The following is a 72,089-nucleotide window of genomic DNA, read 5'->3' as shown; positions in this document are numbered from 1 at the left end:
GTGTGTGTGTGTGTGTGTGTGTGTGTGTGTGTGTGTGTGTGTGTGTGTGTGTGTGTGTGTGTGTGTGTGTGTGTGTGTGTGTGTGTGTGTGTGTGTGGGGTTGATCTTTGCAAATGCTGTCCTTTTGCAGACGGTCATAAACTCAGACTAAACAGGAAAACCACAAAGTTATAGACAGTTAATCCCCTACTTAGGCACACTTATACACACACACACACACACACACACACCCACACACACACACACACACACACACACACACACACACACACACACACACACACACACACACTCAATGAAATCATCATGTCTGCTGAAGGTGATCCCTTTGCTCCAGACTGGAGGGGGGGTCCGCTAAATGTTCTCCCAGGAGGCAAACTGGGTTTTCTCTGCACTTATATTAGTTTTTCAGACCACAATGTGGGGTAACATGCAACATACTGTAAATCCATCTATAGTGAAGACATGTGGGAGGGCTTTAGAAATACAATATTGCCTTTACAGTCTCTATCTGGACATATTTCCCTATCAAACCCTTTACTGGACAATTCTCTGTATGCCAAGTCTCACAAAAAACTCCAGGATAAGGACAATTATAAGTATCATTTGAAACAATTTCTCCTTAGAACAAAAGCAGACTTCTTACTTTTAGAAATCAACATCAATTGTCAGCTGGTGTTGGCAGATTTTATAGATGCTCGCTAATTAACTCTAAATGTGTGGGTTGGTTAGACATTTGGCTGACATTTCCAGCTTATTCCTTTAAAAATTAAAGCCCTAAACAATTGTAACAACAGTAATGGATAAAACACAATAGTTTAACTACAGTTATTACAAATTTAAAAAAAGATGACCTGAAACAAACCAAGAACAAGTGGTACCAAAGATAGTTTTGTGCTTTGAGGCTCGGAAAGACCGGAAAGGCACTAAATGAATAGAGTTTATTTGACATACAGTAGGTCCTCGTGTACTTTGGCATATTGAGAAAAATCTCCAAAGCTCGACTAGTTACTGCTGCTGACTAAAAGTATGTTAATGGAGGTTTTAAACTCTCAAAATCACCTCTATTACCCAGAAGCAGGAGCACTAGCATGATACTAATTTACGTTGAAATCAGAGTTCAGTGAGTTAAAGACTATACTGCATAGAAACGTAAGCTTCAATGTGAATTGTAAATAAAGTACAGGAAGACAGGGGCACAGAGAGGAATGTTTATGCGCAATAACTCCTGGATAAGTGGTTGAAGTGATTTAGCTGAGCTCAGGCCAGCCAGCAGTAAATCCATCCTGCAATGGACCTACTGCACTCTCACACACACAACACACACACACACACACACACACACACACACACACACACACACACACACACACACACACACACACACACACACACACACACACACACACACACACACACACACACACACACACACACACACATACACACATACACATACACATACACACACACACACTCTCTCACACACACACACACACACTCACAGTCCATACCTGATGAGGCAGTGATGAGGACTTTGTTAAATCATCCACAAGCACCTCAGAGACCCAGCTGTGTGTGTGGTGGTGTATGATTTAAGTAGGAACTCATCGGGGCTAGCCTTGGTTAATACTTACAGTCCAGCCAGCAGCCAAGGCCACTGCCTCCAAACATACACACCTACAAATACACACACACACACACACACACACACACACACACACACACACACACACAACACACACACACACACACACACACACACACACACACACACACACACACACACACACACACACACACACACACACACACACACACACACACACACAGTCTAGGGGATATGGGGGATATGTTGTTGTTGGTAATGAAAACATGCCAGTGAGTAGATTTACAGGAGAGAAAAACTTGACCTCTGGCCCTTAAAGAGATTTATCGTTGGTGGAGGATCTAATCCTCTCATAGCTACAATCATTACATTCTGCTCTCAAGCCTGTAACCATATCGCATAGAATCAAATCACATAGAAAAGAATAACAAACATTTATCTCCTCACACTGCTGACTGCTCTGGATTTGAGTGTAAACGCGCCCTGGAGATAGCGCGCCCTGGAGATAGAGTCAGGGTTCAGTGACTGCTCAGATTTAAGAGCATGTTCAATATGTGGCCTTCATGTTGAAGAAAAGCCAAACAATGACACAACTTGACCTCACAGAAGCTGAAGCTTTTCCATATCTGAGCACAACACCTATACAACTGTACAGAGTGGTCACAGAAGAGATTACTGCTGTGCTGGACTACAGTGGCTATTCGGTTTAATCAACATGGTTTAAAGTCACCTCACAGTTTTGGCATTGGGAAAAATGTAACTTCCAGATGGGGGAGGTAATAAAGAGTCTGTTAAAAGTTCCTAATGTCTGAATGGCCTGATGTAGTTTCTCTCCAAACCAAAGAATCATGGTCATGCTAACTGAACCTGACGAAAGAGGACAAAATGACATTGGCTCAGTTTTAATTATGTATTACGAATAGCTCACTTTATCATTTATGTATGCACACAGCTTTAAACAAAATGAGCGTGTGGATCATTGTGGAATAAAAGGAAAATCTACTTTTATTATGAGGATTAAAAATGATTAATACTGCAGGTTCTGAAACAGCTAAACAAAATGCCATGTAATAAGCAATGTTTTTCGCTTATGTATGTTGGACAATCTAAATGAACAGCTCTTTGAAAATGTTCAATATCTAAAGTCATGTCAGGCTTTTACAAGTTAAATTACATTATCGACACAAAGGCTTATTAGGGTTTGGGATGGAAGCATTTATATGTGACTGTAATCTAATAGACTATATATTTTTGCATGTACTGTCAGGATAATTAGAGTAACATTGTACATAGATTTGCTGAAGAAATCCATTAAATCTGAATTTAAGTTTGATGTTTACACACCGTACAATTATGCTTCTCACAGGAACTCCATTGCAAATTAGTTTGTAACATGTTTAAGATGTAATGCTCCAGAACAGCAACTTAAATCTTGAGTAGATATTATTTTGACTATTGAAAAAGATCAAGAATGAAGGATACATCTCCACTTTATTTATTCTGAAATGCAAGATTAACTCATTCTTATACTTTAAAGGTGGGGTAGGTAAGTTTGAGAAACCGGCTCGAGATACACTTTTTGTTATATTCCATGGAATGCTCTTAACATCCCGATAGCAATGAATATCTTAAATGCTTTGACAAAAAATCCATAAAAAATGTCATCTGTGGAAGCCGTAGTGCTGTAAAAACCACGACCTTTATATATATATATATAAAACATGATGATGTCTTGAAACTGATGTAAACGGTGTGAGAGGATACGATGGAGACAGAAGCAGAAGGAGAGTCTGACTGTGTGATGACTAGAGGCCGGGCTATGCGCGTATAGGACTGTATTTGTGCATTTTGTTCATGTGTTTATGTAGATGTAGATGTTAGTGTGCAACATTTCCCATCTTAAATGTGTTATGTCCTTGTCAGGTCAGGAAATAACATCATTCTCTAGATGCGGCTGGTGGGGTCACAAGGGATTGTGGGTAATTGGAAATCCAGATGGACGTGCATGAGCTTCCAGGAAGAAACGGTTACCAAGGAGATTGAAACTGAACACACAGGCCACAATGTTAATATAGCTCATCTCCGTCTGTGCACCTTTCTTACTCTCTTATTTTTCCAATTCACTTTGATTTTCCACATCATCCCCCGTCTCATGGTCTTCCTCCTCTGTTTTCCACCTCAGTTGACTTGTGAATGATACAGGGAGAGACAGGAAACAGTGTACTATTGGCTGAAGAGCTGAGTGGGTGTGTCCGACGGGACCAATCAACAAAGTATGTACAAAAGGTACAGCCAGTTATCATGAGTAATATCAACCGCACACGCACAGATAATAAATGTCAGTTGTCTTCTCTGGGGAATGACTTCTTCACAGGACGAGGAGAGTTACCATCACAGAGACTGATGGAGGCTCCACTGGCGGCCATTAGTCTCTCGGCTAGAGATGTAGTTGGCAGTGCTTAGATCTTAAGATCAGTTCCAACAGCTTTACAGTCTGTTGACAGCAGACTAAGCCAACAATCTGAAAGTCGACATGGATAACATCATTACAGGCCAACAAAAACACAAAACAGATGTTCAGACCTGGTTTGCTTACAGGGTTTGAACACAAGTCTACTGAAAAAAGGACTGTTTTAGAGAATTTTACATTTGTGAAATAGGGATTTAATTCACTTTTATGGGTATCATGTGTCAATGTGCTAAAAATAAATATTTCATAGGGAAGGAATGACCATGACATCAAAACATCCTATTACTGCCATGATACAGAGGGTCGTTTTAGTGTTTTATCCACTTTAGAGAGAAATTAGCCTAATAAATGCCTGATTTGTTCGGAAGTTATGTCAAAACGTTTGTCCTTTCCTCGATTGTTGGATCTCAAATAACATAATGACAGGCATCCAGGAAATTGGCAACACTAAGTAAGTAAGGGTGGTTTTTTAAAAAAGCTTTGTCTAAAAGGAGGCCCCAACAATAAAACTGAACTTTCAAACTGCAAAATTACTCTTTCTTGGATTGATTGTTAAATAGTGATGATCCTATAGGCATGGAGAAATTGAGCGCAACAAGGCCCTGACACAACAAAGAACACGTCCCGACGGACCCGATTGTTCTGTCGCCTCACGTCTCGGCCAAAAAATCGCACTGGAACACACCGCAAAGACTTCAGCCGACGGCCAAGTAGCACGTATGTACTGCGCACAGTACTCGAGTTGAGGGGGGATGAGGGGGGATGGCATCCCCCCTGAAATAAAAACGGTCAAAATCATCCCCCTTCTAAAACTGCCATTCCCCCTTTCCATCCCTTATGTCATTTTATCAATGAACGTGGCACTGGTATTACTGCTATTTCAACATTAATTTTGCGCATTTTGAGTAAAATACTGTGGGCGAGAGAGCACGCACACACGCAATGACATTTTTACCAAGTCAAGAATTACCTAGAGGGCGCCAGAGCGCCGTGATGCGCCTGTTTGATCGATGCCAGTAGCGCAGGTAACGGTCATCACAATGGCCAAGCAACCAGGAGGACAACGCGATCTGAGGGACTTCATATTTAAAAATACTAAAAATAACATTTCAGGGTTAGGGTTAAGTCAAGAGTCAGTAATCTTAGTCATTACTCATTACTTTAGTCACCAAAGGTGGAATCTATGGACATAAGCAGCAATAACAACTTAGTTTGGAGTTTAGCTACGTTTTTCTCGTGTTAGCTAGCTGGTAAGACTCAAAACTGTTGATGAAATGATACCACCAGCACCAGAAGAGCTGAAACCCCTCCTTCAAGCAGTGAACACTCTGGTCATCTCCACAGCTGAGTGTGAACATGGGTTTAGTCAGATGAACATTTTAACCACAACTAGAAGCTCCCTAGAGGTAAAAAGCATGTCAGCCTTGCTTTTCATCAAGTGTGTTGGCCCTCCACTGAACAAGTTCAGACCAGAGGTATATGTCAAGACTTGGCTTCAAAGCCATTGCTTAGCTAACAATCCGAAAGCAAGAGCCAGAAAAATTGAGACCAAAAAGCATGATTATGAAAATCTTTGGAAACTTATATGAGATGGGGGAGAGTGGAGTAGGCAGCCATTTACAACATTGGTCCTATTTTGTATTATCTGTATAATCTTTTAATATATTTTCATATTTTGTAAACAATTTCAATTTGCACTTAATGCCCTGTTAAAAAAAGTAACATTGGGAATGTTAACATAAAATATTTGTATTTGAACTGCAATAAAATGATGACGGATCAATATTTTTCAAAAACAAAAATTAATTTACATAATGATTTAATTAATTACGATACAAATTTAACCCTTTAGATACCAGTTTTGATCGTATACCAGTAACTGCTTTTTTGAAAAAATACACTATAATTCAATATTCTAAAAACTATTTTGACTTTATTATTAGTGTAATCAGTTGATCCATCTGAATAATAAATGAGGGACTGTTAACCTACAAGATTTGTACCATATACTTCCATTATAACCACATTTTTGTATCCCCTCCCCCCCTTTACATTAAAGTGAAAAAAAGATTTTGCACTAATTGTCCTCTGCATTTGACCCTACATGTTAGTGGTGCCATGGCAGCCCGGGGACCGACTCTAATTCTGAGGTGCCTTGGTCAAGAGCAATGAAAGGAGTATCTGAACATCCATAACATGCATGTTGTTTTAGGAGTATAATAATTATCTTTATGCTGGTTGATCTCCCACCCTCTGCGGGTTATCAGCACAAATTATGTCCCCATATGATAAAATCCACCATCCCCCCTGATTTTTTTTTACAACTTGAGTACTGACTGCGAATGCGTGAGTGGCAATAACTCTCCTTACCAGCAAGCGGCGGTAGTGTGTATTCTTAATTCAACAGAGGCAATCGGAAGACAGACTGCGTGATATATACAAACAACAAATAGCGTGCGTTCCATTTTCACTCTCGTCCATCACAGACTGTTTCACATAACGACTTATAATCGAAAACATGTTTAGTGCGGTACTGGAAAATGAAAAATAATAGCCGTCTGTGTGTGCCTTCTTCACTTCCGTTTCGCTTCTCATGCACTGATTCGCTAAGCTGAACAGCCAATCAGAGTGATTTATTTTACAGACAGCCTTTCGCTGAAGGTGTCGGCATAGCCGAAAAGACACGACGGTGCTGGACCATGGATGTATAATAAGAACTGGATACAGCGTGGGAGACGGGGCCTCATTCATTCCTATGAGAGTTGCTCAATGGCGCATGATGACAAAATGGCCCAACTTTTGAGAGAGCGAAACGTCACAGATTACCCGGCATGCCTGAGAAGTACCCGTATGTGCACTCATAGAGCATGCGCAACTTTAACCACGCCGCCCAAAAGGCTTGTTCACATTAAGCACGTGAATTTGCGTACACGTAACAGCACCGCGCGTTCATGACAGCATGGTACTGGATTTATATTAACGAGGCCGCAGTTAGCAGCTAGCGGCTAAATTATGTTAAATTACACATCAATCGTTATGTACTTTTATATTATGCTGACATCAGGATCTAGTGATATCCAAGCAACAGAGCTTCATTTAGCATGATACTTGTGTGGGTTGTACATGAAACCACTTGGTAATATATAAAAATGTATATGTTGAAGCCTGTTATGATCAATTGTGAGTTAAAACTTTATCTAAAAAGTAAAGCTGATGATGGATTACTGTGGTGGAGTTAAAATAACAATAGCCTATTTCTTTTTTAAATGTGATGGAGTAAAAGGATAGTAACTGTGATTATTCATGTTACGTAGCCCACAAGTAACTAAAACTATTGCAAGTGCAATAAGAAGCTACAGGAACGTTAATCTATGTCGGTAATATTAACTTTATTTAATACAACATTTACGGTACAAGATTTACATCATACAGCCCATGTAGTATCATATTTTACAAATGATGAATTACAGCAAACATGTGCAATATATCCATTATTACAGCTCCGTGGGATGGCAGTAAGGCGATATGGTCCGTTGTTATTGTAAGATAAACTCATGTAGTACTGAACACGTAACTTGAACGTGCCGGGCGGCGCGGTCCCGTGGGTTAGATGCGCGTTCATAATGCAGAGGGAAATAACTATCAGAATAACGTTATTAGCACATTGTTACAACTTGAGGAACGAATGTTTTTAATAAGGGCTATACAAACGTTCATACTGGGTAGTTAATTTAGTTTAAAAAAAATTATCCAACGAGTTACAGACCACTCTTTCCCCATGTAAGTCAATGGGAAAAAGTGTTTCCGGGCCCAGCAACCTAAAGGAAGTGTAGTACCGCCGTTTGACCAGCACGAATATTCTCATCAGACTCCGGCGCACTTCCTGGGGGCTTGTGCTGGACACACCAATCTGAGTAGGAGTAGGGCGACAGGACGGCCCGATGTGTCCGGGCCTTAAGGAACCCCGGATCCATAGAGAGGCGAAGTCCCGCCCATCTACTTCCGACCCATGGGACCTTATTTCGGAAAAATTATGTATTGAAGTCAATGGGGAGAGAAAACGTAAACCCTTGATCCCGTTTGATTTGTACCACGAATTACACATGATGTTTGTCAATCTTAAAAAATAATTTCCATGTCAAAAAGACAATGAAAAATACGCAACTAGAAAGACTACAAATCCCAGAGTCGCGGTCCCGCATGCTGGCTCTTACTGAACCGACTAACTCCCCTTGTGTGTATGTACAGCTCTCAACATGCCCAGACTTGTAGTGATTTTCACCTCTTTTAATACTTTCCGCCTCATTCTGAAAGAAAGAAGTGAAATGTGCCAACGTGACGGCCATCTTGGTGTGGTGCGAGACGGGAGATGTAGTTCATTGAGCGGTTTCACACAATAAAAGTGTTACTTCACAATTTCACGACCATTTTTTTTTTGTTTTTTACTTGCAAAATTATCTTTTAAATTGACAAACATCATATGTGTAATTCGTGGCACAATTCAAACGGGATCAAAAGATAATTTTTCTCTCTCAATTGACTTCAATACATAATTTTTCCGAAATAAGGTCCCATGGAGCTCCCCCGGAAAGGGAGAGACTTCGCCTCTCTATACAGTATGTTTAACTATATTTTAAATCCCACACTAAAACATCTTAAACATACATATAAAACAAGTGTGAAAAAGGAATACAAATCAGTATTACGAGATGGAGTTCACGTGGAGTTAAGAGGTTCTCACACATAGCATTAAATGATGGCTATGGATTTTGACAGAGATTAGCTACATGTTGCTGACTCATCGTTTCTGACCGCAGTGATGACTACAGAGCTCCTATTAGCTGCCCTCAGGCTACCGCTAACTGCTCTGGCACTAGAAATGTTCAGGTTAGATCGAGCGCAGCTGAAATGTGTGTTTGACAATATAGAATCCATTATAGGTTGTGTGAGAGCTTAATAGACAGTATGTATACAGTAAGTGTGCCCACAGTGTTTATGACAATATTCAATCTTATAATTTTAAATACATTGTATTTACAAGATGTTTTTTTTGCATTTAGCTTGTTTATAGGGGCACCAATTGAGATCCTGTTGCCTCGTTTAGTCAGTATGTTCACATGAGAGATTGTCGAGCAAGAGACATTGGAAAACAGGAAATAAACGATGTGAGAGCGATAAAGAAAAGTAGTTGCAAAGAGAGGAAGAGTGTGGATGAGTAAACACGGCACAGCATTGACTACAATGCTCTCATGTGTTTGTTCTCAGTGAAGTTCAGATGTATGATTCACCATGCTCCGTCTGCACTTGCACGTGTGTGTGTGTGTGTGTGTGTGTGTGTGTGTGTGTGTGTGTGTGTGTGTGTGTGTGTGTGTGTGTGTGTGTGGTGTGTGTGTGTGTGTGTGTGTGTGTGTGTGTGATGGAGTATATAGCATTCATTACAGTGGCGCTACAGACAAACTGCTCCCTGGATAGACATTGATTTTCACCCAATGGATCTCACTGTTAGCAAGCCTAATAGCTTGGTGGGTAATGGGTACATGTTATGAATGGGCCCCTATGGGCAGGAGAAGGGAGGAGAGGGGAGTAAAAGGAAAGGATGTAGGTAGAGGAATGAGGGAAGAAGGTCAAAAAACGGAGGAGAAGAACATGTGAATAAATGAATTGGGTAAAAAAGAGAAAGAGGAAGACATGAAAAGAGGAAAGAAGAGAACAACATATCAGAGGTAAGCAGGAGGAGAAGAGATGACATTGTGAAAGCACAAAAGGAGAGGAATTGATCTGTTTCTGAAAAGGTAAATAAAGCTGCAAGAATAAATCCATTAAAGGTGGGGTAGGTAATTTTGGAGAAACCAGCTCGAGTGCGCTAGAATTTGAAAATACACAGCCGGAAGAAATCTGCCACTTCCTCACAGAGCCCCTCCTCCAACACAACGCGCACATGACCATTAGGCGCGTTCACACCGGAGTACTTTTCCCGTTTGGTTCCGTTAGTACCTCTTATGTTGCGTTCACACCAAAAAGAGTATTTAGTGCCGGGAACTTTTACCCCCATTTTTAGTACCAAAAAAGTACCAATTTCTATTGGCTGGGCGAATTACAAACCAAGCCCCGTAAAACTCTGAAAAGTTTTGTGAAGCCGCCATTGTATTTGTGGCATTAGCATTATTAGCATTAGACTAACTTATGGCAACACAAAAAAAACATGGGAGCGGTGGAGATGAGGAGGTCTCGGCGTTTTACTCGGAAGGCTTCAGTAGAAGCTGCTGGGACTGCAGCAGCTTCTACTGAAGCCAGTCCCCAACTCCGGGGACTTCCGGCCGGGGACTTTGGGCGGCAGTATACGCCGTGAAGTTGTTTGCGGCCTGCCAGTAAACCCAAAGCAGAAAAAGATGAAGTGACGTCAGCGGCACATTTGCGTAATCTCCCCTCAGGGAACTTATTCCGGTGTGAACGCGATCTGTACTTAGTGCCCTGGGACACTAAGTACGGCAAAGTACTTGGTGTGAAAGCGGCTAATGATAGCACGAGATAAATGTGTGCACAGATGGAAGGCTGACACTAGGTAGGCCATCCAGTAGGGGTGTAACGGTATACGTACCCGTACCGAAATTATTCAGTACGGGCCCTTCGGTTCAGTACACGTGTGTACCGAAGTGTACCGAACGAATATAACGTTAAACTTAAAAAATTGAGAACGTGAACAACTTCGTAGCAGCATTCAGAGTCATTTGCTCACATTGAGTGCAACCATAGGGTTCAACGCGTCATAGAGCGAGCAAGTCATTTCATTGGACGAGAGGCATACTATGAGAGCTGGTCAGAGGGATGCGTTCAAATGTAGTCAGTAATTTGAGGAACTGTCGAAATGGCGAACGCAGATAAAGTTGAGCTCCAGCATCATTGAAGTCTCCGGTTTGGGAACGTTTTGGATTCGCAGTTACGTACAAGGATGACGGACAAAGACAGGTGGACCAAAGCTGTTTGTCGGCATTGTTCAACTAAAATTGGTTACACGGCTGGCAATACATCAAACTTGCACACTCATTTGAAAAGGCATCACCCGAACGTGAATATCACCGGTACCAAAAGAAAAAAGACTGAAGTGCAAACCCAACTCCCGCTAGCATTTAAGCCTCCACCACTCGCAGAGAGTTCAGACCGAGCCAAAGCTATTACAAACGCCAAATATCCTTATGTTGCCAGGTAGCAAAGCGCTACCTGGCTGTATCTGAGGGTGCTCTGCACAGCAGGAGACATTGTTAGTGTCAGCAGATCTGGCCTTTCGGGAAGCAATGTGGACAAGTTCATTTTTCTTAAAAAAACATGAAAATACAATGACAAGCAAGTCATAATGTCAAACTGGCTGCTTAGGTACTAGTACAGTTCAAATACAGATTATTTCAGTTCATCGAAATGCTGCACCTTAATGTTTATTTTATTATATTTTGTATTTATTTGAGTGAATACATTATCCACAGTTTAATAATAATAAAAAAATAAATAAAAATATGCTGTATTTTTTTCTGCTGTACCGAAAACGTACCGAACCGAACCGTGACCTAAAAACCGAGGTACGTACCGAACCGAAATGTTTGTGAACCGTTACACCCCTAGCATCCAGTTACTTTAACCGGGCCGGCTCAGATGATTGGTCGTGCTTTTTACAGCGCCACGGCTTCCACAGATGACATTTTTTAATGGATTTTTTGTCAAAGCACTTAAGATATTCATTGCTATCGGGATGTTAAGAGCATTCCATGGAATATAACAAAAAGTGTATCTCGAGCCGGTTTCTCAAACTTGAATCTAACCCACCTTTAATCTATGAAAGAAAAATAAGTGGGATTTATTCTGATCAAATAATTGCTTGAGTGTACTTTTAAACAAAGTGCGAAACATTTTTTTTCCATCCTTTAAAACATGACTTGCTGCTTTCTTTAGACATGAATGGCTGAATATCTTTGGTTGTTAGACTGTGGAAAAAGACATTTCATTGTTACGACCTTTTATAGACGTTTAATCAAGAAAATAATTAATTGATATTGACAATAATCCGTTACAGCCTTTAAAAGGGAAATGGAGGGAGATAAAACAGATAGACGAGATAAAAAAAATAGAGGGATGAAAAAACGGAAGGAGAGGACGTAAAAAAGTATAGTGGGAGATAACAAGAAGCAAAGAGATGAAGACAAACAGAGGAGAAGAAGGGGATAGATGAGATGTGAGTTGAAAGGGGGGGCTGCTATTTACCATTACTGCTAATAGGTTTCAAAAGGAAGCAAGTCGTTAGCTAAATGGATAGGCCCTAAATGACACATTACCATGTTAAAGGCTGATTCCGCTCATTATTGGAGCTCCATGCATCACCAGCTAGGGCTGTGAGCCGGCCACTTGTACACAGACCTGCTGCCTCAGCAAATACACACACACACACACACACACACACACACACACACACACACACACACACACACACACACACACACACACACACACACACACACACACACACACACACACACACACACACACACACACACACACACACACACACACACATACACATACACACACACACACACACACACACACACACACACACACACACCGGCAGAGAAGGACTAGGGAAAATGGCCATGAGAAAAAATGTCCTGTCCAGTGCGCTGCTCTGTACTGAATCAATATGCAAATCAGAGCAGAACCCGGAGAAACCCTGGTTTTCCCATTAGGAAACAAGTCAGTGCTCGGATAAAAAAAAAACACATGAATATTTGGAGTAGAAACATTTTTTATGGAAAGCAAATGTTATCAGGGAACTAGAGAGGAGTCCAATAGCATTATAATACAGCAAAGAGTACAAAAGGGAAGTCTGGAAGACATACTGCAATTCAGCAGCTGACTTAACAACATTGAGCTTATTTTAAAGTGTGTGTGCGCTGTGAAGAGTGATTAAAGAACCCGCTCACACCCACACTTAAGTTTATGGTGTTGGTCAAGGACCTCCACCAGTTAAATTGTGACCAAGTGTTGTAATCTTCTTTTATCACATATTCCCTGGCATTTCATTTGATAATTTTCTATATTTTCTAGAATTCATTTGGGTATAACGTTGTTTGTTCAGCTGTTGGTTATGCAAATGGTAATTTGGTGGATTCAAATCCAATCCACGATAAATCTTGACAGGTACACACAGTCAAATGTAGTCTATGCAATAAACCCATTTTAGTATAAGGAGCAGTGGGACAGTACAGCGCCGCGGGAGCAGTTTAGGAACGCTGCTTGTTTTCTTGCTCAAGGACACCTTAGGAGTTGATTAACTGGCACCTCTAAGAGACCTGTCCACATGCCACACTTGGTACCATCTGGGACTTGAACCGACGACCCCTCGGGTTCCCACACTAAATCTCTTTGGGCTGAGCTACTGCTGACCAGCCTGCCAATAACTGTATGTAGGCCATCTTGCAATAAGTTGCACTGTACAATAACCCCTCTGGCTGGAAGTCTAGTTTGCATGAGTTAATTTGAAAATCTAAATATTACAAGATGATTTCTGACCATCACCTAAAGCTGGACCGGGATATTAAACCGATTGGAAATAGCACACCCTAGATTTAAAAATACACAAATATGTCCCAAAGCGCAGCAGACTACATAACAAACTAACACGAGTCTTTGTTAACAAGCAGGCAGAGGACAAGGAACTGGTTGAGTTGCTAGAACAGAGCAGTGGGCTCCTCTAGGAATAAATGTGCTGACGGACCACCCACCTCCCACCCACTGACAGAACAAGCCTTGGGCCTGGCTGAATGCTCAGATTTGCTTTCTTCTCCAGGGGCAAAGAGGGTCAGCGCAGAACGCATACTGTTTGAGTCTCACAGATATTAAAAACCTGGATATTTGAGGTTTGATGTACAGGAATGTTAGTACTTCTTTTCCAAATATGTTGCCACTGGCTCTTCTTTTAGGATACACTCATATGTTGATATTACATGGGTCCAAACAGGGAAATACCTACAACAGGGAGTGAGGTCAGGGGTCAGATTCAGGGACAGAGTATTGTGGTGTCCAAAAACAACAATTAGTTTACTGTAAGCGGTAAAACTAAACTTCTGACACTCATTTTAAATGATAATGACTTGAGATTACATTCTTCTAAAAAAAGAATATGCTATCCATTAGACAGCTTTTTTATAATTAAATTCTAAGGCAAAAGCTTAAATCAAAATAAAATAAAACGGATTTAGCATTTTTGAATGAGAGTCTTATTGTTATACTCAGCTACTGTATGTTTACTTTAGCTCAATGCCTTGATTGAAGATTCTTCAGTGAGGTGAATGGTTTGAGATTTGAAGCTGGTCTTTTCCTTAAAGCAAGGCAACGAATGCCAAACAGTAGATTTGCCAAAAGGGGGTCCGCACAGTAAAGGAAAAACATAATCCCTCTGCTGTGATGCTGGCAGCATGACAATGACACTTTTAGCAACAAGATGAGTCATTCCTCCAAGCTTCATCAAATTGCGCTTATCTCAGTTTTGGCATTTCAGTATAAGGCCAACTATTATGATGTTATTCAAGCACAAAAAAACATGTCTTCCAACAGTCATATCTGCCAGCTTCAGTGTGCCTTAAACAGGAAAATACCCTTTGGAATAACTCACTCCTTACCAGCCTGGTCCAATATCAGACCAGTGCCCAAAATTCCCGGGTGTCACAGGTCTATTATTGCAGGGCGGCAAGAGCTCTCTGGCCTTGTCCACGCACGCACGTACGCGCACGCACGCACACACACACAGAGATACACGCACACACAAACACGCACACACAAACACATGCACCACTTTTCACATATTTCATCTTGTGTCAGATGAGAACATTTGCTCTGCATTAGGCTCTCTGTGGGTTTGCCTTGGACCCGAATAATGGAAATACAAAAAATATAATGGAAATGTGAAATTACATACAGAATGTGTCCATTTCTCTCTCTTCACCAACACACACACAACACACACACACACACACACACACACACACACACACACACACACACACACACACACACACACACACACACACACACACACACAATATTGATTAGAAAAACACCTGGAATAATGGAAAAGCAGAAATGTATACCCAACACATACCTCGTTCTTCCTCCTTCTGTCTACTCCTGCCTGCCTGTGTTTTCACTCTTTATCTCACACACACACACACACACACACACACACACACACACACACACACACACACACACACACACACACACACACACACACACACACACACACACAATATTGATTAGAAAAACACCTGGAATAATGGAAAAGCAGAAATGTATACCCAACACATACCTCGTTCTTCCTCCTTCTGTCTACTCCTGCCTGCCTGTGTTTTCACTCTTTATCTCACACACACACACACACACACACACACACACACACACACACACACACACACACACACACACACACACACACACACACACACACACACACACACACACACACACACACACACACACACACACAGAGGTGTGTATAAATGTTAAATCTAACCAGGCCATTCTAATAGACTCTTATTCCTCTGATGCTTTATCAGTTCAATCACACAAACATTCAGCCCCAAAATAATGGCCTTTCTGTTTGCCGCCTCTTTCTCTGTGTGTGTGTGTGTGTGTGTGTGTGTGTGTGTGTGTGTGTGTGTGTGTGTGTGTGTGTGTGTGTGTGTGTGTGTGTGTGTGTGTGTGTGTGTGTGTGTGTGTGTTTCTATCTAGGAGCTGTGCTGCAAAGAGAGAGTGTGCACTGCATACAAATCTGTCAGTAAAGCCAGAAACAGCAATTGTTTGGTTAGGAGGTCCTGCATTTAAATTCATTAATTCATCCTCCTCAGTCAGTCGGCTGAAGTATCTAATGTTAAAAAAAACGTGCAAATGAGCGAAAACAAGGGACTGCCAGGTATGGAATATACACCAACACCGGTTTTAGCTGTTCAAGGGTAGTCCGCCGAATTTAGGGTGTCGATTAAGGACCATAAGCATTAGCTGCTAATCGTAAACCAAGGATAACTTAAATAAAAATTAAATAAAGTATCTCAGATAGATGGATATCGTCAGGTTGCTCATTGTTAGCGGTCTTTGAGGATGTGGCTGACATTAAATCATTGGTAAGGGAACATTACACTTGGTGATTTGAAATGAATTAAGAACTAAAGACGAGACGTTGGAGATTTCACTTTGAACGTTAAACTGTGCCTTTAAAATAATAACTTAATAAAAAACTTGAAGTTGAGTTAAAGTTACTGAAAATGGATGTAGTGCAGTCCACACACAAAACTAACTAATAGGAGGCGTGTGGCGCAGTGGATAGAACGTTGGTGTTGGGATCAGGGGGTCACAGGTTCAAACCCCCACTGCAGTCAGCATGTCGTTGTGTCCTTGAGACACTTCACCCCAAATTGCTCCCGTGGGGATTGCCCACAGTATTGAGTATGTAAGTCGCTTTGGATAAAAGCGTCTAACAAGTGACATGTAATGTAATCTGTATGCTTAAAACTTTTGTGTTAACTGTCCAATTTCTACGAACTCAAGTATATCTGGTTGACCCCTCTCTTTGTATTGCTAGCTATTCTGACTTGGACCACACACCAGACTGAGGTCATGGCAGAGGACGTGGCTCTGAAAGGTCAAAGTTCATGGATTTGTGAGGTTAGAGGTTGCTTTAATATGAAAGGTCATGACGCTGAATTATCACACACAAAAGAAGCAAAAATAAACATTCAAATCCATCTTCCAACAATGTCTTGCTTTGTTTCGCACACAAACAGAAAGTCTGAAAATCATGTTGTGCCCATATGTTGAACAAGGATGTAGCGGGCGAGCTAAATGGTCATTTCTAGCAGCCACTAAAACCAATCAATCTATACAGGACTTCAGAGAAACAGCAGCCTAACCTCAGCCCAGACTCTCTGACCACAGAGACCTACAGCATGTTGCCAACTAGAGTGTAAAAGTCTGGTTTTGAAACATGATCATACAGCATGTTGGTGGGAGACTGGGACGGTGGCTTTGCTGTTGACGTCGAGGGGGCTCTTTAAATTCATTCTATAAAAAGGTTTTATGTGTTTCATTCCTTTCAAGAAGAAGAAAACATGCCGTGTAATCGACATTGTTTTCCGTGTCCCAAAATGAAGATTAGGCTTATTAAACTAAGCTTTAAATATGCCTGGATTTTAGGAAATTGGTGAGGGAGTAAGGATTTTGTTGTTAGGCCACAACAAAGCTAAAATAATCAAGGATTGTGTACAGACAAAAAGCTAATGATATGAACATGTGTAGGCCATGTGTGTTGCATTCAATGTTCTGCAGCAAAGTCACAGTTTGCAGAATGTTGTTGTAATACTCTAAAGAATTCATCTTTAGTTTTTGGTGAGAATTACCAGGAACACTGTAGAGAAAAGGACCTTAACAGTGACAGTGCTAATCACCAGTTGTCATGACAAAATCTGCAAGACCTTACTGATTTTTTTAAACCGAGTCTAAACTCTGAATTGACTTCGATTGGGATTGTCATACCTACACCTGAACTTGTACAACTTAACATCCGTTTATTTTATCCCAGGATAATAAAGACAAATAAACAATTCTGATGCTTTCCACTGTTTAAGTTAAACGACTACCAACAAACCACAACGAAGGCTTAGAGGAAAAAAACGGCCCCGGACCAAAATCAACAAACGGAGAACTAGTTCCCAAAGTTTAACTCTGAAGAAAGCATACACAAACCAAATGCAACAAACCAAAAAAATCCAAAACAGAGCTGGGGGGCATCTGTCTTGCTTTACGGCTGTCTTTGAACTGCCTGTGTCAGACAGATTTCTCCAGTGGAAGACAGCTTGCTCTCAGTGCGCTCGCTGTGGATAAACACAGGTTTTGAACTGAAGTGATCTGAGCTGGAAAGAGAACAATAAGACCTCCAGAAACCAACGGTGAAGGAGTCGTAAGACAAACAAACTCAGGCCAGACGCTGAGCTGTGCTTCGGCCGCAGAGGTTGTCAACGTTACTCCTTCCTAGGATGAAAGATAGATAGCGGGGTGGAGGTGAAGGAGGAGGAGAAGGGGGGGGGTGTACAAAGGGGCACGGAGGAGAGCGGGAATGATAGGAAATCGAAAAACAGAGAAGCACTGACTACATTTGATAGGCAGAGATGTACAAGAAGACATACATTTTAAGCAAGTATTGTTGGATTTTTAAAGATTAAGATGCATATTAAGGTGACTGCTGGCCAAGAGAGGGAAAGAGTATAGAGGGAAGAAGAGGTGAAGGGACCAAAAGGTGGTCAAAAGTAAATTAGGAGAGAAAGGGAGGAAGAAAAGGGCAATCAGGAGGCCAAGGAATGAGAGGAGAAGAGGAAAGAAGAGCAGAGGGAAGATACAGGAAAGAAAGAAAGAAGAAGGCATGTGGGGACGACGGATTATGAGCAGCGGAGGAGGGGAAAGTGTGTGTGTGTGGGGAAAGTGTGTGTGTGTGTGTGTGTGTGTGTGTGTGTGTGTGTGTGTGTGTGTGTGTGTGTGTGTGTGTGTGTGTGTGTGTGTGTGTGTGTGTGTGTGTGTGTGTGTGTGTGTGTGTGTGTGTGTGTGTGTGTGTGTGTGTGTGTGTGAAAAGGGGGGCTCATTATTGACACCATGTGTTACCACAGGAAGCTCTTTGGGAAAATATATGCACCCAAAAGATCAGAGAGCGAGAAAGATATGAGAGGACGACATAGAGAAAAGCAAGATGAAGAAACGGAGGTTGTTCCAAAGTCTTTGCAGCTGCAGACGTGTAGGTTTGTGTGTGAGGGAGTGTGAGAGAGTGTGTGTGTGTGTGTGTGTGTGTGTAGGGGTCAGTAGCCTCTGTTTTGTCAGCTGCACATCTGTATGTCAGGCGTGCCGTGTTTTGGCCACAAGGTCACGGTGTCAAATCCCACAGCGAACACGCACTCAGATCTATCCAGACATCTATCATAGAAATGCATAAATAGTTCAAACGAACACTGTCGGTTTTATTTGATAAGATTTGAGTGCCAGGATTGTTAAAGTAAGTCTTCTTCATAAAGTCTCAATAAAACATGTGAGAGAAGTTTTCCTTGACGTTGACACGGTAAGAAAAAAGGAGATTAGAGAACGTTGAACAACTATATAGAAATGTCAATTAGTCAATAAGTCAACTGACCGAAATTAGTAATTAGCTATTGTGTTTATTGTTTTTTTGGCCTGTTTCGGTTTCTCGGGCAAGACATCACCTATTTTATCTATTTTCTTTTATTTGATGGCAAAACTAATAAATGTATTAATAATATATAAGCAGATTAATCAACAATAAAATAAATGATGTACTTGAGTCAGCCCTATTTGATTGGGAAAAGTCACATTTACATGACAAAACTGACAGACACAATCAGTTAGATATAACGTATGGTTAATATTTTTGCAGTAAATCTCTAAAAGGAGAACTTACATTTGTATTTATTTATATATTTAAGAAGGGATAATGCCCATTAACTAACATGAGCACTTGAGCCATCATGTACATGTGCCAGATTCAGCCATAGATGCAAATTGTGCAGTCCCTGGCAGGAAGATGGCTTTAAAAGAAAACATACAGCACATAAGCACAGGCAGACATTGTGCTCTTCACTATTCAAGCTAGCTACCCAGGATTAGAGTTAAACGAGAGCAATTTACCCACAATGCAGCAGCTGATCTAGAAAATCAAAAAAAGGGTCAGAGGAATGAAACCATCAGACTGCATTGCTAGTTCTTCAGAGGGAAGATTGGTTATTTTAAATTGGAATTTCTGTCTATGAAATGCCGCACTAAAAGAAGTTTAGTTTGCTATCGAGTACATAGCACATGACTTCACAAAATATTCGTTCTATTATGAAGCCTCTCAACATGCAGCCCTGACGCTGTTAACCAGATCTACTTGAATTAATTTCCATTATGTTTTCGCATGTATCGCAAACACATGGGGTTATATCGGTGCAAAATTCAAAAGGAATGTATTAGGAGAGCTGGGAGTTACTGCAACCCAAAACAAGTTTGTCATCAAATATTTTGTACATATTTTATGTTCTTTCCTACAAATCCATATCGCAGTCTTGCTTATTTTTTAGGCACAGTAAACAGTCAGGTGCAGAACCTTGTGCACGCACACTGTATAAACTCACATACACACACTGTATAAACTCACATACACACACTGTATAAACTCACATACACACACTGTATAAACTCACATGCACACACACACACTGTATAAACTCACATACACACACACACACACTGTATAAACTCACATACACACATACACACACTGTATAAACTCACATACACACACTGTATAAACTCACATACACACACTGTATAAACTCACATGCACACACACACACTGTATAAACTCACATGCACACACATGAATGTTTTTAAAGCAAGTCTAAGTGAAATGCTCTTTGAAACTATGGGTATTTGTAAATGTTGATAAGTATGTAAATGTAGCTTGTAAATATGTTGTATGATATCCTCTATTGTTTTATTTTGTTTCATGTGGAACCTAATTGCTGCAGGTCTCCCTTGAAAAAGAGATCTATGATCTCAATGGGATCAATCTGGATAAATAAAGGTTACAAACAAACAAACACACACACACTTACCAATTCATCAACTCATGCCCTGTTTCCTTCTGTGTCTAAGCCCACAGTAGAATGAAGCTGGGCAGAGCAGCTATTGTGTCCCTCGTAGAATTAACTATTGATTTTCTCCTCAGCATTATCAATGCTGTTCTGACAACAAAACAGCTAGGAAACACACACACACACACACACACACACACACAACACACACACACACACACACACACACACACACACACACACACACACACACACACACACACACCACACACACACACACACACACACACACACACACACAGAGAGACCTAGATTGTGTTCAGTGTGAGATGTGCTGTGCGGGAGGCAGCTCAGCCCCACAGGGAAAAGCACAAGTCAAATATTAAAACACTATTCTAATACGCACACACTGACAAATACACAAACAATGATGCATGTAAATAATCAAACATTCAAAACAAACTGAAACAAATGTTTCCAGTCTTATCACACGAAATTAGGATAAACACCGTCCCATGAAACATTACCCTGTGTTTACGTATCGGATGTTTATGCATTGCTTGTGCAATCAGAACGCAGCCTTTGTGAACATCCGTGGGCCTACAGTAAATTATGATCAAATTCATTTGGAAACATTGGTATAAATACCATAGATAACGGCACCATTGTCTTGTTCCAGTCACTATTTGTGTTTTTCAAAATTGAGATCATAAAACCTTTTATTTCAGCATTAAAATAACTTCTACTGTATTTGTCCCACTCTCCTTTTGTTTTGATAAAAAGACAAACAACTCACCAGCTTTTCTCTGATACACAATGCAATAAACCATGAACGTTTCAACATCATTCCTTCTTCCTTGTTTTGCCTTTGTCAACGAGCAATCTAGTAGATTTCCAATGCAAATTAAACAAACACATGTCAAATATACCATGCTTTACAAAATGAGAATCTTAGGGATTATGGATGAGATATGTGTTTACTGTAATGTTTCAAAAGGTTGTGTTATTAACTACAGGCGCAATTGTTCAAGACAACTCATGGAAGGGGCTCAAGGAAGATTACATGTTGACATAATCTGACCTGAATCACGTGGGAGACATATTTTTCACTCTCGTTAACTGTGCCCTTAGTGCCCTCTAGTTTATTTAAATCTTCCACATCTGGCTCTACTGATACTTGGTTCAATTCAGAAAGTAATATTTTGTAAGTGCATTCTTTATTTATTTTTTAAATCAGCAGGTATCACTTAGCTGCCATCAGCCTCCTGACCTACTTCTGCCGCACACTGTGACAAGTGTCAGGAGAAAAACAACTCGACAACGAAGATTTAAAATGTCAAAGTCAGAGCCTCCAAATCCCTCTCTCTTTTTTTCTCCTGCAGCTTCATGTCTTTTTTTACTGACAGGAAGGATACAGCACCGTTCCAACTTAGCACCTGGCTAATTTTAGCTCCTAGAGGATTCCTCTTAAGTACACCGACTCTGTCACACACACACACACACACACACACACACACACACACACACACACACACACACACACACACACACACACACACACACACACACACACACACACACACACACACACACACACACACACACACACACACACACACACACACACACACACACACACACACACACACACACACACACACACACACACACACACACACACACACACACACACACACACACCTGTTGGGGTTCATGTGATCTGTGCTGCCTTGAAGCCGAAGACAACTTCACAAACAAGGAATGACAGGAAGCTACAAACATATACAAACACGCGCATCAGAGTGATGAGAGTAATCTATTTCACATCTGCCAAATTAAGAAAAGAGAAAGCAGACAGAGTGCAACACACCAAGCAGCACGAAATTAAAGAACGCAGACGGAATTTCATTTATGATGGGATGCCTGCCTGATGAATGATGCGAATAATGAACGATGAGCTTTCAATGTGAACTTTTATCAATAATTTAAAGGCGTGTCACAGCAAAAACAAAAAAAGCTACTTCCCTATGTTACCTGTTCTTCTCATAACCACACACTTCCACGTTTAATAGATTATGGACATCAACCTCCTCCACACAAAGTGCAGCCAACAGGCAGAGCACATTGATTTGGTAACAGGTTTGTCTTCCCACATTAACCCGTCTGGAGCAATTTGGAGTTCATTACACTCAAGGACTTGTTGACCGACACTGGGAAGACACAGCTTCTACACTGGGTTACAGTAGTCAATTCTAACATGATCGTAATGTGTTCAATTTGATGTAAAAATGTAGTTGTTGGAAAGAAGCTTTGATGATGCAGTTGTTTGAAGGAAATATTTTCCCCTGTTTAACGTCCTAACAGAAAAACATTAAGCTGAACTATATCCGTTTCATTTAGTTTTTTACCCTGATGTTGAATTTGGAATAAAGAATCTGATAAGTGTGAGTGAAAAATAAGTGTATAATGTTTCAACCCCAACAATAACTCAAATATAGTCTATCCAAAATCTGCATTCATCTGCTTGTTTAACATGTCTGTTGCCATATCAACTCTTAAAAAAGTAAATTACAGTCTTCTGGATCTTCCGTTCTTTTCTTCCTTGACACCTTTCCTTTCCTCATTCACTCCCTTTCCTCTTATTTTCCAGGAAACATTGACAATATTCACTGAATTTGAGTCCTAGGCTGAGAAGTCTGAGCGCCTCTGGTGTATTCTATCAAATCCATTCAGCTAAGCTCGGCTGCTTTCACATTAACATTGCAGACTGAGATCAACATATTTTGAAAACATTATGACCTTGGGATTAATTCACCTCATACAAATGTTGATTTCTCTGATGGGCAGAAAAATCCACTTTGGATTCACGACACATTCACTTAAACCTCTGGTGACTCCACATTCAGCCTGGCTTGGTAATTTAATCCATTACCTTAACTTAAAACACATCTGCTCTGAGGAGACATTTTATTTACAAATGAACTATATTTTATATTTTCAGCATAGCACTCTTGATTATGCTAAAGTCCTTTAAGCATCAACAGGGAAATCAATCCATTTGCTTTCTGAAGATGCAGAATGAGCTTTCTGTAGGACAGCAGTTAAGTCACTAGGAATTAAAAAACAAATGTTGATTTCTCAGTTGGTTTTCAATCCTTTTCTGGATTCATTACACTGGTGTCTCTTGTGAGCGTAACCTCATATCCATCCATGCAAAACAATGATAACTTTCACATGAATACACACAAGACTCACACAAGTCAAGTTTTCTCCGAACTTTAGACATTGTCCCTGGTGACAGGCACACATTCATGACAATTTACTATATTTGATTAATATTGTCGTTTGGCTTTACTCTAGAGTTCCATGCATCATTCTGACTTTTATTTCATATAAAATCAGAGCTCAAAACTTGCTAAATAATTAATATTGTCCAATATATATTGCATTTACTTTACATCTGCTGATTTATCTGGTCTATTCTGGTTTTATGATCAGTGGAATTGAATATTCAACTTCACATGTATTGACTTATACTGTTGTCATCCAATATGAAAACCTAGTGTATAGGCTGCGACTAATTGTTATCTAAGAATAAAGGCTATCAATCAGTACGCAAAAAGTTAGACCCATAGATGACATCTTTACATTACTCGTTTTCTCTAACAGTCCAACATGGAAATTAACAGAAAACAGAAAAAAGCATCACATTTGGAGGCTTTAAGCCCCTTACGTTTGGTCTTTTCCGTCTCACATGACTTACAGCCACTAACAAGGTGATTTCCCATTGACTTTGAGAGAAGGATACCTGAAGAGTTAAACTGCTAACTCATACCACTCAATTATCAAAATTCACAGCAATTTATTCCCCGTTGTCAACAAAGCAATATCAACTAGCGGTTCAGTATAAAACCAGTCAAGCCACCAATACGCAATAAAGTTGCCTATGGGTCTACAGCAGGGGTGTCAAACTCAAGGCCCGGGGGCCAAATCCGGCCTGTGACTTCATTTTCTGTGGCCCCACAAAAGCTTGCAAAGAATATGATATGTTTATTATACGGTTACATGATGATTTACAGAAGCACGTTGCCCATGAACTACATGTCCCACAATGCATCTCAAATTAGACTTTTTTCTCAGAATTTGACTTTTTTTTAAATGTCACTTCTTTTTTTAATGTAATTTCTTTTTTTTTTCTTTTGACTTTTTTTCCAGAATTTGGCTTTTCTTTTAAAATCATTGTGTGACATTCTCACTGAAGAGACTTGCAGGTATTTGCCCCAGACTTCTGCTTTCAGATGTAGTTAATTCTGATAATAATCCAATGCAGAAGCAATAATGTAATATGATACATTATTTATTTTACATATATATTTATATGGTCTTAAAGTTACAACCAGCCCTTTGAGTGCAGCCATAATGCTGATGTGGCCCGCGATTAAATTGAGTTTGACACCCCTGGTCTACAGCGATGAGCAATTTTCCACCCAACTTTTCTTGCAATGTTGCCCAAAAAAAGGGTATTTTCATCATCAACAAATGTGTCTCGATCCCTCTCCTCAAAACCAGCATTAAAATAATTTTTATACTGAGGGATCTGTTTCAAAAGATTTAATTTCCATATAGCTTTTGTGTATACTTCCAATCCTTTACTCAATATTGCTGCTTCAACCTCCTCCTCTCTCGCTCATGCCCCCTGAACCGTTATTCTACCTGTTTCACCAATCCTTATCATTGATGTCTCCTTCAATACCTTATAACTCTTGAGCGCACCCTCCTTCCTCTCCATTTCCTCCCTCCTCCTCTTCCTCCTCCTCCTCCTCCTCCTCTTTCTGATTATCTCCCAGTGTCTCTCTGAGCTCCGTCGCTGATAGAGAGCATGCCTGGCTGACACGCCTGGTAATGAGGCTCCTAATGCAGATGGCCTCTCCCGCCCTCTTCTACTCACTTTCTCTCTTATACACACACACACTCACACACACACACACACACACACACACACACACACACACACACACACACAACACACACACACACACACACACACACACACACACACACACACACACACACACACACACACACACACACACACACACACACACACACACACACCGTACGCACAACACACACATCATGATGGCAGCCCCCCTCCCCTCTGCAGGTGGTCCAAAGCACTCTTGCGTAAAACAGTAGCTGGAGATGTTTTGAAGAGGATAAATAGAAAAAAGCATGACAAGCACTACATTTGTCTGATTATTCAAGCTACAAACACACACATGTCACCACACCCTACACACACTCAAACAGCTTCATCTTCATGTTTGTTCTATTGTTCAAGAAGAAAATGGCCAATCCTTAGTAAATTGTGTAAAAGGGGTAATTTGACTAATAATAAGAATCAGTATTTTGCATGAATATCTTATTGTATGCCTTGTTATATTGTTTTTGACCCAGCTGTCAATCCCCTTCTCCTCTAAGGGCATTGTTGTTAACTTTTTGTTGTTGAATGTCACGGCCCTAACGCACAAGAACATAATTAACCTTCACAACTTCACAACTACAGTAAATACAAAAGCAGCAGCTCTTTTCAAGTGCATTTCGCATCTCTTGATCTTTAAAGGGTTGATTCACTTAAATGACAAAAACAAAGAAGATCGTATTTCTCTTAGCAGTGGTGTATCCTGGCATGCAGACGGATGTGGTTATCTTTGTCTGGGTTTTGAGAGATTTATCTGAGATCAAAGCAGTATGTGTATGGATTTTGTTAGTGGTACTTAAGGCATTGAACATAATATCTCATACAGCCGATTCAACATTATGTGTCTTTTAGAACAGCAACCGTGTTTCATGATGTTCAGAGTTTGTTTTAGATAATAACACCATTTTTTTTTAAAAAGGAACATTTCTTTGGTAGAAAACAGTATGACACATCTGTTGAAGATGAGGTCTGAGGATTATTCAGAGAAACACAGCTTCTGAAAATAGATGCTGCTGTTAAGGTTTTAAATAATGTACAAAAACGACTTTACTTCACCTTTGTTGTTTGGTTGTGGTGGCAAAAAACTCAGAGACTGATCTTATCTGCATCTCTAAATATCACAAGTAATGTATACAAATAAAAATAAAATGTTATTTCTTAATTATGGTGAACAACCTTCAGGGCATGTTGCGATTGATCATTTGTTGTTAGGAAAACACTGAGGATGACTAAAACACAGATGGAAACATTACATTCTTAACTTCAAAATGAAATACCAGTGACAAGTGAACACTGTCCAAAGTTAAAATAACCTCACTATTTGTCAAATACCTGCTTTTACAAACAGAAAAAAATTATCTGATGTTTTTTTTATAATGGCACTGAAACAAGCCTTCATCTGTAGCATACATTAATGTCACATAGCCAAACATTGTGAGTGACTTGAGTTCTTGAACTATGTGAAAAGTTGAAAACAAGACTCCCCAGGGAGCCAGATTAAATGTCATACATTGCACATCGACTAAGGATACATCCTGTTGGCCAAGCAGTTACTGCAAAAGGGCAATACAAGGGACATATTTGTGTTGTATTAGTACAGTTCAACACTAACTATAGGTCAAGGTATTTTATGTAGACATTACATTACTGTACATGTTACTTGTTAGACGCTTTTATCCAAAGCGACTTACATACTCAGTACTGTGGACAATCCCCACAGGAGCAATATGGGGTGAAGTGTCTTGCCCAGGGACACAACGACATGCTGACTGCAGAGGGGTTTGAACCTGTGCTCCCCTGATCCAAACACCAACACTCTATCCACTGTGCAACACGCCTCCTAGACCTCATTGATGAGTCTAAAATGAACAACAACTGATGATTCTTTCGCAAGGTTTCTTATCAGATCCCTCAGAAACAGACAACAAACGTTGGGGTCCTAATTTAACAAGACATTTCAAAGGGTTTTATGATCTCAGCTATGCCTTTGCTTTCCTAGATCTAATGGATGTTTCCTTTGGTCAATTATGTTGAAGTCACCCAGCTACAGTTTATAGATGTTATACTCTTCAAAAACTACAGCCTAAACACACAGTTTACTTGACTTTAGACATTGATATCACCACAGTGGCTAAGCTGATTTTTTAACCATTCAAACAGTATTCGAAAACAACCATCTTCTATCTGTCTTTTAGCGTCATATATATCATATATAGCTTCAGAGTAGTTCAGGCTCCTCAAACAATGACACAAACAATATACTGAAGACAAAATAGATCAAATCAAAACACTGCAAGAAGAAAAAGAAATGAAACAAGAGAATGTTGCAATGGACACAATGGTGTAAGTAAATGCAAAAAGAAGCAAGTTATATAACCAAACAAGTATAAATAAGGTTTGATAAAAACAGAATTTTAAATTAAATATTGTATTGTAGGGGAATACAACACAGCTGATTGGAATAATATATAACTAAATAATACGACTGTAAACAGATGTGTGCGTAAAGTGCTCTCTTAGGTTTTTGTTTTAATAGGCCAAAAACGCTTAAGTGTTTATCATGCGTTTTCCTTTTTATCTAAACAAGTAAAGAAACCCTGCTCTGATAGAAACAAAGTGTGATTAATGGCACGTGTCAGCTTGCCACAGTGATGAGAGGACGTTTAAAAGCCTTTCTCCTGGATTTATATTAGTTTATCTATCTAGGCAGAGGTGTAGCCAGCCTGGGCCTGATTAGCTTATTAAGGGAAATGAGCAGCAGCCGTGTGAGTGACAGCGGGCTGATGCATGATGGGAGTGTTGTGCTCCGGTAAATGACTCCCCTTGAGCACAATTATCGGTGTATTGATCCGTTATCTATCAGTCTCTGGAGGACTCACCTCTCTGCTGGGCATGGCACCATTGCCATAGTAACGCGGTCAGAAGCACGAGCCGGAGTCGCTTCATTTCGTCTTGTTTTAAAAAGTTTGATATTGTGCCGCGTGCGCTGTGGAATCAGCGCTGGGGTCCTCTCGCGCAGCTCCGTGTGATGGGTTTAAAGTCAGAGGGAAGTTTCAGAGAAAGTTGATCCAAAGTCTCCTCCCTTTCCTCTACTCTCTCCCCCTTTTCTCCAGGTTTAAACATGGGGTGAAGTGAATGGAAAACTAGATGGATAGAACTTTTTACAACAAACATGTATTTACATTACATTACATGTTACTTGTTAGACGCTTTTATACAAAGCGACTTACATACTTTAATACTGTGGACAATCCCCACAGGAGCGATTTGGGGTGAAGTGTCTCAGGGACACAACGACATGCTGACTGCAGTGGGGTTTGAACCTGTGCCCCCCTGATCCGAACACATTTGCAGTATTGATTATAAAAGTTACCATTGGGCATCAGAAAGGCCCATATCAAGCAATGCATCACATTGTATCAGGTGAGCTTGTGTTTTGCGTACATTATTATTGTATGTACATTATCATTAGCTTATGTCTTGCAAATGAATGTAAAATGTAAAAAAATACAAAATGTTCCTTAGAAATGTAATGGTGTAGAAGCGTGAAGTAAAATTACTAATACTAAGATAAAGTTCCGAATAGGTATTTTAGTATATATATAGCAGATTAATTAATTAACTTTTTGAAACTTTACATTCTGGGATCATTGCGAGCATATAACCCTGAAATTGGGTAATCAGATTACTTTTTGATGAGGTCCAGTGAGTTTCAAAGCAGTACTGTAATTAATACAGTGTTTCCCACAGCTACAACAATTGCTTAAGTGTGAGGCAGGCGCTGAAACACTGAACCCATTACAGGGTGTAAGGCGTATTATACATCAGTTTGCTGCAAAACTGAAGCAATTTTGGAAATAAAAGCTTCAAATGCTACAAAGAAAATGAAATGTTGCATCAGCACAGCTCTGGAAACAACAAACAAAAGAGCATAGCAGGGTGAAGAAGAGAGAAAGAACTAAGTAGAGCAGAGAAAACTTCAGAAGTGAAGAGTTGGAAAAAAGTTCTGGTCAAGTTTTGTCAAGTGAGTTACACAACTGTTCGGTGGCTCCTCCTGCTGCCCTGCTCAACTCACCACAGTCTGGGGCTAAACTCAAACTGCCAGGTATGAACAGCCATATGCACAAACAGAGACATTAAATAAGGAACAAATCAGAATATAAAATACATCTTTGTTGAAAAGGTAAGTCAGAACATGGTTTGAAGCTTCTAAACAAGTTTCTAAAGTGCCATTTGAGGTTGAGATTCACTGGAGTAAACAATGATAATGCAAAATGTGCTGATTATATAAAGTTAGATATTATCAAAACGGTATAACCTACATCTACAAGTTACATTTTTAATTAAAGCATTGTTATTTTATATCAACATGTAAAAATTATCCCGCATTTAATGAAAGTGAATGAAGTCATACCCTCAACTTTATCCCTGTGTTCAGGCCATTAAATCTGTTTACTTCTTCACTGTTGAAAACACGGCTATATTAAAATGTTACAGCTCACCAACTTGTCAATCACTTCACACACCTGTGCAAGAGTGTTTGTGCAATTGTGTGTGTGTTTTTGCAGATTATCTACAGGCAGATACAGGGGGATGTTTTTGTAGGAGTTTGTTTATGTGTCCAGTGTCAGTCAATCTTCCCCAGACCCAGAGACCTCCAGAGGCAGAGAGGCTGACTCTGCACACAGTGAGGCTGAAGATGGGCTCTCTTCGCTGGGCTCGCAGCTCTGGGCAGCCCTGGAGCTCTGCTGGGTCTCTGTGGGGCCGGGCAGTGTCGAGGCTGCACCTGGACTGGACATCAAGGTGAGTCACAATATGGGATACATTCATTTATAGATTTACTGTAGCCTACTATTTATTTTCATATTGAAATAATTACTTTTCTAAAGATAACTATGATTATTAGTAGGTTTATCATCAACAAAGTGTTGTATTCTTCATGTTAAACTTTATTGTGCATTATGTAGAGTATCTGCTAAGTTCATTGATAGTAGAAACTTTTCTGTATAAAGGTATTTATTCAATATAGGATTTTCTAGAGTCAGAGTAACAAGGTACTTTACAAGTCAATAAATAACACTTTTATTGTTCCTTTTGCATAATAGTATTGTTGTCAATATACATATTTTGTTTAGTTTGTTTAAGTTAAACTATAGTAGATTACACAAATATGAGGACATTTCTTTAAAGGTAATGAGGCTGTCCTTTCAAGAAATTCAAAGCAGACTCCATTGTATTCTTAAACTCATTATGGCATTTGGAAGGAATAATATGATAAGAACAGTTGTATTGAACCAAATACACTCAAGGTCTATTACTAATGTAACTGATGACTCAAAAAACATTAACTCAACATTTATTGAAGTGGTTTGTTTTGATTGGCAGGTTTTTTCAGGAGGACGAAGAGATGCTGATTCTGACCCACAGCGATGAGTTGAGCAGAACCTATGGTGAGGACAACAGATTGCCTTTGGAGAACATCACAAACAGAAACAACAGCTCTGAGGACACCAGGAGAAACAGCACCTTTGTGCAGGAGAGTCCAACTCTTAAAGAAAGCAGAGCCACTGTTATCTCCACCGGACCCAGAACCATCACCATAACTTCAGCCGTTTCCACTTCAGACTCCTTTTGGTTTAAAAACTCCAACATTTATGGCAAAGGGAAAAGATCCTCTGAGACCGACAACACTGAGGAGAACAAGACAGAATCCTACAGGATGTTCAGAGGGAATACGCAAAAACCAAGACTTTCTGAGCGTGGAGAGGAAGGAGAGGAGACTGTGGAGGGGACTTCTCAGTTTGGTACCAACTTGGAAGAAGAGACAGCAAAGATGAGTTTGGGTAATCCTGTTCAGAGCCCCAACCCCGGCTCCAAAGGGCTGAACACCATCACCACCTGGGAGGCTGGCTGGAACGTCACAAATGCTATACAGGTATATTAATAATAATAATTCATTAAATGTTTTATTAGAGTGCTGTTCAAGGCACTCAAAGCGCTTTACAATTACGAATTACACATATTAGACATGTTACAGTTATCACTGTGGACAATACCCAATAATATAATTATTACTATTATAATAATAGTCACATGCAGGGTCAACAATTATTTCCTCTTACTGTATAGGACGTTATAGTAGAGATTTAGTGACTTTACATTTCAATCCATAGGACCACTCGAAGTTGTTTCACATTTTACTATACTAATGCCAAATATCACATCATTTAGATTACTGTAAACCATTTCATTTCAAACTTTATTTTGAACAGATTAAAAAAAAAAAAATACCGTATTGTTAAATTACAGTATTTATCAATATTCATAATCATATTTAACAAAAAATAGTCATATTTATATATTCAACACAAATTTTCATATTAATAATAATAAATCATATGTGTCCGAAAGGGAGCAGGAGGAAGCAAATGCTTATTAATTCCCACCCTTTACTTACTGCTGATCAATGAGTATCCTTTAAAGTGCACCTATTATGCTATTTTTAGGCAATAGCATAGGTCTATGAAGTGTTTTGCTCAAAATACCAAACAGATCACCCATTATAGCCATGCCTCATATCCCCCTATTTCACTTCCTGTTTCAAAAGTGCTGATTTGGGGTATAAAGCTTTACAAAAAGGAGGGGGCTGAGCTCATGCAGGAGATGTATACCGGCAGACACTGCGGTGATGAAACGCCATATCATGGATTATCAAGGATTCTTTCTGAAACAGTATGGAGCTCAAAGGCTTTCTCTCTTGCCGGTTATACCACAAGGTGAGTTCCTTTTTACTTCCTGCTTCTTCACACACATGCTCTCCAGTACAGGTTAGCTCTGAGTGTTAGCGATGCTAATGAAAACATGCACCGACCATATTACGTCCAAAACAGTCGGGCATTGTTTCTGATAGGGCCGTGGGTGTAAAGCCAGCCTACATTTCCGATATTATGTCATATCGGACGTAAATCTGGATCAGCTCCGTTGTAGCTCCGTTTTTAGAGATTTGGGTACGGAGGAAAAGAGAGAGGGTTTTATTTGCTGACGCTGCGTGAGTTCCCCGACACACCGGGGACACATCTTTATGTATAAAAGACATCAAAAAGTGCATTTTGCATGATGGGTTCCCTTTAACCCTCCTGTTGTCTTCGTGTCAAATCTGACCGATATACTACTTTCATTAATCATAACTTTTTTGTTTTACATTCGATTGCATTAAGGCTTTATGATATCCTTCACAGTAGACATTTGAACATATAAAATTGCTGATCACCACTTTCATTGAATTTTGGATGATTTAGTCAACTTTGTAAAACCCATGGTGTTCCCGGTCAAAAATGACCGCCATAAAGGAAAGGAATTTGTAACCATCCGGATCAGATAAAACACACACACACTCTAGATGTGTGTGTCCCCCTTATGTCCAATCCCCCCATGTGAATCCCACCTGGCACACACAAACAAACACAGAACAATTTGATACATTTCCAGCTCTTATGTGCCCATCCCCCCACATGGATCAAACCTGGAACATGTTCAGTGTCTTTACTGCAGTGTTTCATGTGTACCAGTAGTCTGATACAATATGTACAGTTTGAAAGGGTGTTAAATGAAATGTGGTGATGATTAATGGTTTTTGTGTTAATGTAATAGCAGTTAAAACAGGACCGGTCAAATTTGACCGTGAACACCAAAGTAAGGGCGGGAAACGAAGACAATAGGAGAGTTAAATCATTTCTGAAAGTTATTCCTACTTACATATTTACATTTATACATACATTTACAATAATTTCTCATTTTCAATCACCTTTCTTCATTCTCATATTTTCCAAAAAAGCGTTTCTGTACATCCTTTTAAACTGAATTATATTTGTGCTTTGTTTTAAGTCCTGCTCCAAACCATTCCATAAAATCACCCCACAGATTGTTATGCACATACTTCTCAGAGTTGTTCTGACCTTGAGTTGTTTCAAATATAGATTTCCTCTCAAATTATACCCACCCTCTGAGGACTTCCGGTGAAGCACGAGGCTGATGCCAGCAAGATACTGAGCGCTGAACAAAATCCCCCCTTTTTTCATATTTATTGCAAATCATAGACAGTAATAACACACATTTGAGAAAATAAATGTCTCCAGCAAAGAAGGAAAAGACTCCGACTAAAAAAACAAGAATCTAACAAGCTAGCGATTCACCCACCGATATACACTGAACCAAAATATAAATGCAACACTTTTGTTTTTGCTCCCATTTTTCATGAGATGAACTCAAAGATCTAAAACATTTTCTATATACACAAAATAACCATTTCTCTCAAATATTGTTCACAAATCTGAAAAAAATCTGTGATAGTGAGCACTTCTCCTTTGCCGAGATAATCCATCCCACCTCACAGGTGTGGCATATCAAGATGCTGATTAGACAGCATGATTATTGCACAGGTCTGCCTTAGGCTGGCCACAATAAAAGGCCACTCTGAAACGTGCAGTTTTGCTTTATTGGGGGGGTCCGAAAACCAGTCAGTATCTGGTGTGACCACCATTTGCCTCACGCAGTGCAACACATCTCCTTCGCATAGAGTTGATCAGGTTGTTGATTGTGGCCTGTGGAATGTTGGTCCACTCCTCTTCAATGGCTGTGCCAAGTTGCTGGATATTGGCAGGAACTGGAACACGCTGTCGTATACGCCGATCCAGAGCATCCCAATCATGCAAGAACTGGGATGTTTTCAGCCTCCAGGAATTGTGTACAGATCCTTGCAACATGGGGCCGTGCATTATCATGCTGCAACATGAGGTGATGGTCGTGGATGAATGGCACAACAATGGGCCTCAGGATCTCGTCACGGTATCTCTGTGCATTCACAATGCCATCAATAAAATGCACCTGTGTTCGTCGTCCATAACATACGCCTGCCCAGTGGCGTTTCTATATGTGCAAAAGTGGTGGGGCACAAAAAACGTAGATGTCTATAAGCTTCTGCAGTGAGGTTCATGGCTGGTGAGGCACTGGTACTGACTCTTCAGGTTTACAAATATTATATTTTGACCTAAATCAAAATATAATATTATTTTCAAAAGCTTTTTTTGTCTGATGCTTCAATTAATTTTAACAGACAGTTCAACAGAAGGATACCCAAAAAATGTAATTTGATCATTTAAATCAGGGGTGGGGAACCTCCGGCCCCCGGGCCGTATACGGCCCGCGAGACCATTTGGTATGGCCCTCGAGGTAATTTATAAACACACGCAAAAAATAAAGAAATCTAGACCGCAAAATAATTAAACAAGCGAGTGCCTGTTTTTCCTGGCAACGGTCATGGTCCTTGAACACAACACGAGACTAACGTGTCATCACGTGGTATATGTCTCCTCTGACAGGGGTGCAATTCTGACGGAGAGCACTAGAACGCCGCTCCGGGGCTGCTTCTCAGGTCAATTAAATGAAATCCTTGCGTCCCTCACTTGCGTCGTTTCCCTGCGTCTTGTCCCTCCCACCAGGGAAGCATGGAGGGACGCAAGGAAACCACGAGAAGCAGGGAAATGAGTTTTAAGAGCAATGGGACGTCCTTTCCTCCGGAGCGTCACGTGAAGCGACGTCCGTTTGTGATGACGCTGCACAGCTGATCGTCTGACAGCAGCTCTGTCCCCGTTATTTCCACACACACTCCCGCCTCTGTTAGCACACATTTACTGACACAAACATTTGTATAATCTGTTGTAGACCCCAATACATGAAATAAAATAAGAACTAATTCTCAAAAAAGATAAACGCCATTCTTAAAATGTATAAACGATCAATAGTTTGATTAATATTGATTAGAGTGCACAATAGAAATAAAATAATTGAGAGAAGAAAAAGAGATATGTTATCTATCAAAACCCAGTTAGATTAACATTCATTGGATTGCACACTTTGTGTGTTTGTGTGGATATGTAGCATATTCACATTTTAATAGCACTTAATGACTGACTGAATGGAAATGACAATAAATGAAAATTTAAAACGAAAAAAGCGATCATGAAAATGTTTCCATAAAAAATGAATTAAATGATTTTTGACCACTTTGTTGTTCAGATATATCACATATTTGTAACTAAATTATACATGAATTGAAACAAAACACGGTATAAACTGAGGAGTGACTCCCGTGAGGTTCATGTATTTTCTTCACTCTGCTCTCATGTCAAGAAGCATCAGATCAGTGCATGCACTGCCTCGTCCAATCAGTGTGCGATACACAGTAAGGGGGCGGGGTGAGTATCTGAGGATTTCATCGGAGGATGGTCTGGTGCAGAGCCGTCTGGTGGTTCCTCGGTTATCGCTCCTCCATGTTCGCTCCTCGCTCCTCGATCCTCGGTCCTCCGGCAGAAATAAGAGCCATGGGACGGTACTCAAGATGGCGCAGGCAAATCAACTTCCGGTGAGACCGAGGAGCGAGGAACTGAAAATAGTCGACCTGAGAAGCAGCCCGGGACTTCAAAAAATGGTCGGTACCATAAGTCCGTACCAAGCGGCAAACTGTGGGGTAGAGCCGGGAAGCCAATACGGAAGTGCCACACACTGCAGTTCATATATTGGCCGATAGGCGATGGCTGCAGAAAGGAGCAATTTCCATAGACCCCCATGTTAAAATACCCAACTTTACAGCAGAAAAAAAACATGTTTCTACCCCTGGCTCCATACATTTTATTATCGATATAGTTAGATTCCACCTTCATGATTATGGATCTGTTAGTGAATTGTTTTCTAACGCGACCCTTTTATTTATATTAGGTCTTAAAGTTTGTGCATAAATTAGGGCGTGGTCACATTGAGTGACGGCTCTGTCAAGTGCCTGCCGCTGTTAGCTTCTTGTCTCTCTGCTAGCTGCTCCGTGAAGCTAGCTACAGGGACTCTGCCTGCTCAGCTCATCCAGGAAACACAACTTGTAGCCGGCCGTGGTTGTTTGTTCTTCATGCTTATATATCGGACTATTGTGACTCGCTCTGCGGTTAAAACAGACGCTGCATGAATGCGGTTTTGCGGTAAGTGAAATTCTAGTGCTTTATTTATGTGTTAATGATTTTAATCAGCCACGTAATGAATGGTAAGGCTTGGGTTAGCATGTAAGCTAGTGGTAGCTTCATCGGTGTTAACGATTGTAATCGTAGCCTCCAAGTTAAAATCATAGACTGTATAAAGGTTAAAACGAAATAGACAAGCGTTAAGTGGGATAATACTGTTGAACAAACGGCTTCTGTTTGAGGTTGATAAAATAAGGTTACATCCTTGTAACTTAGAGATATTTTATTATGTAGGTAGAACTGTATGCATCTAAGGTTAATTTAAATTGGCTACGCTCAAGTATGTAGACAAGCTAATGTCGAAGTAGTGTATGTGAAATCAACCTCACAATAAGATGTGTGTATATTACAATTATCAATGTCATATTTCAAGATGATTACTTAGATATTACAATATGGTTGGTTGAGCTGGAGCTCATTATCGAGCTTACACGTTAACGTCACAGTCATATGAAGAACGAACCCAAACCTTGTTGTTTTTATTAATTGCATTACCAAATGGGTATCAAATAAACAGTAAGCATTGGTAACACAACTTCCAAAGTTACAGTAAAATAAAAAGGACCCTGACTCGGACAATACACAATCCAACATGTTCAACAGAAGATAATCAGTTATATTGTTTGTACACATGGTACTTTACATATATATCTGTTTGTTTAAGGTGTCCAGGTGATGCATAGGCTACTGTACAAAGAATCAAGAAAGATATTGGTTTAAATGAATGAAGTATTGACTTGAATACACTGATATACATTCCATTAAACAATACTAAATACTAGATCACCTACACATCAGCAAAGTTGAGGGGTTTTTCCATGCAAAAAGTTACATTTAGATATTTAGCAATATGACTTTGTCAGCTTTCTAATTTAATGTATTGAAGGCAAAGATATTTAACACATAGTGAGAACTGCTACTATTTATCTCTCAATATTGTCTGTAAAAAACGTGGTAAAAGTGATTCGTTCAGTGAGACAACAGAGCAAGCTTCTACAGTTGCACTACGTTTTGATAACAGTTAAATATTATTTTGATAATAACATATATTTCAATGTTGATGAACTTCATACTGTTCATTCATAATCTGATTGTCTTTGTAGCTCACTGTTGAAATAAAATAAAAACATTACAATTACAAAATAATTATATCTACAGCCCCTAAACACACAAACACACCGCTTTCATAAATAACACACTTGTTCTGCAATAATATGTTTTATGTTTCCTGTCATTTTTGTTAGCAAAGGACATGCCTGAAAGACACGACATTTTCTCCTTCTCTGAGGGTCAAGAAGAACATCCAAGAGGAACATTAAAAGCTGATGTTATGAGATTTTAAGACCAGTACCGGACATTCACTAAGAAACTACTTTTATTGTAAAAACTATTTCCACATCTACACTCCATCCGCTGATTATTTCTATTTGCCTCACTTTATGAGCTTCACAACATGTACCTTGTTTTGCAACGTCACAAATAAATGGGGCCAATCTTCAGTCAGATGTGAATGTGTAATCTAACATTTTCAGTAAGAATAATGGACAAAAGGAGAGCAAATACAAATACAATTTATTGAAATGTGAACCAAAAGTTAATCAAATGTTTTAAATAAAAAGCACATATGGACAAAAGGTGTAAACCTATTAAATGTATAAGTAAACACATTTAGTCAAATAAAGTGACCGACTAGGCCTGTGCGGTTGGTATCAGCTTTGCCCAGCATGGGCTCCTCCATCAGCCCTGGTCCTCCTCGCAGAGGAAAGACCCTCAGTCCTCTCCAAACCAACAGACAGGACGTCCATCACACGGAGGTTTCTCCCTGAAATCTCTGCTGCTCTTTGGACACCATGCTGTCTCAATCCGTCCACACTGAATATGAGATTGTGAAAATGAAAATAATAAATGCTTTAGACAATAAGAAACATAAAGTTGACTGTTGAGTTGCTCAGTTTTTTTAGATTGTCAATACTATTACTGTATAACTAATATCTCAGGTTAAGAGGCACATTCAAATAAAGATTGGTCTTTAAATACATTTTGTCTTTTGAATTGTTTGTCTAAAGTCAAGGATCTATAACTGGTACTTAGTTTTAATGATACAGTCTGGTTATTATGCTGTTTGGAGGAGGCCTCACAGGTAAGAGCGCTAACTAGCTACCATCACATGTACCTTAGCTTGACTTAAATGTATTAAACGTAAGGTTAAGTGATATCAAAATATAAATAACTAATGTCATGCAAACATATTAATATTTGCTTGATTCCAGTGTTGAATTTAGCACAATTGCATACAAACGTTAAGGGGTTTTAAGATTCTGAAGTATTATGCTAAAAGCTCAATAACTTAGATTATTATTTATAGTTTTGCTGAATAGTTTAATGTCCGCTTACCTTAGAAACGTAAAATGCGACGGCAGCGTGCAGATGGGGAGCATGTTAGCTTAGCTTGGTAGCTTCAGCTAGCTCTGGCACTTCCAGCTCGGTGGCAGGAGGTCCCGCCTCGGCTCCGCCTCTTTTCCCTTATTTGGAGCGGGCTGGAACAGGCGGGAGTTGAACTCTGACCTCACTGTCGAGCCGTTAGTGGCCGACTCCGCCTACTAAGGTCTTCACGGCAACTCTGCAGAATCCTATGGGTGACGTCACGGACCCTACGTCCATTTATATATACAGTCTGGTCCGTACACATGCTGCAGTTTTTGCGTGGCTGTGTCTTTAGTTGAAAGCCCAGAGGTGATCTGTTCATCTGTCATACTGATCATAACGTTGTTGTTATTAGCATCTGGTTAGCTCGCTATGCTAACGAATATAAGAAGCTTTTTCTCCAACCAGTGAGGTAAAGGCACATCTTTATATGATCATTATAGTTATCAAAACATAAGAGAATATAGTAAACAGGTATAAAATACTATATGATAGTAACAAAAAGTTGTTATTAATAAACAAGAATACAGTTTGAAAGGAGAGTGATTTGTAAAATATCCATAAAGAAAAAGTAAATCTGCTTACAGTTCTGTTTCATATGGGTGTTGAGAGATGTTTCCATAGATCTCTTCATTTTGCTCTCAAAGTGCACCAGATTGATGCTTTCAACTTCAATATTTAAAAATAAATCTTCCCAGGGGAGCTTGCCCCCCTGGACCGCCCTAGAGGAGGTTAGATCCCCCCCCCCCCCACACTTAAATCATGTCCACATGGATAGGAAACTAAATACATTTGCACACATCTTGTGTCCATATCTTTCTGTTTGGTGATCATGCCACAACCGTGCACGTGCATGCATGCGCGAGTCATGGCAAGATATCTGGATTAAGAGGTTGCTTTTTATTTGCACAGCATGAAAGAAAGGCCAAATGAAATGGGCTGTGATTTTAAGCAGAGGTCAATAATTTGTGCGGCCCTCGGAGGATGTTGAAAAAATGTAAATGGCCCTTGAGAGGAAAAAGGTTCCCCACCCCTGATTTAAATATTGAATTGTTCTCTCTTAGTAAGATCCCATTTTCAATAACATTATGGTCTTACCTTGACTTGAAGATGAAGTCCATTTGCCTGTCCTTCTGGACAAAAATCTCTATTACTTTTTTGGAAAAGTCCTCCTTATGTTCTTGTAGTTTCAAAAGTCTAAATCTAATCGATAGATTTATGATTCGAAAATTATAAAAATAGGATATTATCCGGCTGAACAAAACGTGCATTTATCTAACAGGTACGTTTCCCACAGATCTTATTTGGAGCTATTTTCTAAAATCCTATGGAGAAATCTCATTGCTTTTTTGTGGAGGGAAGCCATGCGCAGCTTACTTCCTGGTTTTAGGACGCGTCTCTCTCCTCCTCTTCACACACCACATTTTTCGCGGCACGTACTTACAGCCAATCAGCTCTGAATTATGTGAGATGACACATACTAAAACAGCAATGTACAGACGAATCAGATGATTAAACATGATCTTAAAATATATTTAATATATATTTTAATTTATTTTTTGCATTTTGTTGTAATCATTATTTTTAATACTTTCTGCTGACACTATCATACTGAATAAATATTTACTGTGAATGTATTCAAAAATGTATGGCATATGGCTGTCCAACAGAAGTTAAATTCATTTCTCACTTATTCTGACAATGTACTTAACCCCAAATAAAAGAACGCAATAAAAAGAGTTGTTAAATAATAGCGAAGTCACGTTGTAATAACAATAACTCATCTCTCTCGAGTTTTCTTTTTGAGCTTTGCTAAAAGCCACTGTGTCAAGTGTCCATATTGGGTTGCCGTCCGGAGTTGTCCAATATGGCGGACCAGAGACAATCAGTGTTCAGTGTTAGACATAGCTAAGTTGTTACCAAGAAGAGGATCGAATGGGGGAGGAAAGGGGAGGGTTGTAACTCAGGGATCCACCACCAACTCACAACAGGTCCAGGGAATAAATACACATACAGATAAATGGGAACATTTGAATATTGTATCATTTAATGTAAGAGGACTTAACTCTCCGTATAAACGTTCAAAAATCTTAGATTTCTTACACAGAAAGAAGATAGATATTGCAATGTTTCAGGAGACACACCTTAAACCTAATGACACTTCAAGGGTTCAAAACAGATTCTATAAACCTATTGTGGCATCAACTGATGGCACTCGCACTAAAGGAGCTATGATACTTATGAGGCGTAACATAAATGTATCAATTGAAAGGATTGGCTCTGACAATAAAGGACGTCTAGCCTATTGCTGCACATCTATTCAAGGTAAAAAAGTGGCTTTTGTTTGCATATATGCCCCGACAGTATTTGAAGCTGATTTTTTTCCCCTCAGTCACTTCACAGTTACTGAAGTTAAATGACTACCAATTATATGTTGTGTCGGACATGAATGCTTTTGTAAACAATAACCTTGACAAATCTGCTGCAACTCTATTAAGTTCTCAAGAATCTGCTTCCAAAGCACTTAATCTCTTTATAACAGACTTTTAAACTTAATTGATGTGTGGAGGGTGCATAATCCATCTGCGAGAGACTATACATTTGTTTCCACGAGACATAAAACCTTCTCTCGAATAGACTACATTCTTGTATCTTCTGGGCTGATGCCTTCAATACAGTCAATTGAGTTCCTACCCAGACATCTCTCGGATCAAAACCCAATTTTAGCTAATTTTAACTATGGAAATATAAAAAATGGGGCTACCAGATGGAGGTTCAACACAACCCTTTTTAAAGAACAACAAATGTATATCGCAATTGAGATCAAAACTGACCGAATTTATCATTTATTTATTTATTTTTTAAATGTAACCTTTATTTAACCAGATAAAAGCATTGAGATAGAATCTCATTTGCAATGCTGACCTGGCCAAGAAGGCAGCAACGTTACACATAACACAAACATATAAAATACAGAGAACATAACTAAGAAAACAAAAGACGAAAAAGCAGTCACTATATTGTGCACATTAGGACAGTAAGAAAGGTGCACTACTTATTACTGCAAGAGCAGCTGGTGGTAAGGACTTCAGACAACTTCAACTTAAAACTATTGAGACAAGTGCCCTCAGTTTGAGGCGTGATTGAAGGTCATTCCAACACCAAGGACCATAATAAAAAATACTCTTTTTCCCAGCCTCAGTCCGCACGGCAGGAACCTGCACATATGTACAGTGGAAGCTTATCTAAAATGGCTTTATACATTAGTAAAAACCAATGCTGCATACTAAGTGAGGACCATCCAGTTAGGCTATACAGTTTGCAATGATGAGTCCTATAGGGTGCATTTGATATAACGCAGTGCAGCATGGTAGAGTGGGTCAAGTTTGGCCAAAACAGTGGGACAGGCAAATCTATAAATGGTATCACCGTAGTCCAGCTGGGACAGGAATAAGCCAGAGACCAACCTTTTACGGCAGGGGTGGGGAACCTTTTTCCTCTCAAGGGCCATTTCAATTTTTAAAATATCCTTAGAGGGCCGTACAAATTATTGACCTCTGCTTAAAAAAACTAAAATCACAGCCCATTCATTTCATTCTGTGCAAAGAAAAAAAAAAAAAGCAACCTCTTAATCCAGATATCTCACCATGACTCGCGTATGCATGCACGTGCACGGTGTGGCGTGACCACCAAAACAGAAAGATATGGACACAAGATGTGTGCAAATGTATTTAGTTTCCTAATGTAAACTTGATTTAAGTGGGGGGGACCTAACCCTCTCTAGGGGGGTCCGGGGGGCATGCTCCCCCAGGAAGATTTTTTTTTAAATGTTGAAGTTAAAAGCATCAATCTGGTGCACTTTGAGATCACAATTAGGAGATCTATGGATACATCTCTCAACACCCAGATGAAACAGAACTCTAAGCAGATTTATTTTTCTTTATGAATATTTGACGAATCACTCCCCTTTCAAACTGTATTCTTCTTTATTAAAAACAACTTTTTTTTTACTGTCATATAGTATTTTATACCTGTTTACTTTATTCTCTTATTTTTTTACAACTATAATGATCATATAAAGATGTGCCTTTACCTCACTGGTTGTAGAAAAAGCTTCTTATATGTGTTAGCATAGCTAGCTAACCAGATGCTAATAACAACAAAGTTATTGACTGTATGATCAGTATGACAGATGAGCAGATCGCCTCTGGGCTTTCAACTAAAGACACAGACACGCAGAAACTGCGGCATGTGTACGGCTCCTTATCGGTACTGCAATTTCTGAAGTGCTGGAGTGGCGTTCTGGTGCTCTCCGTCAGAACTGCACCCCTGTCAGTCGAGACATATACCACGTGATGACACGTTAGGCTAGAAATGGGGGACCCTGATGTAAACAAGACGAAAGTCTTTCTCTGGTCTGCATCCCCTTAACAATTGTATGTTTTGAGCTGTACTGTACTGTACCCAATATACAAGATGTTAATACACTTTTCAATCAATCAATCAATCAGGCTCGTGTTGTGTTCAAGGAACCTGACCTTGGCCAGGAAAAACAGGCACTCGCTTGTTTAATTTTTTTGCGGTCTAGATTTCTTACATTTATTTCTTTTTTGCGTGTGTTTATAAATTACCTCGAGGGCCGTACCAAATTATCTCGGGGGCCGTATACGGCCCAGAGGCCGGAGGTTCCCCACCCCTGTTTTACGGGATGAAGTTGAAAAACAACATTTAAGTCTGTAAAGGAAGCCAAGAGTGAATTTCAATTTCTTTGTTAGAACTTCAATATGGTGTTTAAAGTTCAGATTACTGTCCAAAAATTTGCTATAATAAGAATAGCGTCACAGATGTGACTTTTATACGAAATAATGCTATACGGTTGAGTTCCCACCTACATAAAAGCCGACTACAAAATATTTCTCACCTAGAAGAACAATGTAATATGTGTACACCCCCTCAAGGGCTTTGAGGTCGGCTGATCAGCTGCTGCTTGTAGTCCCAAAAACAAAACAAAAAGACCAGGGGAGACCGAGCGTTCTCATCGGTAGCCCCCAGGCTCTGGAACGACCTGCCCCCTCAGGTTAAATTGTCGCCCACTCTTGAAGTTTTTAAGTCCCGCCTAAAAACCCACCTCTTTTCCCTCGCTTACCAGTCAGTCTGAGCTATGTCTTACCTATTTGTATGCTTTTACTGTCTGTCCATAGCCTTTATGTGCCTTGTATTTATTCTTATGTGTGCTTTTTTATCTTTTCTTATGTGTGCTTTTTATCTATTCGTGTAATATTATATTTTATTATAATGTTATGTTCATTGTGAAGCACTTTGTTAAACCCTCTGTTTTTAAACTGTGCTATATAAATAAAGTGGATTGGATTGGATTGGATATGTTGGAAAAAGTCCTAAAAGAGAGATACACAACAACAATAGAAAGTGAGCACAAAGCAAGCAGAACTTAACGACCTATTAAGACACAGGGCAGAATATATGATCCATATAACCAAACACAAGTATTATGCAGAAGGCAGCAGACCAATCCACCTTTTGGCATTAACTTTAAAACAACAAGAGGCTAAAAGGACCATACCAGCAATCAGATGTAATAAACGCGGAACAGTATCTTCTACAGAGGAGATAAATGAAACATTTAAAAATGACTTTAAAGAACTGTATTCAAGTAGCTCAGTTCCTTCTGACGAAGACTTCGCCACATTTTTTAGTGGGTTAGGCCTCCCTACATTATCATTAGATGACACCAAAACACTGGAGTCACCTATCACGCTGGAGGAGCTATATAAAGCTACAAATAAGGGCCGTACGCCAGGTATAGATGGCATACCTGTGGAACTCTATTTGACATTTTGGGATATTATTGGACCGGTATGGTTAGAAACACTTAATTATGCTACCAATAAGGGTATGTTCCACAAAGACTTAAATACGGCTCTGATTACGGTTATACCCAAACCGGGAAAGGACCCCTTTGAATGTTCTAACTATCGCCCAATATCACTGATAAATGCTGACCTCAAAATGTTTCCCAAGGTCTTAGCTATTAGACTTGAGACGGTGGTTGGGAAATTAATAAGCCCCGATCAAACAGGCTTTATTAAAGGGCGGCTCGCATCTGATAATATCCGCAGACTCCTGCACATTCTTGGCGCAACACATACAATTCCACCTGCCTGTGGCCTTTTGTTTTTAGATGCTGAAAAGGCATTTGATCGTGTGGAATGGCCATATCTATGGAGGGTTCTGAAATAATTTTAATTTGGAGATACATTTATACAACATGAGAGGCCATGGTTCTCAGCAGGAAACCGATGGACTGTCCACTCCAGGTAGGGAATGAGTCCTTACCCCAAGTGAAGGAGTTCAAGTATCTCGGGGTCTTGTTCTCGAGTGAGGGAACAATGGAGCGTGAGATGGGCCGGAGAATCGGAGCAGCGGGAGCGGTACTGCAGTCGCTTTACCGCACCGTTGTGACAAAAAGGGAGCTGAGCCAGAAGGCAAAGCTCTCGGTCTTCCGGGCCATTTTCGTTCCTACCCTCACCTATGGTCATGAAGGATGGGTCATGACCGAAAGAACGAGATCGCGGATACAAGCGGCCGAGATGGGTTTTCTCCGCAGGGTGGCTGGTGTCTCCCTTAGGGATAAGGTGAGAAGTTCGGTCATCAGGGAGGGACTCGGAGTTGAGCCGCTCCTCCTTCGCGTCGAAAGGAGCCAGTTGAGGTGGTTCGGGCACCTAGTTAGGATGCCACCTGGGCGCCTCCCTAGGGAGGTGTTCCAGGCACGTCCAGCTGGGAAGAGACCAAGGGGTAGACCTAGGACCAGGTGGAGGGATTATATCTCTTCGCTGGCCTGGGAGCGCCTTGGGATCCCCCAGTCAGAGCTGGTTGATGTCGCCAGGGAAAAGAAAGTTTGGGGCTCTCTGCTGGAACTGCTACCCCCGCGACCCGACCACGGATAAGCGGGAGAAGATGGATTTATTAACATGATTCAAACATTGTATGCGAATCCTACAGCTTAAGTATGTGTGGGAGGAAGCTTCTCTGACTTATTTGACATAAAACGGGGTACAAGGCAAGGAGACCCTCTGTCTCCTTTAATTTTCAATTTATCCATCGAACCACTGGCACAATTCATTAGGAATTGCCCTCAGATTTCCCCCATCACAATAGGTGGAACGTCACATTCTATATCACTATATGCAGACGATACATTAGTCTGTATGGCAGATGTTCAGCGAACCCTCCCCTGTGTCTTGGAAGTAGTGGAGCAGTTTGGGCAGCTTTCAGGATACAAGATTAACCTATCAAAATCAACACTGATGCTTCTTAACATAGGCCAAAGTGAAGTGTCCCTCCCACCCCAAATCAATGTTTCAAATGAGGTCCTCTATTTAGGTATTAAGGTTAGTACTTCCTTATTATCTATAGCTAAAACAAAGAAAATAGAAGAAGATATTACAAGATGGAATCACCTTCCAGCATCAGTCCCAGCCCGTTTATCAGTTGTTAAAATGAACATATTGCCCCGCATACATTTCGTAAGCTCAATGATCCCTCTAGCACCTCCAACAGGATACTGGCAAAAACTAGATTCTGTACTACGATGCTATATCTGGAATGGTAAACGACCCAGTATAAAATGGTCAGCTCTTCAGTATAGAAAATCAGATGGGGGATTGGCATGCCCAAATGTTAAACTATATCATTGGGCATTCATATTAAGATCTCTCAGCTATTGGGTAGATGAAGATAAAATGTCATCTTGGAAGAATATGGAACAAGACTTAATAGCGCCGATAAGATTAAGGGACTTTCTCCTTTTAGGTATATCTACCAAAAAATGTGATTTACTGTACGGTCCAATTTTAACTTATATGATTAAAGTGTTCAGAGCAGCAGGGAAATTCCTAAACTTTAAGAGTGTGTGGTGTAGGTCATCTCCATTATGAAACAATCATAACCTATTGACTGGGGGCAAACCATTTAACAACAAAGCTTGGGAGGATAAAGGTATTAAAACTCTTCAGGACATTAATGGGGAAAATTGTATTCATGACTTTCAAAAACTGGTCTCTCAATATAATATTGATCAACATTCTCTCTTCTTTTACTTTAGAATAAGGTCTACCTGTAAAGCCTATGGGGTCCCCTGGGGGTCCGATTTGAAAGAACATCCTATTCTGAGTTGGGTGCAGAGTGCTCCCAAACAAATAGTTTCGTTTATCTATAATAATCTTAACTCCCAGAACTATATGCCTACATCAGGCATGAGAGCATGGGATAGGGAAATATCCGATTGGGATGCAATTTGGGCTAATGTTACGGGTGCTTCAAAAAACCCAAACCATCAGTATATACAGTGGGGCAAAAAAGTATTTAGTCAGCCACCAATTGTGCATGTTCTCCCACTTAAAAAGATGAGAGAGGCCTGTAATTTTCATCCAAGGTATACCTCAACTATGAGAGACAAAATGAGAAAAAAAAATCCAGAAAATCACTGTCTGATTTTTAAAGAATTTATTTGCAAATTATGGTGGAAAATAAGTATTTGGTCAATAACAAAAGTTAATCTCAATACTTTGTTATATACCCTTTGTTGGCAATGACAGAGGTCAAACGTTTTCTGTAAGTCTTCAGAAGGTTTTCACACACTGTTGCTGGTATTTTTGGCCCATTCCTCCATGCAGATCTCCTCTAGAGCAGTGATGTTTTGGGGCGGTTGCTAGGCAACACAGACTTTCAACTCCCTCCAAAGATTTTCTATGGGGTTGAGATCTGGAGACTGGCTAGGCCACTCCAGGACCTTGAAATGCTTCTTACGAAGCCACTCCTTCGTTGCCCGGGTAGTGTGTTTGGGATCATTGTCATGCTGAAAGACCCAGCCACGTTTCATCTTCAATGCCCTTGCTGATGGAAGGAGGTTGTCACTCAAAATCTCACGATACATGGCCCCATTCATTCTTTCCTTTACACGGATCAGTCGTCCTGGTCCCTTTGCAGAAAAACAGCCCCAAAGCATGATGTTTCCACCCCCATGTTTCACAGTAGGTGTTCTTTGGATGCAACTCAGCATTCTTTCTCCTCCAAACACGTCTAGTTGAGTTTTTACCAAAAAGTTCTATTTTGGTTTCATCTGACCATATGACATTCTCCCAATCCTCTTCTGGATCATCTAAATGCTCTCTAGCAAACTTCAGTCGGGCCTGGACATGTACTGGCTTAAGCAGGGGGACACGGCTGGCACTGCAGGATTTGAGTCCCTGGCGGCGTAGTGTGTTACTGATGGTAGCCTTTGTTACTTTGGTCCCAGTTCTCTGCAGGTCATTAACTAGGTCCCCCCGTGTGGTTCTGGGATTTTTGCTCACCGTTCTTGTGATCATTTTGACCCCACGGGGTGAGATCTTGCGTGGAGCCCCAGATCGAGGGAGATTATCAGTGGTCTTGTATGTCTTCCATTTTCTAATAATTGCTCCCACAGTTGATTTCTTCACACCAAGCTGCTTAGCCTACCTATTGCAGATTCAGTCTTCCCAGCCTGGTGCAGATCTACAATTTTGTTTCTTGTGTCCTTTGACAGCTCTTTGGTCTTGGCCATAGTGGAGTTTGTAGGTGACCAAATACTTATTTTACCAAGGAATTTACCAATTAATTCATAAAAAATCCTACAATGTCCTGGATTCTTTCCCCCCATTCCGTCTCTCATAGTTGAAGTGTACCTAGGATGAAAATTACAGGCCTCTCTCGTCTTTTTAAGTGGGAGAACTTGCACAATTGGTGGCTGACTAAATACTTTTTTGCCCCACTGTACATCTGAAATGTTGTCATAGAGCATATCTAACACCAATAATTAGACACAGAATTGGATTGGTACCTGACCCGTATTGTTCATTTTGTCACCAGGGAACCATTGGCTCTTTCTTACATGTTGTATGGGAGTGTCCAGGAGTATTACACTTTTGGGGGAAGGTTATTAGTACCCTTACAGATTTAATAGGGTTGAGATTACCAATGGAACCTGCTGTACATCTTCTAAATGATGAATCTCACCTTTCCCTTACGGGGAAAACTCACAAAATCTGGCTAACAGGCTTGACTGCAGCGATGGAGTGGGTGGGTGGGCTATGGAGTGGGTGGGTGGGATGTAGGATAGAGGGATGGGATTGAATTAATCCAAAATGTTGTGCAACCTGAATTGTCTTCTGTACTGTGTTGTAAATTGAAGATGTTGCAATAAAAAATGTATGATAAAAAAAAAAAAATTATACCCACCTATACCCATCTATGAACAATGTTTGTAATTTCCTAGGAAGTAGATTATTTCTTGCTCTGTACATCATTTGTGCAATTTTAAATGTAACCAGATCAGTAAACTTCAGTGTGTGTGACTTCAAGAATAATGAATTCGTGTGTTCAAGATATCCAACATTATTGATTATTCTTATAGCCCTTTTTTGTAATGTGCATAACAGCTGTAGGTTGGTTTTGTAAGTGTTTCCCCAAATCTCCACACACAGTAACTCAGAAATGGCAATATGAGTGTATTATACAGAGTATATAATGATTTGTAGTTCAGAATGTGTCTTGCTTTCGCCAATATTGCGATAGTCTTAGCCAGTTTTGCTTTTACATGATTGATATGAGGTTTCCAGCTAATTTTGTGGTCTAAAACCACACCAAGGAACCTATTTACATATACTCTTTCTATGTTTATGTTGTCTAGTATTAATTGCACCTGTGGATTTGTTTTATGTTTTCCAAATAGCATAGTTTTGCTAATATTTAATGATAATTTGTTTTTATCAAACCAATGTTTTTACTTTAATCATTTCTGCTGTTATTACCTCCATTAGCTGTCTCAAATTGTCACCAGAACACAAAATATTAGTATCATCTGCAAATGAAATACATTTCAATATATTTGATACTCTGCAAATATCGTTGATGTGATGAACAGCTTTGGACCCAACACAGACCCCTGAGGTACTCCACAAGTGATGTTCATGTATTCTGATGTATGTTCACCTATATTTCAACAAATTGTTGTCTGTTGCTTAAATAATCTCTCACCTCGTCTAATCCCACCCCTCTGATGCCATACCTTTCCAGTTTTGTCAGTAACATTTTGTGATCTATGGTGTCAAATGCTATTGATGAACTATTATTTTTATTTATTTTTTAAAGATTGTTTTCAGCAACCAGTGCCTTTTTATATAAGTGACAGTGTAGAATGGGGCAGATAGGGGGGCTGACAATGTTAAAAAAGATTTATCTAGAAATAAGTTGAACAAAACTCATGTCATTCCTTGTTTTTTCTACAAAGCTTTGTCTCTCTATCTCTGTAAATGCCAACCGCTCAAAAAATATATGTATTAAATATGCAGACGATCACCATTTAATCCGCTCCCCCTGAAATAACTAAACAATGCTCAGTGGTCTTGCAGGCTGTTGTCAGGCTCCCTTCAGTCTTCATAATCAAATAAAGCATGAATCAAATCGTTTTTTTTATAAACACAATATATCCTCGTGGCGGTAATGCTAATAGCTTATTATTGTGTAAATGCTGAGCCGTATTCAACCGCTGCACTCATGTTAATGTGTTCTTTCACTGAATAACTGCAGTGTAATTGAAAAGCGTTGCAGGGTCTGTAAAGAACATTATGACATCAATGTTTACGCATGCACACACAAATGAATACACATGCATGAAGACTTGTTCCTTCTGGAGTCAAGGTGAATTCATGTACATTTATTTTGCGTCAGGTTGCTCTAAATACACACATTGTAATTCACCATTAGCTCTGTTGTCAGTACATAAATAAACCATCCATCCATCTTCTCCCGCTTATCCGTGGTCGGGTCGCGGGGGTAGCAGTTCCAGCAGAGAGCCCCAAACTTTCTTTTCCCTGGCTACATCAACCAGCTCTGACTGGGGGATCCCAAGGCGCTCCCAGGCCAGCGAAGAGATATAATCCCTCCACCTGGTCCTAGGTCTACCCCTTGGTCTCTTCCCAGCTGGACGTGCCTGGAACACCTCCCTAGGGAGGCGCCCAGGTGGCATCCTAACTAGGTGCCCGAACCACCTCAACTGGCTCCTTTCGACGCGAAGGAGGAGCGGCTCAACTCCGAGTCCCTCCCTGATGACCGAACTTCTCACCTTATCCCTAAGGGATAAGCCACCCTGCGGAGAAAACCCATCTCGGCCGCTTGTATCCGCGATCTCGTTCTTTCGGTCATGACCCATCCTTCATGACCATAGGTGAGGGTAGGAACGAAAATGGCCCGGTAGACAGAGAGCTTTGCCTTCTGGCTCAGCTCCCTTTTCGTCACAACGGTGCGGTAAAGCGACTGCAGTACCGCTCCCGCTGCTCCAATTCTCCGGCCCATCTCACGCTCCATTGTTCCCTCACTCGAGAACAAGACCCCGAGATACTTGAACTCCTTCACTTGGGGTAAGGACTCATTCCCTACTTGGAGTGGACAGTCCATTGGTTTCCTGCTGAGAACCATGGCCTCAGATTTGGAGGTGCTGATCCTCATCCCAGCCGCTTCACACTCGGTTGCGAACCGATCCAGTGAGTGCTGAAGGTCGCAGACCGATGAAGCCATTAGAACCACATCATCTACAAAAAGCAGTGGTGCAATCCTTAGTCCACCGAACTGCAGACCCCCTCCCCCATGACTACGCCTCGAAATCCGATCCATGTACATTACAAACAGGATTGGTGACAAAGCGCAGCCCTGGCGGAGGCCAACCCTCACCGGAAATGGGTCCGACTTACTGCCGAGGACCCGGACACAGCTCTCGCTTTGGGAGTACAGAGATTGGATGGCCCTGAGTAGAGACCCCCTCACCCCATACTCCCGCAGCACCTCCCACAGTAACTCCCTGGGAACTCGGTCATACGCCTTCTCCAAGTCTACAAAACACATGTAGACCGGATAAGCGTACTCCCAGGCCCCCTCCAGGATCCTTGCGAAAGTAAAAAGCTGATCCGTCGTTCCATGACCAAGACGGAATCCGCATTGGTCCTCCTCAATCTGAGGTTCGACAATCGGCCTGACCCTCCTTTCGAGTACCTTAGAGTAAACTTTCCCGGGGATGAGGGGTAGTGTGATGCCTCTGTAATTGGCACACACCCTCTGTTCCCCCTTTTTAAAAAGGGGAACCACCACCTCGGTCTGCCACTCCTTCGGTACTGTTTCCGACTTCCACGCAACGTTGATGAGACGTGTCAACCATGACAGTCCCTCAACACCCAGAGCCTTCAGCATTTCCGGGCGGATCTCATCCACCCCCGGGGCTTTGCCACTGTGGAGTTGTCTGACGACCTCAGTGACCTCCCCCCGGGAGATTGGTGTTGATCCCCCGTCATACTCCAGCTCTGCCTCTAACATAGAGGGCAGAGTTGTCGGGTTCAGAAGTTCCTCAAAGTGTTCCTTCCAACGCCCTAACACTCCATCAGTTGAGGTCAACAACGTCCCATCCTTACTGTACACAGCTTGGATGGTTCCCTGCTTCCCCCTCCTGAGGTGTCGGACAGTTTTCCAGAACAACTTTGGTGCCGCCCGAAAGTCCTTCTCCATGTCTTCTCCGAACTTCTCCCACACCCGCTGCTTTGCCTCGGCCACGTATGAGGCTGCTGCCCTTCGGGACTGTCGGTACCTTGCAACTGCCTCGGGAGTCCCCCGGGATAACAAATCCCTGAAGGCCTCCTTCTTCAGTCGGACGGCTTCCCTGACCACCGGTGTCCACCAGGAGGTTCAAGGGTTACCGCCCCTTGTGGCCCCTAGGACCTTGAGACCACAGCTCCCCGCCGCGGCTTCGGCAATAGAGGCTTTGAACACCGACCACCTCCTGAACTTGGGCCTCCTCCAGACGTTCCCAGTTCACCCGAACTACACGTTTGGGCTTACCAGGTCTATCCAGAGGCTTCCCCCGCCACTCGACCCAACTCACCACCAGATGGTGATCAGTTGACAACTCCGCCCCTCTCTTTACCCGAGTGTCCAAAACATACGGCCTCAGGTCCGATGATACGATAACGAAATCGATCATGGACCTTCTGCCTAGGGTGCTCTGGTACCACGTACACTTATGAGCATCCTTATGTTCGAACATGGTGTTTGTTATGGCCAATCCATGACTAGCACAGAAGTCCAGTAACAAACCACCACTCCGGTTCAGATCAGGGGGGCCGTTCCTCCCAATCACGCCCCTCCAAGTGTCTCCATCATTGCCCACATGTGCGTTGAAGTCTCCCAGCAAGATTAAAGAGTCCCCTTCAGGAGCCCCATACAGGACTCTTTCCAGGGTCTCCAAGAAGGCCGTATACTCTGAACTGCTGTTGGGTGCATAAGCACACACAACAGTCAGAGTTTTCCCCCCCATAACCCGCAGGCGTAGGGAGGCGACCCTCTCGTCCACTGGGGTAAACTCCAACAACGAAGCACCTAACCGGGGACTTGTGAGTATCCCCACACCCGCCCGGCGCCTCACACCTTGAGCAACTCCGGAGAAGAATAGAGTCCAACCCCTATCCAGAAGTAAATTCCAGAGCCGACGCTGTGCATAGAGGTGAGCCCAACCAGATCCAACTGGTAACGCTCCACCTCCCGCACAAGCTCCGGCTCCTTCCCCCCCAGAGAGGTGACGTTCCACGTCCCCAAAGCCAGCTTCTGTCGCCCGGGTCTGGTCCGTCGAGACCCTCCGCTTTCACTGCCACCCTTCTGGCAGCGCACCCGACCCCATCGCTGTTTCCCGTAGGTGGTGGGCCCGCGGGACGGAGAAGCGGAGGTGTTGCCCACGTTGCCTTTTCGGGCTGGGCCCGGCCGGGCTCCGTGGCAAGCCCGGCCACCAGACGCTCGCCGACGAGTCCTCCTTCTGGGCCTGTCTCCAGAAGGGGACCCCGGGCTTCCTCCGGGCCGGGTATCCTCACTTCTTGTATCGTCTTTACATAAATAAACATACAAACTAATTATATTTATTAGATAAACAAGTATTTTATATGCTTGGTTTATTGATGCCAGTTTTTCTATCTCAGAGCCAGGTTTTCATTCATTAGAGACCGTGTTTCTGTGCCAGATGATCCACAGGAAGTTTGTCTTGAATGGAAAGTGAGGCCATGATATATTCCATATTACTGATTTAAATTGCCTATTCAAATGTACGATGAATTCTGTAGCCTTGATGCTTCCAACTATATTGTAATGCATGTGTCCCTAAAACCATGATTTGAATGAAATAACTGCAATTTGACTGCAGCATATTTTATTTTAAAACTAAAACACTATCTGCTTCATTCCAGGTTTGTGGGGTTGCTTAATGGTTTATAGGTTATTCATTACCAGCAGCACACTGCAATCAGGATCCTTAACCAAATGGATTGCTCAGTAATCCTTTAGTTGAGGTCACAGATAGGTTAAATTGAGGTGACTGGATGACTAATGTAGCTTAAAAGAGTCTATTTAATGAAGGTGGTGATTCACTGGATGCTCAGACGCTGATGTATGACCACAAAATGTATCTGATGTACAGTATAAACATCTGGGCCATAATTACAGATCGTTGTGAAAAAAACAACATCCGTTTTATCTCCTATCAAGGCTGAAAAGAAAATGTGTATTTTCCAGTGGTTGTTTATTCATGCCAGTCTGCCAGCTTAATAAAGTTTTTATTAGAGAGCAAATTTGCTGCCAAAAATGCAAATACCAGCTCCAGCTCTCAAAGCTCCCGACTTGGGAGTATTATGAAACTCAGTTTTATTTCCAACTTGACTGTTAATGAGGCAGCTCGTCTTTGTGTGTCTTCATCGCAGATTAGAGACGTGAAGTTTGTGTTTTTGACAATACTGTAACAACGCTCTGATATCACTTTAAACTGCCTGTGATTGTCGGCTTTTGAGCAACATTTTACCTCAAACTGGCTTGGAAATTCAACATCCAAGTTGTAAATGGGTTTTCAAATCCAAACACAGGCCGTAGGGAAATTAAGAATGTCCACATTTTGTTTTGGAAAAGATTGCTGTCAAATGTTATTTGGTTCATCTCACTGCCAAATTCATCCCTGAAGAGAAGTGAGGCATAAATAAATAAATAAATGCTGCCGGTTGCCCAAAAAACGTAAATGTGTTAAAGAGCCTGTGACACGAGTTTCCCCCATCATCCAAACCCATCAATTTGAGTAAATATTGTCCCCTTGAAAACCGTTACTGCACTGATTTTGGATATTTGTACTTTGATAACCATTAATCTGCCCTTCAATGTTGACCATTTTCTGGATCTTCTCGGGGATTCTTCAAGTCCCGCCAAATTATGTGTGACGTCATTGCGGGCACAGTGCTCCAGCTGCACCATTCAGGATCCCAGCATCTGCATGTAAAGTTAAACACACGATGGCGCACACAGCAGCAAGCTCAGACAGCGATGACAGTTTAATTTTGAACGTGTCTGAGAGCTCATATTAGGCTGAAGGATCGGTTTATGTTTTATATGTTAGAAGTTTAGGAATTAGGTGCGTCAATATGGGCGATCATACGGTCATGTAGCCAGTGGTGGAATGGGACTAAAAATCATCCCGGGACTCTCGACCGGCCCACTTCGGTACCGCTAGTAAATTGTCAACGGAGGGGAGTGGGGGATGTGCTAGTGACTTATCCGACCGGCCCACTTCGGTACCGGCCCATCGGGATTCGTCCCGATGGCCAGTCCGCCACTGCACCCAGCCCAGCCCACGTAACTGTCAACGGGGGGAGCCTCGCTGCGGGGAAACGGTGGACCTAGTGTCCCGATCGGAGTGGGAATAATAATAATAATAATAATCCGTGCATTTTATCCATTAATTTCCCCAACATTGTGGTAAAAAAAAAACACACGTTTAATCCATGTTGGTGTACTACAACTACAAAAAGCATCGGTTTGTTTTCTCATCAGGAAATGCAGACGATTTTTAAATCATCATCCTCACGATCATTTAATGTATCATATGTTCGCCGAATTGACAAGAAAGCACTAATAAATGTAGTTTCATCCACTTGAGTTTACAACTACAAAAATAATCGATTTGTTTTTATATCACATCCGACGGGAGGAAATTCAGCAGCTCTCACTACCGATTTTTAATCCTAATTTAAGGCGAGACACGGCAGGCAAAAACATCGTTTTTCAAGTACTGGTCAATTTTGAGATTTTGTGCTATTTTGATTACATAACATGTTTTCTTTCAGGCTTTTGGAAGGAAAACGTACAAAATACACATTTAAGTGTTTATTTTACTATAGTTTGTCTATTTGCGTCTGTAGATTTCTCCTAAATTCACAAAAAGTTAGCATTATAACGTAACATAAAGTACCGCGACCGCTGTGTGCACCATATCAACAGAGATATCGTTGGAAAGCTGTGTCTCTCCTGCACAATCTCATCAGATCCAAATATGGTCATTTCCTTTGTATCAGCAACCAATCGTGAAAGCACAAAGGGGTCTTAAACCAAGAAACCAAATCTCATTGGCTGGTGTCAATTTCTGACAACGTGATTCGTTCAGATGCGTCACGTGGTGTGCTAAAACAATTCCTGGTTAGCTTTCCGCTAGAAATTGAAATCTCAAAATGGCAAAAGAACGGCGAAAAAAACGTTCACAGAGAAGACTACAACAAGTCACTTGCACGAAGCAAGATTATACAAAAAACAAATGACCCCGAACATGAAATACCTTCACGGAGTGCGTCGATGCGCAAGCTATCATCCAAAGAACAGGAGGGTTTAGCTAGCGCCTCACTGCAATCTTTAAAGTTCGTTTTCTCAAAATGAGTTTTTTCTCATACTCTGAGTTCGAAATTTCAACTTCAGTAGTACGTACATACACCAAACCTTCCAGTTATATTCCTATCAATATTATGAAGGCTTTTACAGAAGGGTTTGTTCATATATCATTCATAGCCTGAATTATACAACATTGTATACCTAAAAACATGGCGAAAATGGATATTTTAGGGCTGTTGACAGTATTTTCTGATTTATGGAGTGATAAAAAGAGATATCCAATATCCCTTCTGTAAAAGCCTTAGATACTAATATGACTACAAAATGAAACAAGAATTTCGAACCTGGCTTTATCCAAAGTTCAGATTTCGATTCCTGAAATGTGTTAAAATATGTGCATATTTAATGAGATAATGGATATTTGCATATTTAAACATGCTATTTCCGAAAACTTGTAATATAAAAAACAATTTCCTTATTGTAAGTAATTAACTGGAGACATTTCTAGTTGATACCTTTAAGTTAAAATAATTATCCTATTCACCTGGGGTGTCTCGCCTTAATCATCATCTTCACCACGATCATTTATGTTTATGTTCGCCGAATTGATATGAAAGCATTGACACATATGAATATAGTGTAGTCAACTTCATTAAAACGTTATTAACGTTCCTAAACTCGGTAATTCACCATTTCTACGCAAGTACGCATGACAACACACTTTGTCCGTGTTTGGCTCTCTCGCCGCACAGTGAAGCGTTCCCGCATTGACGTCACTTCCGGCTTCCCCCAAAACTTCAAAATGAGTCGAAGGAATTTCCCCGCGATGTTCGAAATTATTGATATTTATCAAACGGTATCGCAACTTCTTTTTTAAACTGAAGCCCAATGACTAGTAGCCCAATATTTCATTCAACAGTTGTTGGGAGGCTGTCACAGGCTCTTTAAGTTATTTTTTACGTATATCACCTCTTTAAGCACAATATATATTATCATGAACACTTGGATCTTCACGAGAAATGTTACATTATTATTTTCCAGTCAATGTTTCTTGCTTAATATTTTATTGAATACCAGAGCAGTTTGCTGGTTAAAAAACTATTCTGATTGACTAACAAATCAATCGTTGTTTTCTGTGTCTGTAGCTCGTTGCGATTTCTTCCTTCATCTCAGTCTTTAGTTTTTCTTTAAATGTGGATAACCGGAGTCATAGCTCCTGCTTGAAGTCTTTGATATCGTTGCTAATGGTTGCTAATGGTTGCTAGCGCGACACTTAGCATTTCCTGCATTATCCCATAGCTCCTATAGCTTTTCCTCGTGTTCGCTAGCTTCGGAGATTTCGTCCATTTCAGGTTGTTTTTCCACTTTGTATTGCTGTTTGTTTCTTTTCCGGATTGTTTACCCCACTCATATCTAACTTTTCTTTGTTGAGTTGTTGAATTTTGTGGGTTTATTTAAAGTTTTGAGGGTTGCCAACCAGGTTGCCAACCAGGGTTGCCAACTCTCACGCATCTGGCATGTGACACACGCTTTCAGTCTCAATCTCACGCTCTCACGCTGCCCAAACTATTCTCACGCCAAAACAAGAATACCGAAGACTAGAAACGGTTTTGAAAACTTTTGTCACGTAGTGATCGTCCTCTCAATAGAACATCTTTGATAATGTCTTCTGGCCAATCAGAATCAAGATAACGGCGTGGTGTTGTTGCAGGAAGTCCCGACGGAGAATACTTTTGCGGTAGTACATCTCTATATACATTGATACAACATTACGTGTTGATAGAAATCAACACGTAATGAAATAAGACTCCACGGTTTGATGATTGATAGGTGTGTGGGCTGTCTTTCATTTTGACACACAGAACAATGGGTGCTATCCACCCTTATCCACAATGTAAAGTCATTCACAGCCTCTTCCCTCTTCTCTCTGTGAGGAGCAGCTGGTTCAGCTTTCAGAACAAAGTAACACAAAACTAAAATACCATTCATTTAAATATGTCGTGTAGTAATAGATTTATTTATTTTTCTTCTCAAGAGAGTACCAGAATGTGTATTTTATGTTAGTATTTCAAAAAATCTCCTGGGGGAGAATCCCCCCAGACCCCCCTGCAGGGGTTGGATTTTCAGCATGTCAACTCATTCACCTGTGGGGAAATTGCAGGATTGGCTCCAGGTCGCCCTTTTTATTTACGACAAGATAAATGTGCCTTTTTATTTCATACAGTTCAATTTGGATTGAGACAGGGAAATAATCTAAACCTCACGCGTGGCGTTTCACTGTCAAGGGGAGCGGGTATGTAATTACATTGCAAATACTGATTTGAGCCCCACCACTGGGGTTAGCCCTACCATAGATTACCCAACAAAAATACTCCGGAGCCGCCACTGCCGACCCGTATTGCGCATGCGCAGATCTAAGATCCAGTAGAAATGATAAAAAGTAAAAGTCTGCTGCTTATTGTTCTACTAGGCCAAAATAGAGTCAAAGAGTAGGCTATATGAGAGTGAGAGTGTGTTAATTAATATATATGTTTGGAGTAAGTCTGTAGATTTGTGTGTGTGTGTGTGTTTCATGTATAGGCCTCTCACGATAATTAATTTTGTTGGATACATTTTCCCGGAAATTATTGCGATAAACGATAATATTGTCGGCACCGTTGTATGACCATTTTAGACCACTGACATAATGATAATATATAATAATAATTCAAGTACATCCTTTCAAACTGCTAGTCACATCCTCATGTAAATGCCAATTTATCGAGTTCATTTTTATTTATCGTACGATAAGTCAATTAATTGCTTATCGCGACAGGCACACAATAAAACAGTGAAAACAAACATGTGTTTGACTTTCATTAGTGAATGAAACTTTGTGCCTTTTATAGTCTGTGTCCAATATTGTGTATTTGTATATATTGTGTATATATCCTATATATATGCTAAGGTCCCGCTGCTGACACGATAGCAGTCATTTCGTGCGCATATGTGTAATTAAACCCATGATATCAAAATCTCACTCCAGCCAGGAACCCAAAGTTGGCCACCCTGATTTAAACCCACCTGAGAGAACTCGCGCCCGCTCACTCCGCAACCCAGTCTCACGGCATTTCGTGTTCACCAACACGATTTTTAATCTATTGATTCATGTTCACCAACACGATTTAACCCTTTTTTTCGTGTTGCACAGCACGATTTTAAAAGCAATGTATTTCTACTGCCTGCAGCACGTATTTTTCTCCGGTCGGGTCGAGGAAGACCGGAAGCTGTGTGGTTCATAAAAACATGTTCTTACTCAATATCAAGCCACAGTTATTGCTTTTATTTTAAATCGTATAATTTCGGACTTTTGTTGCCGTCTGTGAGGAAAATAAATGGGGCTCAGAGCCTCAGGATACTGAAATCTGTATTTTTTAAATCTTTTTTTCCTTCTAATTTGTTATTCTTTTCAAAATAACACGCTGTTATTTACTCACCAATAACACACAATTATCGTTGCTTTTATTTATTGGTTTAATTCCATAATCTCGGGCTTTTTTGGCGTCCGTCAGGAACTGAATTTCAAAATAAAACTAACCGGAAACAGAGGTAGGCATTTCGAGCGATTACCCAAGATCCTCAGCTATGGTTTTAAGCTTGCTTATTGGATGTTTTAGCCGCAATGCATGCTGGGATTTGGTGTTTATATGATATGAAATCTGGAAAACATTTTAAAAGAATAATACTTAATTCCAAGCGCTCTTGCTTTTCTCTTTGACAGTCATCACATAACGGCATTGTAATACACGGTTCGGCTGCATTGTATATTACAGATCTGCCGTAGTTCTTTATTTATAGAGCCCTGATGAGAAGACCTTTGGAAAAACTGAGAAAATGCCGCCGAAACTGAATACTTGACGTGGATCATAAATATATTCAACAATTAAACAACATCTTCAATTTCTCTTCACACAATACGTCTCCTTGCAGTATCAACACTAATTCGGCTGACTTTTACATTTGATCTAATTCACAGATAGGTTATATTTACACCATAACGGTGCACAGCTGATATAAAAGGACTGTAGTTTTTAAAGATATTACTGATTTTCTTTGAATGTAAGAATGTAAATACTGAGTCTGAAATAGTATAGCAATATGCTGTAAAATTATGTGAAAGCATGCATAAAACTACACATTTTCAGATGTTGTACGAAAACAAAAGTGTCCTACACTAATAATACAAAGTTATTATGGCTGTGTGTACCTTGTGTGCACCGCCTAGTGGTTAAAGCACGTTATTGAATTATTGTGTTTTATTTGATTAAAAAAATATTAAGAGTACATACTTTCATAGGGGGAAAGTATAAATATAGAATATAAAAAATCAAGAAGATACTATAAAGTGATCTCTACAATAAAACAGTTTAGTGCAGAATGTACAAAGATATTAATAGGAGGAGGTGCAAAACAGAAAAACGAATTAACCTTTATTTAAACATTAAATAACAGATTAAGGTCTTCTTTTAAATAAGAAAAAAACGTTGGGGGTATCTATGTACAGATAAATATTAAGCCGGACAAAGTACTTAACGTCTAATATATTGCTTTCCTGCAATGTTAACTATGTTGAAGCACTTATTTTAACTGATATTATACATATGAATTATACTCTTATGTATGTAGATAGAATAAGAAATGTGCAGAATATGACAGTTTAATGGTGGAGGTATACACACATATTGATAGATGTCTTGTAATGCACTGTTGAGGAACCTGTGACCCAAGTGTTTCATTCATTGCATAACTACACCGTAGTTGTGTATATGCTATGTCAATACACCTTTGAAAATCTTGAAAGGGATGTGCAAAATAGCCATAATATACAGTCTTTAATGAACTATTAGTAGAGAATAACGAGTAATGAATATACTTTATTACTCGTTTCCATTCATGTCAATTGCAGATACATGTTTAGTCTTCTCAAGCACCAACTATCAAATATCTCTCCTGATTGTTGGCACTTGACAATCACCTTACCTGAATTTTACTCAGGTGTAACTAAAGTCTGATTTAAGGGTTGTTTATATTTCACATCATTAATCAGAATCTGCAAAGTAACTCAAATAAATGCAGCGGAGTAAAAATACCAGGTTAACCTCTGAATTGTAGTGGAGTAGAATTACAAAGTAACAATGAGCTGTCATGTGGGTATATATAGCGATTTTCACCCATTTATTAATTATAATAAATAATATATAATAGTTTTACATTTGATAACACCAATGTGTTTAATACTGGCAACTTCTAATTGTGGGAAAAACAAAAACGTTCAGTAGAGACGTCCCATAGAACATTTTGCGAAACACAATAGCCAGCATGTGTAGTTCTGGGGGGGCGTTCGATTCCAGTTTTGGATAGTCTGGCGTGGTTTCGTTCCATTTCACACAGCTGTTTGACGCTCTGCGTAACCTTACGGGGACTGTAGTCCTAAACGATAGCTGGGGATTATGGGTAGTGTAGTGTCTTCGGCCATCCTAAACTCAGAAATGTTGACAATCGCAATGATGCTCGAAATGTCCCTTATAGGCCTACGTCTGTTTCCGGTTATTTTTGTTTTGAAATTCAGTTCCTGACGGACGCCAAAAAAGCCCGAGATTATGGAATTAAACCAATAAATAAAAGCAAGGATAATTGTGTGTTATTGGTGAGTAAATAACAGTGTGTTATTTTGAAAAGAATATCGAATTAGAAGGAAAAAAATATTTAAAAATACAGATTTCAGTATCCTGAGGCTCTGAGCCCCATTTATTTTCCTCACAGACAGCAACAAAAGTCCGAAATTATACGATTTCAAATAAAAGCAATAACTGTGGCTTGATATTGAGTAAGAACATGTTTTTATGAACCACACAGCTTCCGGTCTTCCTCGACCCGACCGGAGAAAAAGACGTGCTGCAGGCAGTAGAAATACATTGCTTTTAAAATCGTGCTGTGCAACACGAAAAAAAGGGGCAAATCGTGTTGGTGAACACGAAATGCCGTGAGACTGGGTTGCACTCCGCCACACCGGAAATGTTGCAACTTCAAAGCACAGGAATAATAAAGTTAATAATAAAAAATCGTTATAACAAATGATTTGATATTAAGTCTGTATTTAGAAAACTACATCAACACATTTAAAGCTATATTAGGTGTCGGATTACTGCTGGATGAAGCTAAAACACCTTCTCCTGAGCCAATCGGGGATTTATTTCCTCTCTTTTTGTACCTGTCTGTGATTGGGAGCTGCTTCAAGTTGTGCTCAGAGTAACCAATGAGGAATTATCTGGCATAAACACAGAGCGAAAGAGAAGTGTAGGGAGGGAGAGAGAAGGGAGATGAAATCAGATACTTGAGAGTCAGACTGCTTTCATCACCAGCAGCTCCATTTGAACATCAAAGCTCCGTCTGCATGCCTAACAGACAGCAGTTACAAAATATCAACTTGAAAGAGAGAGAATGTGCTCGTGTGTTTATGCATCCACTGTATGAGTGTGTGTATGAGTGTATGTGTGTGTTTCAGTGTCTCCATGTTCCAACATTCGTAACGCAGGAGCTCCATCAAAGTAGCTTCTTGTCTCCTCTGATCTCCACTCATCCTCGTTTCCTTCTCTCCTCTACCCTCTTCAGTCTGTGCCTTCTTCTTCCTCTTCCTCCTCCATTGCCTCTCCTCCTTATTCCTCTCTCTGGCAGTCACTTCCCCTCCACGACGGGCCAAAGCCCGCCTCTCCTCATCCCTTCTGCTCCTGCTGGCCTCCTGCATCCTCGAGCTCTCCAGGCATCTCGCCAAAACTCTCCTCTCGCCTCCTCATCCTCCGACCGTGAACAATCCTCTTCTCTACTCTCTTAATTTCCCCTTCAACTTTCATCCTTGTTTTTTCCTCTTTTCTTGTGACTAGGTTTTAGACTTTTCGCATTTTAACAATTTTTATACTGTTTTATACTATTATACTGTTTTTCATCAATATATTATAGGTCTCAGATATATACAAAACATGTCTCTGAAGTGTTTGGCTTCAAACACCAAACAGATCATTGCAGCATTACCCATAATCCCCTCTGTTTCAGCCCTGTTTCCAAAGTGCTGATTCTCTGTCTGTTACTTTAGATGAAAATAAGGAGCCCCTCCCCACGCCCCTCTGAGAGATATTTGGTTACAAAGAACACAACGGTGCTCTAGGAGGAGATTCAGGTGATAAGGTGGGGGGGGGGGTTACCTTAGTTGGTGATTGGCTAATGGTTACACAAGACAAAACATCGTTATGAAATCATAAAGTGGCCAAAATCTGATCAGCTCATTTTCAGACAGGTTTTTATATAAATGGATCAGGACAAAAAGTGTGAGAGTCTTTTTTCACAATAGGTGACCTTTAAGAGATACATTTTTACTGAAACAAGTTGAAATGAGCACAGGTGCTGTGGGTTGATTAAGAGGTCTTCTATGTATTTTGTTTTGTGTACCTATATTTGAAAGCAAGGATTTTATAGATTTCTCACCTTTGTCAAAACTTCATTTTGCATATGACTAAATCCCTTCCTCCTCCTTACTTTCTTTATTTATCATTTTGTTTTCTTTACTTGAGAAAATTGGAAATTGTCTTACAACTTTGAGATATATACATTTACAATTTTTTAGGTAACAAAATATTGCTGGAAAGTTCACTGGAATTATTATATACATATATTTTGTATATTTTTCTCGATTGGACGGCTTATTTTTGTATGCTTTTACCTTACTGTATGTATCTGTGTGTGTAATCATGGCGATAACACATTGGTCATTTTCTCACGTTGATTGGTGAATCTGTTTCTTCAGTATTCAACTACCTTAAAGGAGAGGTTTGGAAGTATTCTCATTCCTATCGTCCTCCACCAAACCCAATAATCTGTGTTCTTTCTTCCCATCTCTCAGGGTATCTTTGTGTTGGGTTTACCCTTCGCTCTGGTCCGCTCGGGTTATGTTGGTCTGGTTCTGCTGGTTCTGTCGGCCTGGGTCTGTAACCACACCGGGAGGATCCTGGTGGCCTGTCTGTACGAAGAGGAGCAAAGGTGTGTCTGTTATATTCTCCTCTTTAGCCATTTTACTCATAGTAGATTTTTCTAAGCAACTTATTTAACTTTGTGTCAATGCTGTAGCACTTATGGGCTTTTATTCGCAAAGAGCACTTATCCTTGTGCTTTTTTTCTTTTGTATATGTTTGAGTTTCTGCAGATGGTGCAGCCCTCTTTATTTTCAGCAATGGTGACTATCGTTTCTGACAACAGAGCCGTTCATGAATGTATTTTCTCTTCTATTCAGACTCCTCTGGGGAATTTAACCCCAATTTTGATGAGTCCAAATATAAAAACATGTTATTCTGTTCTTTCAGCAGTGGCGAGCTTAAGAAAAGTACCACTTCCACAGCAAAAGAAAATGTCAATCTGTTCTGTAAAACTGTGCTGAAGTATTTTCTGAATTTAGGTTAAATGATGTTAAATTATGTTGTGATGAGTTCATTCATTTTTAATATAAATTGCAAGCCATAGCAATGTAAATAAAGAACATCATTGTGCTCATCTAAAGCACTGGAGCAAACTCTTCCACAAAGATAATAACTGGAAATAGTGACATTGCACGAAATGTGTATGACATTTTTGTCAGATTTTTATTTTTTATTTGTTTATTCCACACATGACAGTTATTTTAAAACGGAAGATGTACACTTATACTGGTTTTTATTAGCGCATGGTGGAAAGGAGCAGGGAGAAGAAAATCTTATTTTACCTGCCCCATCTTACAAGAAAATAACATCAAAGAAATAATGAAATAACCATTAAAAAGTAAAATAAAAGCAATATTCTTTCAATCACAGTTGCTTACAAATACTGAAACATAAAACCAGAACACAATCAAAAGTCAACTTCATACTGTCTAATTACAGGGAGTCCGCGGGGTCTTAAAAAGTATTAAAAGTTGATAAATCAATTTAGAGAAAATTAAGGCTATTAAAAAGTATTAAATGGCATTTTCCAAGGTATTCAATGTTGTAGCTTGTTTTCAATAAGTATATCAATTGTCCAAAGAGGTTGTATTCTACAGTCTGCCTGAATGTAATCATTGCGTAGGTGTGTAGTGTGATTCTGTGTAGTTTATTTATGGCATCCCGTTGGATTTGACGTCATCTGAACAGGACATCGCACGCTCACTGCTTGATAGCGCGCGAAGGTCCGTTTACGCCGGTTGTTAAACAACATCGTTATGGGGAAATGCAAGTCTGCGTCCAAATGGTTGGAAGATAAGGAGGAAAGACAATCAATACTGTATATAGTAAATGTGAGGTAAAGTGTGTCGCCAATGGTTAAAACTCAAAGTGGCGATGAGGTCTTAAAATGTATGGAAAGGGTCTTAAAAAAGGTCTTAAAAGGTATTATTTGACTTCAGGATTCCTGCATATACCCTGAATTACACTATTATCACATTAAGATGATGTGTTTATCTCTCAGTGGAGGCTCGGTGTCGCAGGTCAGAGTCCGGCGCAGCTACCAGGACATTGTGGAGGCCTGCTGCAAAGGACTGTGGCCCCACTGGCCTGCACTGGCAGGCTGGATGGTTAATGTAGCGCAGGTAACACACACTTCAGAATAAACCAACACATAGCAGCACATTCATCTTTCTGTACATGCACATGTTGAATACAGTACTTCTGGATCAGTCGTTCCTAACGTTTTGTCTGATATACACCGACAGCTTGTAAATTAGCTTGAGCAGCCCTTCACCATTATCACCATAAGCATTGCATTATTTATTTAGTGATATACTACAGTATCAACCCTTTTATTAATTACATGTAGCTTTTTCACAATTTTCCAAATACTTTTAGCTAGCTATCAGCTATGTATCCATTACTTTTAGATAACTATTTAAACAATGTATTCATTACTTTTAGCTTTTACAGGATTTATTACTTTTCTTAAACCATTTCAATCATATATCCTTTACATATACCTACCTTTGAACTATTGGAAGGGTTCATTTATATCTATTAGCCAACAATTAAGACTTATTACTTATGACTGATCTAGCTATCATGCTATTATATGGATATATATATATATATATTATCAAGTTCTGTTGTTTTTGTCAATGAGTTTAAGCTTCTCCACAAAGCTTATAAAGCCTTCCTGCAGGTGTCTCGTTTGGAGAAATGTACCCCTGCACCATGAGATACATATTAGAGATACACAAGTGAAAAAAACACCTTAGTTTCCCACAATAAACAGTTAAACATATATTTTTCTGCAGGTCATCGAGCTGTTGATGACGTGCACGCTGTACCTGGTGGTCTCCAGCAGCCTGCTGTCTGACAGTGTGTCGGGGACGGCTGTTCCTCGGTCAGTGTGCTCTCTGTTGTCTCTGGTATTCCTGCTGCCCTGTCTGCTGCTCACTGATCTCAGACCAGTCTCCACCCTCAGCCTGCTGTGCTCCCTGGCTCACATACTCATCAGGTAATTGAAAAGGAGTAGCTATGATTGTTCTGACATTAGCTGATCAGTATCACCAGTCATATGGAATCAAGACGACAAGGTGGTCTTTCTAATCTGCTCTCCTTTCCACTCCTTTGATCATTATGCATCTTCTGCAGGTTTGGCCGTCTACTCCCATCTTCAACACACTGCTGTTGCTGCTTGTTTGATTTTTGTACACCAGTTGTCTCAGATAATGGCGCTGGATCTCAAAGTTCTCCATGATCCATCTGATCTCTCAATCCTATGGTTATTTAGTGATGTGCAAATCATTTCTTCCAAGTTTATTATTGAATATCCCATTTTTCTTTTATGAGCTTATAAAAAAAAGCCTTGTTTTCACCTTTATTCAAAAAATAAATAATCAGCTAACCAAATTTGAATAACATTTTTAAAATACATTTTTGGAGATACATCTTTTTTGGGAAGCATTTTAATGATTTAATATTATTTCAAATTCATTTTCCCTTTATTATTTTTCTCCTTTTATTATATTTTGTACAATGTCTTTATTTCTTCTTTCAATTTCCTCATATAGGCAAACCTTCTCTTTAATTACTCTGTGTACCAATGAGTAAACAGCTCTTATTGCATCGTGCTTTGAACATAATAAAACAATTATCATTGCACGCTTTATTAATTTCAATGCATTTATCATTTTCTTTCCTTTTGTCTCTGGCCCTCTGTCAGCCTGTTGGTCATGCTGTACTGTCTGAGTCGAGCCAGCAGCTGGTCCTGGTCCACTCTGTCTCTGTCTGTGGACCCGGAGGACTTCCTCATCTCTGTGGGCGTCATCATCTTCTCCTACACCTCTCAGATCTTCCTCCCTCCTCTAGAGGGCAGTATGGAGGACAGAGGGCAGTTTAACACCATGCTGGGGTGGACTCATGGTGCCGCCTGCATCATGAAAACCCTGTTTTCTTTACTGGTTTGTAACATTGTTAAACACTGAAAACGTTCTTGTAATTCCAGTGATACTGAGTTGGTTTTGTATGTGTTTGTGAAGACTCTTAAACAAAGCTAACATTTAGTTAAGTGCTCTCAGAGGTAAATAAATACAGTGACGGTTTTATTTTATAATTTGTTACCTAAAAAGCATTGAGACAGAATCTATATTTGGCCGGACATCTGGCTGACAACTGCGGATCTAATTAAAGGATGGAAGAAGGGACAGAAAAATGGAGTGATTGATTGACTGATTGATTTGTTTTTCCTCCTCCATTAGGCCGTGCTGACCTGGGGGGAAGAGACCAGTGAGGTAATCACAGACAACCTGCCCTCTGACCTCCGACCTCTCGTCAACCTGTGCCTGCTGGCTAAAGCCCTGCTGTCATACCCTCTGCCCTTCTACTCTGCTGCTGAAATACTGCAAACCTGCCTGCTTGGAGGTAAACACGACCGCCAGCTTTTTATTGAAACCACTGACCTTTCCCAAAGTTTTGTCACCATACATGAAGAGAGAGTTCCTTCAGGCCATCTATAAATGGGTTTGTACTCATGAATTATATCTAAGGTGTGGTGGACTTTAGATCTCCATTTTACTGTATACGTTATAATGGCTGATATGCAGATTATACATGGCCTTAGGAAGCTGTTTTTTTCTTTCTATATTGCTTATTACTCTGTGGAGCAGCATAAGCATGTAAGAAAAAGAAAGCAGGCCTGAGGCTGGTGGATCCCTGGATGGTCAATGAAAATAGCTTTGAAGAAAATTAATCGGTTACATGTTGTTTTCTCTCATGCTGCCTTAGGCATAAGACTTAATTGCTCCCGAGGTCAATAGTGGTGGACTGGGGTTAGATCGTTCAAGATGGGAGTATCCGCAGATGTGTCAGTGAAGAAAGGTTGTGCTTGAACAGAGCATGAGAACCAGTTTAATTTCTACTAAACGTTTATTTAGCCCACACTTAAGCCTATTGTCAATAGAAACCAACACATGAAATGAAAACCTTACCAATGATGTCAGAAATACAATCAAACGACAAAAAACAAATCACATACCATTTGTTTTCGTTTGAATGCTAAGACATCAGGGAAACCTTGTGATGACTAACCTTCTCACTGTCATTGACTGTAAACACTAATGAAGTAATTATCACATAGCAACACTTTTCCTTTTTCCGAAGTGATGTCATTTAGAAATATAATATTTAAATGGGCAATGCACATGTCATTTTAACCCTTCCTGCCTTCTACAGCTTTTCTTTTTAATTTGTGCTAATGACAACTCTACATAGACGCAACTGGGAAACAATTAGTCTGAAAAGAGCAACCCATACACCAACATTGCTTGCAGGTTCAACACAAATTGACATCAAAACAACACTCTACTTCAACCTTTCCACAGATGTCTCATCATACTCCAAACATGGAGGTCGAGGTGTGTCTGGTCCGGCCCTGTTGGTCCGTGTCGCCTTGCTGATGACATCATACCTGCTGGCCCTGATGGTCCCCAGGTTCTCGCTGTTGATGGGTTTGACCGGCAGTGTGACCGGGGCGGCCATGACGCTCATCCTGCCCTGCCTGTTTCACCTCAGACTGCAGTGGAGTCGCCTCACTGTGCGGGACCGCCTGATAGACCTGTGCATTCTGAGCCTGGGGGTCATCTGCAGTGTGTCTGGGGTGATCTGTTCAGTGAAAAGACTAGTGGGAGGACTGTAGGGTGGTGGATGGATGGATGGATGGATGGATGGATGGATGGATGGATGGATGGATAGTTGGTGGATGAATGGATGGATGGTTATATGGATAAATGGATGGATGAATGGATGCATGCATGAGTCGTGGATAATAAATCAATAGATGGGTCGATTAATGAATCATGAATGGGTGGATGGATACATGAGTAGATTAATAGATTGCTGGATTATTGGACGGATGGATGGATATACAGATGGATATAGAGATGGATATACAGATTAGGGCTGCACGGTATTGAAAAAAACTGACATCGCGGTTTTTTCCCCCCCTGCGGTATATATTGCGTTTTTTTTAACCTGTTAAACCCCAAAGTCCCAGCGGGTACTTTACTTTTTTTTTCACAACAGTGTCTCAGGGGATCGTAATATTTAAGAACCTATTAATGTGTTATACCAGATTAACAGAAATAATCTCAGCTAACTGACGATACAAACCATTTTTACCAAGAAGCATCTAAATGACCTCTGAGCGAAAAATGCTAACGCACTTTGGCACAGAACTCAAGATAAAAGTACCCTTATTACTTATTGTAGCTGCACATACAAGATATCCGATTAAAGCTGAGGTTCCACAGATTATTTAGGTATATAGTATCATCACTGAGTGATCTGAACTCGGACAGGGGAAGCAAACACAGACATCACAACACGTACCTTTACGTAGCTTCTAGGGGAGATGTCTCACCGTAGCTGTCAATATGATCAAAAGACGTGTTCAATGGCATTAAAACGAGAAAGAAAAAACGCGGCTGAATCGGTTAATCCATAGGTTTTTAACGTCTCTGTATAAAAAAATGATTTAATTTATAATCCATAATTCCATTTTTATGTATATATCGCAGAGCAAAAGTTAGCTGCTAATGGTAGCTACTAGAGTGGCTGCTGCTTCCGGTCTTGGCTATGCGGCAGTCCAGCGCAGTCTAACACACACACACATTACCAAATAAGGAGTGAGAGTGACGCGTAGCCAAAACCGGAAGCTGCATACACTCTGATGGCTACCATTAGTAGCTAACTGTTGTGCTCCGATTTTTACATAAAAATGGAATTATGGATTATAAACAATTGCTTCAAAGCCACAGATACATTATCAACCTATGGATCAACCGATTCAGCCGCGTTTTTTCTTTCTCGTTTTAATGCCATTGAACACGTCTTTTGATCAGATTGACAGCTACGGTGAGACGATCTCCCGTAAAAGCTCCGTAAAAGGTACGTGTTGTGATGTCTGTGTTTGCTTCCCCTGTTGCGAGATCGGATCGCTTAGATACTATACTTAAATAATCTGTGGAGTCTCAGCTTTAATCGGATATATTGTATGTGCAGTTTCGATAAGTAATAAGGGTATCTTCATTTTGAATTCTGTGCTAAAGTGCGTTAGCATTTTTTTTTAAAAATGAATAAAACCGCACGTCCCTGCGGTGTGAATACCGCGCATGCGCATACCGCGGTTATCGCCATGACAAGGTATATCGTTCAGCCCTAATACAGATATATGGATGGATGGATGGATGGATGGATGGTGGATGGATGGATGGATGGATATACAGATGGATGGATAAATAGATTTTGAAGAGAAAGGACAGTTACGCACTCTCCTTGAAACATTTCTTTCTTTCAAGTGAGTGATTACACATTTTGTAATGAGTTATTCAAAGCATGTTCTTTAGCAATATCAGGATGATAAAATCCATGGGTGATGACAAATATACAAAAAATAAAAATATGCGTGTCAGCCAAACGTTTATTTAAGCTTCTTATAAATTCCCCTGTCACCACCTGGGATGTTTGCGGCTATCTATTAACCAAACCGTACAATTTGCCATGCTGACTGGTTTGTAATAAGTAAATATTGTCCATGTTTTAATAATTGCATTGGAGAGCAAAAG

General features: G+C 40.3%; 1 protein-coding gene across 1 annotated transcript; it reads left to right on the top strand.

The window, feature by feature from the left end:
- The first annotated feature begins 30,426 nt into the window (after positions 1-30,426).
- On the top strand, positions 30,427-70,210 carry LOC117548783 (vesicular inhibitory amino acid transporter-like). Its single transcript, XM_034220257.1, has 8 exons — positions 30,427-30,530; positions 31,113-31,662; positions 64,911-65,047; positions 66,482-66,602; positions 67,281-67,483; positions 68,192-68,429; positions 68,727-68,889; positions 69,849-70,210. The coding sequence occupies exons 1-8, from the start codon at positions 30,427-30,429 to the stop codon at positions 70,160-70,162; spliced, it is 1,830 nt and encodes a 609-aa protein (XP_034076148.1). The 3' UTR covers positions 70,163-70,210.
- Positions 70,211-72,089: the final 1,879 nt, after the last annotated feature.

Source organism: Gymnodraco acuticeps, unplaced genomic scaffold (assembly GCF_902827175.1).
Source record: "Gymnodraco acuticeps unplaced genomic scaffold, fGymAcu1.1, whole genome shotgun sequence".
NCBI classification, from domain to species: Eukaryota; Metazoa; Chordata; class Actinopteri; order Perciformes; family Bathydraconidae; genus Gymnodraco; species Gymnodraco acuticeps.
The sequence above is the reverse complement of the archived record's forward strand: the minus strand, read 5'-3'. Positions and strand labels throughout refer to the sequence as shown.

Coding starts and splice junctions, on each gene's coding strand:
- LOC117548783 (XM_034220257.1), top strand. CDS start 30,427: ATGGGCTCTCTTCGCTGGGCTCGCAGCTCTGGGCAGCCCTGGAGCTCT. Junction 66,603..67,280: donor GGATGGTTAATGTAGCGCAG/GTAACACACACT, acceptor ATTTTTCTGCAG/GTCATCGAGCTGTTGATGAC. Junction 67,484..68,191: donor CTGGCTCACATACTCATCAG/GTAATTGAAAAG, acceptor GCCCTCTGTCAG/CCTGTTGGTCATGCTGTACT.